Raw genomic sequence first — 63,875 nt, 5'->3', positions numbered from 1 at the left:
AGCCGCTCGTGACCGGCAAAGTTTAAACTCTTGATTGACAGGTGAGGGGTGATGCTCCGCTGCTGTCCGGGATGCATTCAGGATGGATTAGTGTTTACACCTCAAATGTGATGTGATCACATATGTTTTTAAGTACATGTGTATGTGCTTTTTGTGATCTGATAACAAAACATTATCTAGCATTGACCACATGTGATTGGACAAAATGCATCTTAAAACCAGGTGTAAACGGGGTGCCAGAAATAAACCAAAAATCAGTTTGACCAATATCTTTTAACCGATATTTACACTTTTTTACACACCAGGTTTACTGATAGAGTTAGATACAATTAATTAATTATTTGTAGACACAATATTGATGGTACTTTTGTAACGCAGTTCACCTTCAGAGATTAATGATACATTATTAAGCAGAAATAAAATAATATTTTTTTTATAAGTAATTGGACACTTAAACACACACAAAAAACAAAAACAATATTGGTCAATCTTTAAACTCTACATGGGTTAATCAATGTCAAATCAACTACATTTCAGAAACTTTTTATTCTTTTTTTTTCCTAAAAGAAAAGAGAAAAATAAATGATGATGAAAGACAAAATACTCAATTCCATGGATCAATTTTATTTTGTAGAAAATATGATTTTGGAGCAAAACTACAGGCCAAATAAATCACCTTTAGAAGGTGTCAATATCATGATTGTGTTTTTTTACACAGAGATATGTAGATCTATTACTAATCTCAGTTGACTTCAGCACCTCTTGTTGCTTTATATGCCAATGGTGTGTGTCCAAAAATGGAAAAAAACACTTTTTTGTGCCAATAACTCCAGAAGTATTAAAGATATCTAAATATGCTTTTAGATTCTGCTTCAGAATTTTGAATCTGCATGTTTAAGGCCCTCTATGGTTAAATCCCAGAGATATGAAGCTCTCAATGTGACTCCGTATTGCACATTTTCAGAAACTTTTGTCCACCAAATCACCAAAGTCATGTGGTGTAACCGTACATTTACTGTAGTAGGGAGCCGCTTTGTTGTTGATGTTGCCAGAAACCATTAGAGCTACACTGTGACTTTTGGCCCCCTCACAGATGAAGCATAAAACTGCAGGTTACTTGCGGTGGGACATTGTTTTGTTAATGATGTGAGTCGGGCTTCGGCTTTGCTCTTCTGTGCGGATGAATCTGATGGTTTGAGGAGTGCCGGTGTAATAAATAAATAAATAACAAAAGAAAGAAAAAGATGGATATCTGAAAAATATATCTTATGAGCAGGTAAGAAGCATATCTTCTGCTGTTGTTTTGACTCATTGAAAACAATTGTTTAATAACAATACAAAAGTTAGGCAACACTGACATTGGACATAACGATTGCTAGTCATATCAAATAATGTCAAACGGTGGAAACGTATAACTTAGATAGCAGGCAAATAGACCAAGGTAATAACTGGTTTAGAGATTGGCATTGTTACCAGAATAAAGTTAACATTTCTACTGTTCTTCCTGGAAAATGAAATCAAGCACTGCAGTAGCACAATCCAATTTTTTTCAGTGGATTAAAGTAAAAAATGTCATGTGGTGTAACCGGCCGGAAACAGTCAAAACAAAAACAAAGTCTCAAATTTTTTTAGCGCGAGTAGTGCAGAATAATCTTTTATTATAATCATTTATTTTCAAAAAAGCAGTGAAACAATTTCATTTTTAAAATATAATTAATATTTGAAAAACTTTTGTCCACCAAATCAAAGTCATGTGGTGTAACCAACACACAGGTAGAAATTCTGTTGTCATGTGACAAAAAAAGCATAAAACAGAGAGGAGCCCTTTAGACCCTTGTTTTTTTTTTTTAAATCAACTATTTAAATACATTTTTATGAAAAGGCTCGTTTTGTTCAGGTCAAATGGAGTAACCCTGAGAAAATGATTTTATTTTCGTAACCTTAAAATTCCTGAAATTTATGAAAAAATCTTTCCCTTGAAAAATGGAAGTAATTTAGATACTTTTTCTGGGGCTGAAACAGACTTAAATGTCATGTGGAGTAACCGTACAGAGACAGTGAAAATACACACAGTCTCATTAAAAGCGGAAAGAAATATTGTCATGTGTAGTGCACAATAATCTTTTATTATTATTATTAAATAAGCAGTGAAATAATTGTTTTAAAATATGATTAATATGTAAGTTTCCATTTGATGTTAATGTTGACATAAACAGAGCAGATGCCTCTAGATGACTGTGTGTGAAGTTTTGTAAAAATATCTAATATTTGGACTTTTTTATGAAAAGGCACATTTTGTTCAGATCATGTTTGTTTCCATAACTTAATAATTCATGATATTCATGAAAAATATTTTTACCTTGAAAAAAAGGGATTTTTTTTTTTAAATTAATGATCAAGTTTAATATCTTTTACTTGATGGTTACACCACATGACATTTTTTAAGACATTTAAACTTTGTGTATTTTATTTTTGGGGTAGTAAATGCCATATATGTTTTTCCAAAAATGTATGAAACCAACATGGGCACAAAGATTAAATTCTGTGAACTTTAAAAAATCTAGTTTAAAACAAATGTAACATTTCTTATTTTTATCACCTCGGGCAAACTCAATGACCCATATTCCAGAATAAACATCTGAAGCAGCGTTATGATCATATCAGAGAGAGTGAGCTGTAAAACATGTGCTGCTGCTGATTTCATTCCTCAAAAATCAACATGAACACAAGTGACACCAATAAAGTCATATTTAAAGGGACAGTTCAACCAAAAATCTAAATTCTGTTACATTGTACCAAACCCGTACGACTTTCTTTCTTCAGTGGAACACAAAAGGAGATGTTCTATCGAATGATCAGCCTCAGTCACGTTTATTGCATCTTTTCTCCACACAGTGAAAGTGTTCCATAGAAAACGTCAGTCATGTGGGTTCAGAACAACATGAGGGTGAGTAACTGAGAATAGATGATGTTCTTCAATAGATGTAAAACTCGTGTGCTGTTGTTTCAAAGTGGCGTGTCGGGGGTGTGTGGATGGGCGTTCGGGAATCGTGTGTTTGCCATGTGTGAAGTGGTCATTCTCTTTCTGCGTACAGCGTCATAGATCAGCATACATTTGTATAATGCAAAATAGTTTTAAAGAGCTGCTCTAAAAAGTCACAGGAAACCTTTGGCCTTCAGATCAAAGCTCAACGTTTATTATGGGAAACATGTTTCTATCTTTACATAGATTTTCAAACATAGGAACTTGAATGGCTTGATTTATCATATAATCTATTGTATATCATATCAAACATGTTTTTCTTGGTTTAGAAACTCTGAAAATGCACAATTGTGTGTTCTGATAGTTTATTAGTTCTTGAGTTTAAATGATCTATTATATATATTTCTGAGTCATTGTCTTTTGAGTCTCATTTAAACAGACTTGAGTTCTTATTTTGTATGTTTATAGTATTTATTTGTGTGTGATTAACCCTTAACTAACCCTCAGAACTTTTTTCTGGTTCTGTATTAATGAGTGACTGTTTGCTGTATATACACTATATTGCCAAAAGTATTCGCTCATCTGCCTTTAGACGCATATGAACTTAAGTGACATCCCATTCTTAATCCATAGGGTTTAATATGACGTTGGCCCACCCTTTGCAGCTATAACAGTTTCAACTCTTCTGAGAAGGCTTTCCACAAGGTTTAGGAGTGTGTTTATGGGAATTTTTGACCATTCTTCCAGAAGCGCATTTGTGAGGTCAGACACTGATGTTGGACGAGAAGGCCTGGCTCGCAGTCTTCGCTCTAATTCATCCCAATGGTGCTCTATCGGGTTGAGGTCAGGACTCTGTGCAGGCCAGTCAAGTTCTTCCACACCAAACTCGCTCATCCATGTCTTTATGGACCTTGCTTTGTGCACTGGTGCGCAGTCATGTTGGAACAGGAAGGGGCCATCCCCAAACTGTTCCCACAAAGTTGGGAGCATGGAATTGTCCAAAATCTCTTGGTATGCTGAAGCATTCAGAGTTCCTTTCACTGGAACTAAGGGGCCAAGCCCAGCTCCTGAAAAACAACCCCACACCATAATCCCCACTCCACCAAACTTCACAGTTGGCACAATGCAGTCAGACAAGTACCGTTCTCCTGGCAACCGCCAAACCCAGACTCGTCCATCAGATTGCCAGATGGAGAAGCGTGATTCGTCACTCCAGAGAACGCGTCTCCACTGCTCTAGAGTCCAGTGGCGGCGTGCTTTACACCACTGCATCCGACGCTTTGCATTGCACTTGGTGATGTATGGCTTGGATGCAGCTGCTCGGCCATGGAAACCCATTCCATGAAGCTCTCTACGCACTGTTCTTGAGCTAATCTGAAGGCCACGTGAACTTTGGAGGTCTGTAGCGATTGACTGCAGAAAGTTGGCGACCTCTGCGCACTATGCGCCTCAGCATCCGCTGACCCCGCTCTGTCATATTACGTGGCCTACCACATCGTGGCTGAGTTGCTGTCATTCCCAATCGCTTCCACTTTGTTATAATACCACTGACAGTTGACTGTGGAATATTTAGTAGTGAGGAAATTTCACGACTGGACTTGTTGCACAGGTGGCATCCTATCACAGTACCACGCTGGAATTCACTGAGCTCCTGAGAGCGGCCCATTCTTTCACAAATGTTTGTAGAAGCAGTCTGCATGCCTAGATGCTTCATTTTATACACCTGTGGCCATGGAAGTGATTGGAACACCTGAATTCAATTATTTGGATGGGTGAGCGAATACTTTTGGCAATATAGTGTATATATATATATATAGTGTTGTTATGAGTGTGTGTTTCTATGAACACTGTTGATCTCAAGTCTGTTTAAATCATATCAGGGATTATCTGGTTAACACACATTGTTTTGGAGATATGCGTGTTATTTTTGCTCTAGATCTCGTGGATTTGGACAATTCAGAAAAGAACAAAATCCATCATGACTGAATAATTACATGAGAATGTTTCCACAGAGGAATCTTCAATGGCACAGAGTTCACTGAATCAACAGAACTGTAATTATTACATTAAACATCTATTAAAACAGTACTTGTGTCTTATCAGATATGATCTTATACATGAATCACAGGTTTGCGTCCCATCAGATCTAGTCAACACAAGCAGAAATAGACATGATGACGATATTAAATCAGCTGTTGTTGCAGTTTTGTTCATCTGATGCTTCTGTAGCGTTCAGTTCATGTGAAGAGCTCAGTGTTGACTTTAATTAGTCTCTCATTCATTCATTCATTTCTCTTCTAGATAAACTAGTAGCTGAAGTCTAACTTGCGTGGGCTCATGAACTGTTTGACGGTTTCATCTGTCACTAGTTTGCGTTTCTCTTGGTGAGCGGTGATCATCGGCTGGAGGGTCTCGATTAAACATTTCTTCAGTTCACCGGTCAGAAGAGCTCCACTGCTGTAATCCTGAACGACAACATCAAACTGATTAAACACTCCATACAATACGAGATGATAAACTGCACATAATACCTCATTCTTGATGAGAAACATAATTTAAACCCTTTTACATTATAGATGATCATTTATCAGTGTCTGATCTCACCTGTCTGATCTTCTCCAGCTGCTCATCGTCTTCCAGGAAAAACGTCAGATACATGAAGGAAACGTCCACGTCTGGATTTCCTCCAAACTTCCTGTGTTCCTCTATAGTGTCTTTACCTCCAGAGAACGCATGTTTGTTGACCTGCATCAACACACACAGAGCTCAGAACTGTATTTGAGAGTGCGACATTGACCAAATATACTGCAGATGTTCAGAAGTAAATGCACTGGCAGCTAATCATGAATAACAAAATTAAACTAAACCAAAATGCATGAACGCTCATTGAGTCAAACGTCAGGATGAACCTTATTCTTGATCTGTTTGGGCGTGTCTGTGAGGAATATAGAAGAGTTTGCGTCGCTGGCGCTCATCTTGGTTTGAGCTCCCTGCAGCGCCGGGAAAAATGTGGAGTGCAGCAGAGCGGGTTTGGGGTAACCGATCCGTGGAGCCACATCACGGGTCATACGGAAATACGGGTCCTGAAGAAACAGCCAATCAAAAACTGTTATCACGTGATTTATTCAAAGATGAATGTTATTTTGTAATTTCACATGAATGTTACAAAATGTGATTTTTGTCCAAATACTTTGACTTGAACTCTGTGAGTGTATCTGACGGCGGGTCACCTGATCAATGGCACATGGAATGAGACACTGAACGTCTTTTCTGTCACCGAAGATCTGCGGGAACGAGTTGCTGAAGGATGGAGCTGCTTGAATCGCTGGAAAACTGATTTTACCTGAAGATGCACAAACAGATAACTAATATTACACTGACATCAGCAAAAACTACCCATCTGCTTTCATAAAAAGGTACAAGCTGTTTAAATTAAACAAGTTCAAGACATTTATTGTTTTCACTTCCTCACCGATACAGTCACTGTCTGTGAATCCAAAGATTCCTTTAACTTGATTAAATGTGACGTGTTTCTGAATCTTTACGACATTTCTGTAAAACGAAGGACTTGACCTGGTGAAACAAATGTTCAGACATTCATATCGGACATCAGCATGTGCTCAGAATCATTTAGAGACATTCCAATGAAAGCTTTGTGTGGTTCTCTCTGGGAATAATTCCTTGTTAATACTCAGTAAATAACCATTTCATCTGTCAATCTGTATCTTCAAACTCTGCACTATATAGCGCCACCTGCTGGCTGCACTGAAACAATCTGAAAATATTCTGACAGGAAATTGTTGGACTGCTTTACCCCATATAGTCCATATCAGAGAAGATGAAAGTTTTTTTGACATCAAATCCGCAGGCGATGATGTCTTTGGCGTTCTCCACTGCGTAACGATGACACTCTTCCTGTGACAGATCTTTCCACAGATATTTCTCATCATCAGTCAACTGAATGACCAGAGGAACGTCAAACACGTCCTGAAGCCACCTGTAACAATCACAATAATCACATCTGCATCCTACAATCACAATAATCACATCTGTATTCTCAACACAATAATCACATCTGTATTCTACAGAATCACAATATTCACATGTATATTCTAAAATCACAACAATCACATCTGTATTCTCAAGGCACAATTACATCTGCATCCTATTCAAGCACAATGATCACATGTATATTCTAAAATCTCATTTATCACATCTGCATCCTACAATCACAATAACCACATCTGTGTCCTACACAATCACAATAAACCTGTTTTCTCAAAACACAATAATCACATCTGCATCCTACACAATCAAAATAATCACATCTGTATCCTACACAATCACAATAAAACACATCTGTATTCTACACAATCACAATAATCACATCTGTGTCCTACACAATCACAATAATCACATCTGTATCCTACACAATCACAATAAAACACATCTGTATTCTACACAATCACAATAATCACATCTGTATCCTACACAATCACAATAAAACACATCTGTATTCTACACAATCACAACAATCACATCTGCATCCTCCACAAGCACAATAAAACACATCTGTATTCTACACAATCACAATAAAACACATCTGTATTCTACACAATCACAATAATCACATCTGTATCCTACAATCACAATAATCCCATCTGTTTTCTCAAAACACAATAATCACATCTGTATCCTACACAATCACAATAATCACATCTGCATCCTCCACAAGCACAATAAAAAACATCTGTATTCTACACAATCACAATAATCACATCTGTTTTCTCAAAACACAATAATCACATCTGTATCCTCCACAAGCACAATAAAACACATCTGTATTCTACACAATCACAATAATCACATCTGTGTCCTCCACAAGCACAATAAAACACATCTGTAGTCGACACAATCACAATAATCACATCTGAGTCCTCCACAAGCACAATAAAACACATCTGTATTCTACACAATCACATTTGTATTCTTCACAATAATCACATCTGTATCAAACAATCACATCTGCATCATACAAACACAATCACAACAGCCATATATGTATCCCACAATCACTATAATTAAATCACTACAATTTCATTTGCAGCACAATCACATTAGGATACAGATGTGATGAAATATGTCATAACACTGATATTCTCCAGTGTTCTTGTGTTGTGACTGATGAAGACTCACTTGGTGAAGATGAAGGGGATCAGGTGACCCACATGCATGGCCTCTGATGAGGGTCCTCTGCCCGTGTACAGATAGAAAGACTTCTGATTCTCATACGCGTCCAGAATCTGATGCATATCCCTGCAGGTCAAATGAAAACATGTGTTATTACATTCATGTGCAGTGTACAAATGTGATTTCTCTCTGTAGAAGTTCTTTATGTCATCACAGACCTGTGTGAGAAGAAGATTCCTCTGCGCAGGAAATGATGTGGCGTTTTTCCAGTGACACGAGCAATTCTGTCCACCAGATCCTGATCGATCTTACTGCTGCCAAACCGCACTGACAACACCACAACATAATTAACACACTATTAATATTGTTTCATACATTAATACACACCATTTCAAATTAAAATCAGAAAAACAACAATCTGAGTACTGTGAGACTCTTAAATAAAACAAACTCATTTGTAGCATAACAACCAACCAATGAGTTTATCATAGTCCACTCCTTTAGCATTGCTGGTGGACACAGTCCACGGATCGACCTGATCGTCTCCCTCCTCCATAGCTGATCCATTATCAATCAAGACCACACCAACCACCGGCGGACATCCGGCCTTATAGTCCTGACCGGTGACTTGTTTATAATCAGCCTTCATCTTCAATAATAACTGAACAGCAGCATCAATATCAACCTGCAGGAGTCAACATAAGGAAATCACATTTACTGACAATAACAATCAAATGTTACTTAGTTAACAGCTTGATAATTTATAACGATAGATAAGAGTCATATATGACATGGTATGATTCTATATGTATACAGATATATATCTGATCATCTTTGAATAGAGTGAGACTCACTTTAGGAGCTTTGTTTGTTTTGAGGTTTCTGACTGTTTCTCCTTGTGCTGTCAGATGATTATAAAGATCCATCACGCTCATATCTGCTGCTGTTTCACTCACTGACATCATCACCTATAACAGAGAATGAGTTTAATATTACTGTAACATTCATTAAGATCATATGTGTGTGAGACTAACAGCTGTGACACGCACCATATGCTCAACTGAAGCATGACAACCTGTGACATATTCACGTGTATAAAATAATAACATTAATCATGAAATAAACGCACCGTGTTTGAGCATGAAGATTACATCAGATTCACTGTGCCAGTGTCACACCGGTGACTGTCCGTCAGGAAACACTAAACACACAACAGTTCCCATCAGGGCCGTTTCGGACCATTCTGGCGCCCCCGTCGGGGGTGAGTGGTGTGTTTGGGTTGTGTGGCGACCAAAGTGCTTTCAAGGCAAGTCAGTTCACTCGGCGGCCATCTTCGGAACTCTAACTGGTAGCTGTTTTCTGTGGATTTAAGCGATATAAATGAGCAGCTCCTTTCAACTTGAATGAGGAAAGACAGAAATCTCCAAAACAGTAGGTCAGGATTCCAACCAAAGAACATTTTTCAAATCAGCAGTAAAATTTGACAACAATGGTCTCATAAATTGAACTTCTTTAGCTCAGAACACGGTAATAAAAAGCGCATGCGTGTTCTCGAGTTGGTCCATCTCTGCTTAACTGTCTCTGCTTTCACAACATTACCTCGTTACCGTGAATGAAAACAATAAATAAATAAAAATTTTTAGTCATACTCTTTATAAAATAAGTGTAATAGATGCGGGATATTTAATATGCATATTATTTTATTAGTAATTATTAAAAATGAGACTCTTATTTTGACGTATATGAGAAACACACGTTTACACTTCCGGAACTCGCTTCCTGCTTTTCAGTTTAAACTTCAAATTTTATCCGCGCGACGCGAAAATGGTCATTTAAATTATTACTGACGGATATAAACGCGAATATTGAAATATAACAGGTTATATACTTATATAAACGCGATTATGTTTGATATAAATGATTATGTGGTGACAAAGGCAAATATTATGATATAACTGTGCTTGTTTACAATTTTGACAGTATAGATAATGTTAATATTAAAGTGAGTTTTGTGGTTTTTATCTAATCTAGTTTCTTCTGATGCTTTAATTTATTATAAGAATACATTTCTGGCCTATTTTGTCTTTTTCTGTTTGTTATGATCTTCATTTAAAGTTGTGAGATATCATCTACGTCACTGAAAAAGGTGTGGCCTATAGTTTGAGGTTTATAAACAGTGGAGCAGCTGTAAACTTTATTAAGTGTCATATGGCTTCTCTGGTGGATTATGAGGATTCTGACAGTGATGAAACTCCGGTTCTGTCTGCGCCTCCTCGGCCTCATCTGGACCTGTGTAAAGATCAGCACTTCATCACGAACTCCTCCTCGTGTTCATCATCATCATCATCACTCTCGCGTGTCTCAATAACACAATCTTCAGCTGGATCATCATGTTTGAAGAGAGTTCAGCCGAACCGAGCTGCAGTGAGGCCTTATGTTCCTAAGAGACCGCGTGTGTCCTCAGCCGAACCCGAAGCAGCAGCAGCAGAACCGGACTCCTCACGGGCCGCGGGCTGTCATCAGCTGCTGCTTCAGGTGTCACACTCAATCCGCCCGTTTGTGGGAAGGAATCACGGGCGCTCGGAGCTGCCGCGGCGGGTTCGCTGGTGTTTTCGGGCTCATGAGGGTCCAGTGAACACACTGAAGTGGAGTCCAGTGGAACATCTCAGTCATCTGCTGCTCTCAGCCTCCATGGACCGAACCTGCAAGGTACGTCCATCTGTTTTACACTGTCTAATATATCATAATATGTAAACGTCTTTAACTTGGTGATCGTATATAATTAATTTAAAGGTATAGTTCACCCATAAATGAAAATTCTCTCATCATTTACTCACCCTCATGCCATCCCAGATGTGTATGACTTTCTTTCTTCTGCTGAACACAAATGAAGATTTTTAGAAGAATATTTCAGCTCTGTAGGTCCATACAATGCAATTGAATGGTGACCAGAATTTTGAAGCTCCAAAAAGCACATAAAGGTATCATAAAAGTAATCCATATGACTCCAGTGGTTTAATCCATGTCTTCAGAAGTGATATGATAGGTGTAGGTGAGAAACAGATCAATATTTACATAATTTTTTTCATCATAAATTCTTCTCCCTGCTCAGTAGGTGGTGATATGAATGAAGCGTGTGCAAGTTAAAGTGGAGATTGACTGAGCAGGGAGGATAATTTATAGTAAAAAAGGACTTAAATATTGATCTATTTCTCACCCACACCTATCCTATGACTTCTGAAGACATGGATTAAACCACTGGAGTGTTATGGATTATTTTTATGCTGCCTTTATGTGCTTTTTGGAGATTCAAAGTTATAGTCACCATTCACTTGCATTGTATGGACCTACAGAGCTGAAATATTCTTCTACAAATCTTCATTTGTGTTCTGCAGAAGAAAGAAAGTCAAACACATCTGGGATGGCATGAGGGTGAGTAAATGATGAGAGAATTTTCATTTATGGGTGAACTATCCCTTTAAATTAATTATATATGATCACCAAGTTATCGTGTGCTTTTTGGAGCTTCAAAATTGTGTCACCCATTCTCTTTTCCAAATTTAGGTCATTCAGTAACACATCTATAAGCTTAAATATGTCATTTCTGCCCCACTAGCGCCACCAAACGGAATTGCAAAAATAAACGTTGTTTTCAAAACCGCCCCCCCATCTGCCATTGGTCAGACAAAGAGATAGTCCCACCCTCAACTCACGCCATTGGTTGAGTCAGTGTTATTCTGTTTGTACAGATGGGTCACTCAAAACAAACATTTTCATAGTCTCTTCATATTAAGCTTGGATAATAGAAAGTACTTTAACACAGAAAAAGTTATTTCAGCTTTAAATAATGAAGATTATAAACTAGGTCAGTCATTAAATAAACGTAATTCTCCACAGAAATGCATATACACCTGTACTTCAGTTGCACATATACAAGGAGAACTGAGATAGTGTGAACAGGGTCCAACATGATCACCCAGATCAACCTAACTATATGCAACAAAACAATAACACTACAAAAGAGATTAAACCTCTATGACTTCTTAATAACAGCTGTTTACATGCCCCCATATGTTCCCTTGGAACAAGCGCAAGGCATTATGGGTATTCCCCATTGCCTAAATTTTGCACTCAATTGTTTGAGCTATTAACGTGATGAATCTTAACTTTGGATTTTTAAGATAAAAAACTTCGATATTTGAGTTATGAGCACAAAACTTGACATTTCAAGTAATGTTTAATTAAGATTTTTCCAGTAATGACAACATTAGGGTTTATTGTGTTGTAAAGATGACAAACACTCATAAATAATATTTATTTATAAGCTGGAGGATTCACTTTTACGTGTTTGAATTGTGTACAAATAGAGATGTTTTCAAGTTTGTGCTTTAACTCAGTGTAGAAAGAAAATCCTTTTTGCAATATTTCACTACGAAATCATTTTTTTTTTCAGTGTATAACTAAGAGTGTAATATAATATTGAGAAATAAATAAGATGTTACAAATAAATCAGAATCATTTTTTTGCTCCTACATTTAGAATTTTGTGGGCATTTTCACTTACAAACCGCATCTGTGTAAAGTATAGGCAATTTTACAACTTCATTGTCATGACAACATAATGTCACAAACACTTAAATGACGATATAAAGTACTGTGCAAAAGTTTTAGGCACTTGTGAAAAATGTTGCATAGTGAGGATGTCTTCAAAAATAATGCCATAAATAGTTTTCATTTATCACTTAATGTCATACAAAGTCCAGTTAACATAAAAAATCTAAATCAATATTCAGTGTGACCACCTTTGCCTTTAAAACAGCCCCAATTCTCCGAGATACACCTGGACACAGTTTTTCTTGGTTGTTGGCAGATAGGATGTTCCAAGCTTCTTGGAGAATTTGCCACAGTTCTTCTATCTATTTAGGCTGTCTTAATGCTTCTGTCTCTTTATGTAATCTCAGACTGACATCGATGTTCAGTGGGGGGCTCTGTGGGGTCCATGACATCTGTTGCAGGGCTCCCTGTTCTTCTATCTATTTAGGCTGTCTCGATTGCTTCTGTCTCTTTATGTAATCTCAGACTGACTCGATGTTCAGTGGGGGGCACTGTGGGGGCCATGACATCTGTTGCAGGGCTCCCTGTTCTTCTATCTATTTAGGCTGTCTCAATTGCTTCTGTCTCTTTATGTAATCTCAGACTGACTCGATGTTCAGTGGGGGGCTCTGTGGGGTCCATGACATCTGTTGCAGGGCTCCCTGTTCTTCTATCTATTTAGGCTGTCTCGATTGCTTCTGTCTCTTTATGTAATCTCAGACTGACTCGATGTTCAGTGGGGGGCACTGTGGGGGCCATGACATCTGTTGCAGGGCTCCCTGTTCTTCTATCTATTTAGGCTGTCTCAATTGCTTCTGTCTCTTTATGTAATCTCAGACTGACTCGATGTTCAGTGGGGGGCTCTGTGGGGGTCATGACATCTGTTGCAGGGCTCCCTGTTCTTCTATCTATTTAGGCTGTCTCAATTGCTTCTGTCTCTTTATGTAATCTCAGACTGACTCGATGTTCAGTGAGGGTCTGTTGGGGCCATGACATCTGTTGCAGGGCTCCCTGTTCTTCTATCTATTTAGTCTCAATTGCTTCTGTCTCTTTATGTAATCTCAGACTGACTCGATGTTCAGTGAGGGTCTGTGGGGTCCATGACATCTGTTGCAGAGCTCCCTGTTCTTCTATCTATTTAGGCTGTCTCAATTGCTTCTGTCTCTTTATGTAATCTCAGACAGACACGATGTTCAGTGGTGGGCTCTGTGGGGGTCATGACATCTGTTGCAGGGCTCCCTGTTCTTCTATCTATTTAGTCTCGATTGCTTCTGTCTCTTTATGTAATCTCAGACTGACTCAATATTCAGTGGGGGCTCTGTGGGGGCCATGACATCTGTTGCAGGGCTCCCTGTTCTTCTATCTATTTAGTCTCAATTGCTTCTGTCTCTTTATGTAATCTCAGACTGACTCGATGTTCAGTGGGGGGGGCTCTGTGGGGGTCATGACATCTGTTGCAGGACTCCCTGTTCTTCTATTCTAATCTTTTTGCAAAAGTAATGTTTGGGAGTCTAACATTTATATTTCATGTTGACACACTAAAGCTGAAGATTTAAATAACCATCTTAAGACAGATACTTTTGTGAAACATCTTATGTGCCTTTTGCACAGTACTGTAAACAACTTTACATCTCAAATAATACACGTGTTTTAACAGAAGAATTAATGTAAGTGCTTTTATAAAATTATAATCTTCACATTTCTGTCTTTAAACCTCCAGAAATTGACCCCATTGACTTCCATTGTAAGTGTCTCACTGGAACAGATTTGTGCTTTTTTATTTTTTTTTGTATTTATTTTTTTTTTTAAGAAAAGGAGGAATGAGTCAATTCATTTTGTGGTAATCAACATTATGACACAAATGCTGTATTGAACTCGTATTGAACCCGGAATATTCCTTTAACTACAAAACTCACCATGGCATTATGAAGATTTGATACATTTCCAAGATTTTTTCAGACCTGGCTGTTACAGTTTTTCCAGTGTGGCTGATTTTATGAATGAATGAATGAATGTTACATTAATATAGAGTTTTCTGACACTACACTCAAAGTGCTTTACACAGTGAACAGGGGACTCTCCTTACCCATCACCAGTGTGCAGCATCCACCCGGATGATTGACAGCAGCCATAGTGCGCCAGAACTCACCACACACCAGCTGTTGATGAGAGGAGAGAGAAGAGTTATAGAGACAATTATATCTATAGAGACAACAGTTATGTTGATATACACAACATACAGTTCAATAACAACAAATAAGACATACACAAAATAATAATGAACAATTGATTTACACTGTATTTATTAAACAATTGAAAACAAATAGTTTATTATCAATTGAAAAGCTGTCAGTAGATTTTGGAACTGTCACAAGGTGGCGCTAACAGTTCATGTTATAAAATGATGATATTATTATTATTATTATTATTATTAGAGAATAACAATTCTGCATTAATGATAATAGTTATTGTAGTAGTAATAGTACATTACTACTAGTAAATAGTAATATTTCATGCAGTGATTTACTCAGAGCCGTATTTATGTAGAGCTGCTCGATCACCGTCACATGATGTATGTGGAGGGACTCATCGACTCCACATGCTTCATCTGTGACCTCAGCAGGGGTCAAATGATGCAGGTCGACCTGTTTTCCACCTGCAGAAACTCTGATGAGCCCTTTAATTACTAACTATTTAAATATTCATGAGAGCATTTGCCTATTAATTCAGGAATCTGTCATACAGCCATCAGAGAGGATGAACAGATGTTGTGAGTCATAATAACTAAACACACAGCGTCTGCTGGTTTATTGACCAAACACTCAATCAGATTACACTAAATTTATCACAGGTTGGAACCACCATAGCAACCACATAGCAACCACCCACAGCATTGTGCCAGAGCAATGAAAGGGCACTGGACCTCCTCTACCTACATCAGGATCATTCATTTCTAAAAATGTAATGTGAAATGTGTGTGTCATTTCAGGTTTTCAGCAGAGAATGTGTGTGTGTTTTCAGGTGTGGGACGGTGTTGACAGTGGGCGGTGCTTACAGACATACTCCGCCCATGGCGGTGCTGTCCGTGACGCCTGTTGGCTGCCGTGTGGGCGACGCCTCCTGTCAGGATCGTTTGACGGCAGCGTCGCACTCACTGATGTGGAGACAGGTGAGTTATCTCACAGTCACCTGGGAAGAGGTCAAACATATTTAACTTTCACAACAGTGATTGTCAGGGACATAATATGATATTTTCAGAGTTTGGACTTGAACTTTATTAACACCTGCTGGTGGAATCTCCAAACTGCAAATGCAGGAACTGAGTTTAAACTTTGCACTGAAAACAGATGTGCTTCTGAAGCGTCTTAGCTAGGGATGCACCAGTCCGATACCTGGATCGGTACCAGCTCTGATACTGACATTTTTAAACGGATCGGGTATCGGTCCAACAAGCCGATCCAAATCTGATACTGTCTGTTAGTCACGTTTGTTACTGTCAATAGTCATTACTGCCAGAAAGGATGTAATAGAACCAGAAAAGCATAATTAAAGTCCATATGACTCATACATTTTATTCAAAGCCACTTGAAAACATGCAGTAGCTTTGTGTATCGCAAAAGGCTGTGTTTAATACGTAAATATATAGTATGCATGTGCAGCGCGTTAGTGAATGGCGCAGCTCTGTTGACACACACACATAAGCACACGCAGGCTGGCGCACCACACAAACTCTACATCACAGATGTACAAGCTCAATAGTTCTCTTATGCATTGAGAACGGCACCGGAGGAGCATTTCACCAGATTCTGATTAAGAAGAGAATCAAACTACAGTGAACAAGCACACATACAGACACTTACAGGACTTCCTGGAGTGTTCCGACCATCAAAATAAAAGCCCCAGTGTTTTTAAAGTTAAAGGTGCATGACTGAAATATACAGGATTACTATTGTATTATAAAAGTCAATAATAATAATACTTTATTATTATTAGCTTAAAAATTATAACAATATTTAAGTTTACTGAGTTCTGAAAAATAACTGTGAATGAAAAGTTGACTGATATCTTACAGCTAAAGTGAACAAAACATTGATCTGATTCCTTCAAAGTCCAGATACAAGTTTAAAAAATGTGCAAAGAAAACTGGCTTCTTTTCTGCTGAAGACTTTCACCGGAATCACTGTTAATTTTGCTTCTGCATTATCCAGTAGACTAGTTAACAAAGTTTTTTTAATAGACTGTACGTTTATCTTGGAATAAAGTGTAGTTAAAGGTTTGTGTTTCTTTACATATAAAAGAGGGCCCACAATTCATATCAGAGTGTAAAAATATCCTACATTTGATTAAGAAAAAAACAACACTGGTATCGGATCGGAAACGGCCGATACTGAGATTTCAGGTATCGGAATCGGAAGAGAAAAAGTGGTATCCCTAGTCTTAGTGCAATGACCTGTTTCTCAGGAAAATAACCCATTGTGCTTTGTGCCACTTTATTAACACACAATACACCCACAGATAGGGCAAACACTCTCACACACGCCCACTTAAGCTTTGCATGAAAATTGCACTTCGAATTAGCAAGCACTCTTACAAAAACTAGATAAGACGTTGCGCACGGTCATAGCGCATAGCACTGCGCCTAGCACGCTCATGAAAATAGAGCCTACACACTTTATTTTCAAATATTGAATTACTAGAGTGAAAATGTCTCTTAAAGGTGCTATTTGTAAGATTGACAACAAGCGTTTGAAATGGGTACTGCAGTCCAAATTCTAAATATTGAAGAGTTGTGTGCCCCGCCCCAGACTCGAAGCTCATGCGGGTTGCCAGAATGTTGACACGCGACAGGCTGTGTCTCACTGCCTTGAAACCAGGCTGCACATGAAACCTTTAACTACACATTATTCCAAGATAAATGTACAGCCTATTAAAAAATCCTTTATTGTTAACTAGTCTACTGGATAATGCAGAAGCAAAATACTCAAATGTTGAATTTACTCAAAATGTGCATCCCTACTAGTAGCTGAGATAATTTAGATAGCTAATTTTAGGTGATGCTCAATGCTTACCTGTTAAGGAGAAAATTAGCCAACTCAGCATCCGTTTTAAAGGATTTCTGGGCTTTAAGCTGTCTTCATCTTCTAAAGGCATCTCCAGTATTTATCCTTGTTTCACTACGCCTCTGGTCATGGTGGTTTTTAGACGGATGGCGAGGCTTTTTAGGTTGAGTGGAATCTGTTACACTATATTGCCAAAAGTATTCGCTCACCCATCCAAATAATTTAATTCAGGTGTTCCAATCACTTCCATGGCCACAGGTGTATAAAATGAAGCACCTAGGCATGCAGACTGCTTCTACAAACATTTGTGAAAGAATGGGCCGCTCTCAGGAGCTCAGTGAATTCCAGCGTGGTACTGTGATAGGATGCCACCTGTGCAACAAGTCCAGTTGTGAAATTTCCTCGCTACTAAATATTCCACAGTCAACTGTCAGTGGTATTATAACAAAGTGGAAGCGATTGGGAATGACAGCAACTCAGCCACGAAGTGGTAGGCCACGTAAAATGACAGAGCGGGGTCAGCGGATGCTGAGGCTCATAGTGCGCAGAGGTCGCCAACTTTCTGCAGAGTCAATCGCTACAGACCTCCAAAGTTCATGTGGCCTTCAGATTAGCTCAAGAACAGTGCGTAGAGAGCTTCATGGAATGGGTTTCCATGGCCGAGCAGCTGCATCCAAGCCATACATCACCAAGTGCAATGCAAAGCGTCGGATGCAGTGGTGTAAAGCACGCCGCCACTGGACTCTAGAGCAGTGGAGACGTGTTCTCTGGAGTGACGAATCACGCTTCTCCGTCTGGCAATCTGATGGACGAGTCTGGGTTTGGCGGTTGCCAGGAGAACGGTACTTGTCTGACTGCATTGTGCCAACTGTGAAGTTTGGTGGAGGGGGGATTATGGTGTGGGGTTGTTTTTCAGGAGCTGGGCTTGGCCCCTTAGTTCCAGTGAAAGGAACTCTGAATGCTTCAGCATACCAAGAGATTTTGGACAATTCCATGCTCCCAACTTTGTGGGAACAGTTTGGGGATGGCCCCTTCCTGTTCCAACATGACTGCACACCAGTGCACAAAGCAAGGTCCATAAAGACATGGATGAGCGAGTTTGGTGTGGAAGAACTTGACTGGCCTGCACAGAGTCCTGACCTCAACCCGATAGAGCACCTTTGGGATGAATTAGAGCGAAGACTGCGAGCCAGGCCTTCCCGTCCAACATCAGTGTCTGACCTCACAAATGCGCTTCTGGAAGAATGGTCAAAAATTCCCATAAACACACTCCTAAACCTTGTGGAAAGCCTTCCCAGAAGAGTTGAAGCTGTTATAGCTGCAAAGGGTGGGCCGACGTCATATTAAACCCTATGGATTAAGAATGGGATGTCACTTAAGTTCATATGCGTCTAAAGGCAGATGAGCGAATACTTTTGGCAATATAGTGTATCTCTGATCCAGTTCGTTTGCTGGCTTCCATGACTGCAGTACGCAGTGTTGTTTACCTGCAAACTTTTCAAATCTGGCAACCCAACGGTGCTGAAATACTATTGGTGAGTGGGCAGTGGGCGGGATCACACAGGCCAAAACATAAACAGAAATTCCGGCCCGGAATGAAAACGTCAAAGTAGAATATACTGACTGTAGCACTGTTATCGGAGAAGCCAGAATTTCAACTTAGCATGTTTCCTAATTCTCTAATGACATATTATGATCATTTTATGATTTAGTACAGTAACAATATTACATATAGCACCTTTAAAGGGATAGTTCACCCAAGAATGAAACTTCTCTCATTATTTACTCACTCTGATGTCATCCCAGATGTGTATGACTGTGTTTCTTCAGCAGAACACAACTGAAGATTTTTAGAAGAAGATAGAGGTCTGTTAGGTGCTTATATTGCAAATAAACGGGTGCCAGCACTTTGACGATCCAAAAGTCACATTTATTCAGCATAAAAGTAATCCACACGACTCCAGTTGAACAGTGAATTTCTTCTGAAGTGAAACTATACATTTGTGTAAAAAATAAATAGATAATTAAAATATTATGAACTTTTAAAAAGCGCTTCCTGCCAGTAGTTGACGCATCACATAGCTGTCGCGTGACGTAAGAGTGTCGGCGAGTTCACGCGAGAATTCGGAAGAGGCACTTATTTTACAACATAAGAACGAACGTCACGCGAGAGTTCGGCCATTTCAAACAGCATCAGAGCCTTGGACAGAAGTGCCGATTTAAAGTTGATAATGTTTTAAATTATCAATTTATTTTTTACACAAATGTATCGATTCGCTTCAGAAGACATCCACTGTTCGACTGGAGTCGTGTGGATTACTTTTATGCTGCCTAAATTTGACTTTTGGATCGTCAAAGTGCTGACACCCGTTTATTTGCATTATAAGCACCTGACAGACCTCTATCTTCTTCTAAAAATCTTCAGTTGTGTTCTGCTGAAGAAACACAGTCATACACATCTGGGATGACATCAGGGTGAGTAAATAATGAGAGAAGTTTCATTCTTGGGTGAACTATCCCTTTAATGTTCTGTGTGTACAGATATGTTCATGCAATATTGTTATCTTGATTCTAACTATAACAACAGAGATATCATACTTTCGTGTCATATAGTATATTTATAGTGTCACTGTACGCTTTATTAACATGAGGCATTGAGGAGGAGCTTGTACGATTCTTCTTTGATATCTGCTTTGTTTTTATTATAACAGACACACTGAATGATTGTCTGTGTGTTTGATGTGGTTCATAAGTCTGCCGTCACCATGACGATAACAGTCTGCTCATGAGAGTCTCGTTTCATATCGTCCATCAGAGCTCAACTAATTACATTTCTTAATTAAAACATGGAGAGAGCTTATTAATCATGCACGTCTGCTCCTCTTCCCAAACATTAGCTTTAATTGAGATGACACATTCATGCCATTAAAAGAAGAAACCAATTAAATGACCGATTAAAATCACTTCATGTTAATGCAGAACTCACAAGCTCTAGATCACATGACCTTGTAAAAGAGCAGTGTGAAATACACACCGTAGACGAGATATTCTGAGATTACGTTTATCATTTCTACATTAGATCAATAATAACAGCCAATCAGACACATTGATTGATTATATTGTTCAAGTGTCTCAAGAACTATCTTTACTATGAACTATAAGGCAACATGATATTGATTGATTTATTGATTGTTTTCACAGGTAAGATGGTGGTAAAGATGGAGAATGAGTTTAAGGTGGGCTGTGTCGCCCCTCGACCTTCTGACCCCGATGTGTTTCTATGTGGAGGCTTCAGTTCAGAGGTCAAAGCCTGGGACACTCGCTCCTGTAAGGTCAGTCTCATTTTACACACAATATTCGCTGTAGAGATTACAATAATAAACACATGTCACTGAAATACTTGATTGTGATTGGTCAATGGTGACATTCTTCAACTGAATAATTGACTGTTGATTTCATACATAGCTGTGCTAGTTTCGTGTTGCTTGCTTCACTTCACACTCTTTCTTCTCTCATAATAACATCATTTATGGGTGTTTCTTCAACTTCGGGCACTTTCGTGTCCCAGAGGTTGATTTTTATTCAAACAGATTTCAACTTTTTTCTTTTTGTCTCATTAAAACTGTCTTGGAAACTTTTCACCAGGCCTTCATCGTTTATTTTTAGTACTTTCAAATGTCATTTATGTACAGATGTGACTTGGCCTTGTCCCAGACGTTCAGGGCCCTATTTTAAAAGTCAGTTGGCAAACTTGTCGTGGCAATGAAGTTGTGGTGTTCACATACAAACATACGCTATGTCTAGACGCAAGTGTCTTAGTGAAATCGCGCACAAAGTGCAAGTGATAAATGGAGGCAGCACATTCATAAGATGTCAGTAGCTGTAAACTGACTGAATGCTTAGATGCTGATTTATGTTCTTGCTGCTGGGTGCCCTGAATAATCGAGAGGAACCAGGATGCTGTAGCTACAGAAAATATAAAATATTTCTTATGTTAGATGTGTTTAAGATTAAAGGGCTCACTGCATCTGCAGTTTTCAGTAAATCTTTATAAGCATGTAAAAGGTGTCACTTGTCGGGACTCATTGGATGTATGCTATGTTAAATTATAGAGAATATAAGTAAAATTAATCATTCATCTACTGATACACAACACCGTGGCTAGTATTAACTGCAAATGCAGGAACTGAGTTTGGACTTCGCACTGAAACCGACATGGTTCTAAAACATCTTAGCGCAATGACCCGTTCCTCAGGAAAATAGTCATTAACATACAATACACCCACAGTTTGTGCCAACTCTCCTACCCACGGCCACTTGTGAGTTGCGCTGGTACGAAAATGATGCTTAAAATTAGCACGCACAAAAATTTGATAAGACGTGGCGCACCAGTTTCTGCATATCGCTGCGCCTAGCATGGCAACAAAAATATTGAACTGACAATCCATTCTAAAAATAAAAAATTATTACATGTTTTAAACTCTGATCATCTAAATAAACAGTGAAATAAATGTATGAAAAAGATTTTTTTTTTCTTTCTCCCCAATCTGGAATGCCCAATTCCCAATGCGCTCTAAGTCCTCGTGGTGGCGTAGTGACTCGCCTCAATCCGGGTGGCGGAGGATGAATCTCAGTTGCCTCCGCGTCTGAGACCGTCAATCCGCACATCTTATCACGTGACTTGTTGAGCGTGTTACCACGGAGACAGTGCATGTGGAGGCTTCACACTATTCTCTGCAGCATCCACACACAACTCACCACGCACCCCACCGAGAGCGAGAACCACATTATAGCGACCACGAGGAGGTTACCCCATGTGACTCTACCCTCCCTAGCAACCGGGCCAATTTGGTTGCTTAGGAGACCTGACTGGAGTCACTCAGCACACCCTGGATTCAAACTCGTGTCTCCAGGGGTGATAGTCAGCATCTTTACTTGCTGAGATACCCAGACCCCTCTGAATCAATTTGTCAAAAACTACGACTATCCCACAGTTGTGACATCATTTCCAGCACTCCAAACAATTTCACCCCTAATAAAGTTTGTTCAAAAGTTTGTGTACTTGTTACCCAAGTGGACAAAAGTGTGAGTGAAGAGCATGCTTGAGATAAAATATGAGACAAAACTAAGAAAAATCAAGGGAAATATCACTCATGAGCAAGATTTGTATGTATCAAGATGTAATTTTGCCAAATTATGCAAAAAGTGTAAAAATATGATTTAACTGCTTATTTAGAATGCATAAAATGTTAGCTATCAAATGAGCTTTAGCAAGACAAAGGAGTCGGTCATTTTATAAAAAAAAAACACAATTCAGAATTTGAGATGTGCTGGAAATTAAATCTCATGACTTGAATGACATATATCTCCTGTGATGCATGAACACACACTGCAGGACATTGTTAGTAGACAAATGAAACTACTGAGAGTGAAAAATGTTTTAACAGGAGTTTCTAGAAGTCCACAGTGATGAAAGTGCCTGAAGTTGAAGAAACAGCTCTTCACGCAGATCAATATTTCATGTCCATTTATTTATAATATTGTTTTATTCATGTAGTGTAATAAGTGTTTAATCTTTATTGTACATCATCATGAACTTTCACTGAAACTAAAAGATTGTAAAACAATACAAATAACACGTGTTCTCCTGCAGGTGTTGCGTGTGTTTAAGGCTGATGTTCAGCAGACGCTCGACATCTTGTTTCTGAGTGACGGTAAAGAGTTTGTGAGCAGCACTGACGCTGTTAGTCGAGACTCTGCAGAGCGAACGCTCATCGCCTGGGACTTTAACACCACCGCCAAAATCTCCAACCAGATATTCCATGTAAGAAACACCATCATCAGGACACTGTATTTGAGTCCGAATGGAAGAAATATGAGTCTGATTTTAAATCTTAAACATGAAAAATACATCTGTCAGCAGCGTTTATTGGAAGTACTGCACACGGGTCTCTCTGTCTGAGAAGTGCTCTGTAGATTTCACACTTATGGATCCTTCAGCAACAGTTGTTTCCCGTGAGCGAAGGGTCTCTTTAAAAATGAAAGTCTCTAACATAAACATCATAGCGGTGCAAATGTAACCACTAGTTGCTAGGCAACCATACATCCTATGCAACCTTACGCAGGATCCCTGATAAATGAAACATGAGAAGGGAAGTTACTGAACAGAAAACTGATTGTGTGCAGATGTTTGTCTTCTAGGAGCGTTACACCTGCCCGTGTCTGACGTCTCACCCGCTGGAGAACAGTTTCGTGGCTCAGACGAATGGCAGCTACATCGCCCTGTTTTCAGCCCAGCGACCGTACAGAATGAATAAGAGACGGCGATATGAAGGACATGAGGTCAGTGTGTGCCACCCGCAGGCGCTCAATCTAATCATTGTGCCACATACAGCTGCATGATCATGAATCATTATTCAGTATCTGCTGGATCAGTCTCGCCTCCAGCCTCTGTTTCAAATGAGTTTCATTCAGTGAGACACGCCGCTCTGGAACATTGAGAAATACAGTAGTTTAAAAACATTGTCATGATCAAATATTTTCAGTAAGTTCACAAATATATTAATATTTCCCAGTGTTTTCAAATATTAACATTTAATGTAAATGATCAAATGTTTCAACTAAATTCTGATTGGATGAGATGCCTTCAAAGCCATTGTACCATGCACACACACACTCACACACACACACACACACACACACACACTTATACACACACGTACTCACACTCACTCACACACACACACACACACACACACAGTGACTGCACATTCTTTTTTTAATGCACCATTGCTCGACAACTGCCAACAGCATTCAGATAACTGGTGTGAGAATGTTTTAATTTAAAGGAATATTCCGGGTTCAATACAAGTTCATCTCAATCGACAGTATTTGTGTCATAATGTTGATTACCACAAAAATGTATTTCGACTTGTTCCTCCTTTTCTTTATAAAAGCACAAATGTGTGTTACAGTGAGACACTTACAATGGAAGTCAATGGGGTCAATAATCTGTAAACATTAAAATACTCACTGTTTCAAAAGTATAGACACAAGACATAAACAATATGTGTGTTAACATGATTTTACTGTGATAAGATCACTTACTAACCGCATCTGTGGAAAGATAGAGACAATTTTACAACTTTGTTGCCATGACGACATAACGCTGTAAACCCTTAAACATTTTAAACAGCTTTACATCTCAAATAATACACGAGTTTAACAGAAGAATTAATGTAAGTGATTTTATAAAATTATAAGCGTCACATTTCTGCCTTTAAACCTCCAAAAATTGACCCCATTGACTTCCATTGTAAGTGTCTCAGTTCTTTTAAAGAAAGAAATTAATTTTTATGGTAATCAACATTATGATACAAATGCTGTTGACTGAGATTAACTTGTATTGAACCCGGAATATTCCTTTAAGCAAAAATATAAAACAGAACTCTGATTATTCCTTTAATTATTATTAACAATAAATTAAATTATTGAAGTTTGTTGTCTCATAGCTGCTGGTGGCTTATTGCTTTATTTAAATCCGTAACACTTGAACTGATAAAGTACCAGAGAAAGGAAGATCATATAACTGCTGATTGTTCATGTAATTAATGAATGTATAATGGTTGTTTGTAGGTGGAGGGTTTCGCGGTGGATTGTGGATTCTCTGCAGACGGTCGTGTTCTGGTGTCGGGCAGCTCTACAGGTTCTGTTCACTTCTACGACTTTCAGAGTGCACGACCCCTGAACACGCTACAGGCTCACGAACACGCGTGCATTTGTGCCGTGCTGCATCCCGTGTTACCTGCTGTGATGGCCTCGTGTGATTGGTCAGGACAAATCAAAATATGGAATTAATCGTGTTTATTGATCACTGTTGCACTGAATATTTACATCATTTACAACATCTCCATTTCTTACTCCACTGTGGAGTTTCTCAGTGTTTATCCTGAATGCTCTTTATTATTAACAGTTAATAACACACATCTCATAAAATCAGTATAAGATGATAAACAGTCATGTTTCCATTTAAGTTGAGAATTTCATTATGCAAAAAAAACCTTCCCAAGTTATCAAGAGAACAAATTCGTTTTTCATAACATTAGTAGAAAACCCCATGATTGGTTGATTGCTCTGCAGCGTCTCTGCCTCCTGCACCAATGAGAACGCTCGATGACTGATGATGATCAGCTGTAGAGAGTTTGAGCTCACAGATGTGACTGATTCATTTAATGTCCTCTTGAATCTCCTTTTCAGTGTTTGTTTAATATAGTTGTCATATTTTCTTTTAGTTTGGAGTGCTGGTCATGTCAGTGATGTTCAAACTCACAAACTTCATTAGAATGACATCAAATGCATCCATTATTCTTATTTATTTAGTAAAGAAATCTACAGCAAAAATGATAGAAACATGCATCAAGCAGTTTTCCCTTGAACATTAGCAGGTCAAACTGTGAGGCAGGACAAGACAGCAGGATTTCCAACAAAGAAAACTTGTGTTTTTAACAATCACGATCTTGTTTAATTCAGACAACTATTCAAAAATAACACGTGTATGATGCTGGTTCATGTGTGTGTTTCTCTGCTGTGATGCTCGTGTAAAAGCATCTTTGAGATCAGCTGACAGTGTCAAATACACCATAAACAAACATGACATTATAGTCATTATAAATCTTTCATTTACACATTTGGCAGGCGCTTTTATCCAAACCCTTATGGTTTAGATTTCGGTTTGTGCAACCTGTTTAATCGTCTTAAAAATCCTGAAAGGAAGAACTGAGTTTTGTTCTAAACTAAATCTCACAGATAATATGTACATTCCTGTTTTATCTTGTAGAAATACTACTGCAGAAATGAATACAGGCTATTTGTGTTGTTGGAAGAGCTTCTGCTATGAAGTTCATCTTGTGTTACAGACATTAGATGTGGATTGACAAAGATCTGAAGAGGGGGAAAACTTTAAACTGCACACACACATACATAATAACTCATGCTGAATGTCCACAATAAACAACATATAGACATTCAGTCATGTTTAAACTCACATATTCAATACAGATCTACTTACTGAAGAGGAAAACGTTGAAGCAGCTGAAATAGAAAAGATGCGTGAAATATAGACTCTGTTCTCACATTTACATACAAAATACCTTTTCAGTTTGGTATTATGAATTCCACTCTAATTTTACACCTTAGATTTGATAAAGCTGTTGTGTGTCATTTGTTTGGATGTTCACACACTTTCGGGTGTCTCTGTTTAATGTGCAGAGTAACTGTCACTTACTTTAGAGTGTAAACACGGTGATGCTTTCCCAACATTCACATGCCAACTTCTGACTCAACCAGTGGCATGAGTTTCGGGCGGGACTAACTGTTTGGAAGACGGAGTGTTTGGGAAACCCAAATGTTTTTCCATTTGGACACAGAAATAACACACTTCACCTAGAGAGCTGCATTTATGTGCAATACTTTTCATTCGACCATATAACTGATGAGAGCAACATAAACACTGATTGTTGTAAAAGACAAACCAGTGTCAGTTGAGCAGCGTTCCATACAGCTGTGCTTTGGTCAGACTGTCTTTTCGACTGAGTCCTGTGTTTCCAGACTTTTGGTACTGTGTTTTCTTCAGACTCGGAAGATCCTTTGTGTGGTGCTGGACACCAGAAGCTTTGAGACTTTGATGAAGAGACTCGACTGAACTATTGAGACTCTCGTAACCTTTCTTCAGACCATCTGTGGTGTTCTGCTGCTCTTTTACAGACATGAAGCAGCTGCTCTTTGACCTCTGACCTCCATCCTTTGAGCACAGCATCAGTCCTCTGTCAGTCTTCAAGAGATTCAGACTCCGGCTCTTTGGGTTTTGTACAGGACTGGAGCCGGCTGAAGCGGAGAAACACGGATCCAGCTTGCGTGTGTGGAACACGTCATCTCTCTCCTGGAAGCTGCTGAACGGTTTGATCTTTGACGGACCCACTACGAAGTGTTGTTCTGAGAGACTGAAGGGCGAGACACGTCCAAACGGGAAGCTGTTCACATCCTCTACGCTCCTCTGCCTCCAGCGGCCCGTCAGATCGTCCTCGGTGACGTCAACAATGCCACGTCCGTCCCCGTGAACGCCGGAGGACGGCGAGAGATGAGGTATGTGGTACAACTCGCTGTAGTAACCTGGAGAACCGCCGTTCTGTGAGCTGTGAGCAACCTGCTGAAAACTGAGAGACTTTGGAAAACCTAGACTGTCCTTCTCATACGAGGAAGAGTTCTTCCGCTCTCGCCAGTCCATGAACGACGACACGTGAGCTTTCTCTTCTGACGCTGCGCTGAAGCTGGAATACGAGCTGGAGGCTGGAAGAGTGAATCCGTGGAAAGGCTCTTCATGAGGGAGGAAGTTCAGGTAGAAACCTTCGTCTTCAGGATTGCTGTCAGTGGAATTCTCTCCTCGTATCTGGTCGGTTTCTCTGGCGTGAACGTCCACGCTCTGTCTGCGTTCGGGCCAGCGGTCTCTCCGTCGCTCATCTGTGGGGCAGTAGAGCGCCGTGTCGCTGCAGTACAGGTCAGAGGTCTTATAGATGACGCGCCGCTGGAGTTTGTCACTTGTTCCGCTGCGGCTCAGGTGTTCTGCGTCATGTGTTTGTGGAGTCGGTGAGCGCGTCACTGGACAGCTTCTGACTGGTTCTGGTTTCTCCAGGACTTTGCCAATTATGGCAGTGGGCACGGCATCAGAATGATAGTTCCGCAGAGCGATATTTCGCCCGTGATCCTGTTTCTCCATGTGACAATTTACTCGCTCCTGGAAATCTATGGGAAGCTACAAACAAAACCAGAGACACACAAATACAGACAATGAGAGAAATATTGAGACTTGTAAAGACGTAGAAATTGAGTTATGAAAAAGAAAAGATACAGAGAGAGATTAAATCTAATGGAATCTTTATGGAAATAAAACGGTTCCTTAACGTTCCCCTAAGATTCTCCTAATCTTTATGTTCAGATATGCTTTCTGCAACCCTGCTGTACATCAGTAAATCAATCTACAATCCATGTCTTCTGATCCGTTGTTTTATTTCAGGAAAATATCATAACAGCTGCTAAACACCCTCTTACTGCCATTGGTCCACATCACCAGTGGGTGTGACCTGGAGCTCCACCTACTTTGAGGACGACAGCTAATTCTGTTTATGTTGTTCAGTCAGTCAAAGTCAGTCGATATGAACACTCTGGCGTGCAGCAAGCTGGAGCAAATGTACCTTCATCTGTACGACCATTATGATCAGTTTCATCATAAATTACAATAACCGAGTGTAATCACCGGTGCATATTATGGCCGTTTAGAGTGTTAGCTCATTAGCGCCATGAATGCACAATGTAAACATTACAAATTACACGTTATCCACTGCATATCTATTACTTTAAATCAGTGTTTCCCAACCTTTTTTCTTTAATTTTTACGAATTCTGCGGCACACCACTGTTCCACATAATCTAACCATCGTCAATATTTTTCCTTTTCAAGAACTTGCCATGTTTTCTGTCTGTCTTAGTAGCGTGTTTACTTGTAATGTTTGAAATTTGGCTATGCCAAACAAATAATAAAAAAACAAAAACACAAGTCACACATATAGGCTACGCTGTGTGAGGTCACAGGTGGCAAGAGCGCTAAATGGTTTATGAAAAAACAACAAATTTGCTTTTCTAATTTGTAGATTTGTTCTTACAATGCCACAACAAATTACAGGGATGCAAACTCATGAGGGGCGAAAAAGGTAAGACGATCACTGGTCCACGAACATTTTTTCTGGGGATATTTATTTTAAAGTATAAGATAAAAGCACCAATTCCAGCTATTTTAGTGATTCATGTTTATTCAAGTTTACAATTGTGCAGAATAAGCTGCAAAATAAAGAGTATTTTAGTGAGGCTTGCTTCTGTGTCACAAATGTGTTCAATTTTATTATCTGATTAGTTCAGAGACCCCTTCTGGAAATGTCTCTAGGTGGCGATAAATGAGCGTCTTATGTGCTGTGAGTGAGTCAGTGAATCATTTTGAGTCGTTCATGACCGAAATCTGCCAAGAGACTTTATAGTGTTTAAACAGATCTAGAGTCTTCCTTCAGTCGGAGCATTATTTTTCATCCAATAAGACAACAATAATAGTGTTTCAATAACGTCCTTCTCCTTTATTAAAACTTGCATGTCTACAAATCTCCTGACGTCAGTATAAGAATTATAAACAGAAATCATATCTACGGGATCATTTTCCTACAGTATTTAAACTGCTGAGCATGGCTTTTATCAGAAAAGACCACAATAACAGACAAATAATAATCATTTTGAGTTTCAATAATGTTCTTTCATCATTGTAAAGCTCATTTCACATGAGTTGAGTCGAGACGTCAACACTCCATTCAGCGCCAGCGTCGAGCGCTGCATTGCCCTCCACATGACAAGCGTTGCAGAAAGCGTCACAGAGGGGCGATTTTACGAGTTTGCCACGTAAGAAAGTGGGAGATGAGCACAATAAACGTAGAAAACATGTCTTTGGACGACAGAAAAAAAGCTTGCAGTTGCTTTGATGGCAGAAAGTAATAAAAGGACTCGTTTATGTTTAGGTCGAAGCGTTTTCTTGGTGAATTTAAATTAATTCAATAATTGGGGTCTCTGATATTCATAAACGATAAGGTAATATTTAATTAAAATAATTATTATAAATATTTCTTGTTAGTACTCTCAAAGACATTATTGGTGAAGCAAAAACGTGTGTGTGAAAAACACTTTGGTGACGTCACTTCATAGACTTCAATGTATTCTGCAGCGCTGAAACGAGTCATGTGAACGCCCCTTAACGTGTATAAATATCAGTCACTTTACACATTAATCATTGCTCTTCACAATCACAAAAGTGTCCGATTATGGTTTCAAAATGGCGAATTTCTCCAAAAGGTGAGGAGTTTGGATCCCTGCGTTAGGACCAAATGGGAACCATATGCTAACATTAGGGGAATGTTCTGCGTTTGTATACATGTCGATTGATATCCAATACAAAATCAATGATTAAACTAGATTTCTACAGTTCTGCTCCTGTGATATTCTTCCCCATATAAACATATCTGACATCTTTTCTCAGCTCTATTAAATGCAACACTGAAAACTGACTGTCAGCAAGAAACCAGTGAGGATTCTCTCATCAAACAGCATGAAGTTTATATTCACATTTATATTTAAAATGAATCACTTCAGGCCTCCAGCAGAAAACAACAGAAGAAAAACCTGCTGCTGGAGGATGAAATCAAGGGATTCGCTGCCTTTGACTTCCTGTTTTAAGGTTGAGCTAATTTTAGGACCCGTTTCCCTTCCAAGACAGGAACTTGTGTGTGTGTGTGTGTGTGTTCACTTATCTTTCATAAAGCACATCCATTCTTCACTCATTAACACTCATCTCGTTTCCTAGCACATCATTTTGTTCTGATGAAGACTTGATTCCCCACCAGATGTTTACACGCCTCAGTTATTGTGATATTCCAGTTCCTGTGTTCTTTTCCTGCTCTTCTCTTGTGGGAATACTGGAGATGCTCTAATTCTACAGTCAATTCAACTCATTAATTCTCTTTCATGTCTTTATCTAGAGCCCAGAGGAACATGTTTCATTGAAATATCAACTTATTCTCCAGTGTTTCTCTTCACAAATTCTTAGGTGAACAAAAGACAGATTGTTGTCATCCAGTAAGAGTATAGAGTTATCAGATGAATGTGACTAGTAGAGCAAATGCTCTTGGGAGAATCTGATGAGAAATGGTTGAGCTCATATTGAGATTTCTGACCTCTGATAGCTGACTTTGAGATCAAATCTGAGCACAGTTTGAGACGTTGAGATCTGAAGCTCTAGAGGAGACGTGAGATTACTGGAGTCTGAAGCAAAGTTTCCTTTTAATGTCATTGCTTTTTAGGGGAGATGTTAGAGATCTCATGTGAGAGAAACAAGAGCACAGTGAATTGTTAAATGTAACTCATGAACTCTTCTGTTGCTTTCAAGATTTGTGTTCAGTTATTTTCATCTGTCCGGATCCATAAACACTAGATTTTTCTAAACTGTCTGCATCTCTCAGAATGAGTCTGGTTTGAAAACACGTCTCATCGCTTCATACGTGTCCTGTGACTCATGAAGGCTCTGATCAATTAATCAATCTGCCTTATCGACCAATCACAGACAGGGACTGTGTGATAATTATAGACAGCTGTGTGAGTTTATAAAGTCATTCAGAAGTGTTCAGAGAACTGCTGTCTGTCATGTCTCTCTTTTTACATTTTCTTGTATTTCTTTTTCTTTGCTCACACACACTCATGTGAGTGTGTGTCACTACAAAACCCTCTAGTTCATGAAGTGTGTGTGTGAAAAGATGTTAAAAAGATGGGAGGGAGTCAAACACAACAACACACTCTCGATAGAGATGGCTGAACATCCAAATGTGGGGAAACAAAAGCAAAAGAGTTTTGGGGCACACTGTTGCAGTTATGGTACAAAAGTATAAAGAGTGTATAAGACTGCAAATCTCAGATTCAGATATTTTGTTCAAACTTTTGAGAATTTAGTGAGAAACCAAAACCAGGACTGCTTAGAGACCTGATATAAAATATAGATATTTATTCTGACAAGGAGTGTTTCTGGTTTAATAGTTAAACTCTATTGTCCGTTTGTGGCATAATGTTGATTACCACAGAAATGAAAAAGAAATAAATTGTGTTCTGTAAGGCACATCATTAAACGGGTTCAATACACAAAATACACATTAAATCCAAAGTATAGCCACAATATTTAAATGTAATGCCCAACAGGCTGCTGACCCTGTGCTTCTCTGCTCGTCTTGTTCTGTGAGTTGTACTGCTTTTTCTTGTCCAATATTGATTGTGCACTTTGATGGAATAATTAAATGAAGATGGAATTAGTTTTGGGCCTTTTGATCCTTATTTGTATCTGGGAAAATATGGCAGATCTCAGAAACAATGGTGTTGTCGCACCTGTGCAGATTTACGGGATTTCCAACATGGTCTCACAGAATGAACGTTACTCTATGTACATTTTTGCACACTGACTTGTACGTGCCGCTTTCTACATTTCGCTGCAGTTTCCTGGTGAAATAAACACTAGAGGCGCTACAACTGTGTGCTTTAATCATTGCCACACAAATCACGAGTACAATTGCTGATTTTGATTTTATAAAAACATATTTTTCTCTCTATTATTCACCTCCTGTTATGTTATGATATCAAAACACTTTAACACATGATGGGAAAAACAAAACATTTTATCCCTTGTATTACAGACCTACAAAGACACACTTACGTCATTACTTGCAAAAATGCACAAAAGTGAAAGTGGCATAGAGGCGACCCAAAATGATGTGGTTGCTTCAGTTAATGTGTGTTTTCTTTTTTCTTATTTTGAATTTGCATTTTAAAGCACTATCAATTAGGGTTAGGTGTTGGTTAAGGGTAGGATGTCTGTTTTGTAAAACTCTCATTTATCTTTTCAGACACTATTGGTTTGGTTTAGGGTAAAATTTTAGGTTAGGGAGGTATGTTTTACTTATTAAAACCTCCATTTAATATTCACCTTAAAAACCTTGTCTGATTACGACACCATTTCGCTCGGTTTTGGCACCCCCTGCTGGACATTTCAATGGGAAACTGCAGCCAAACGTGTTATGAAGCACGTAATTTCAGTTTTGCTAAAATGTTGCAATGCTCAGGTAAATTTCATGTGACCAGGCTGGGGATTCTCAAGAGAGCTTTTGCCTTCTACGGGGAACCATATAACTTTGGATGAATATTTCCCGTCTATATCAAACGATGGGCAAAGGAAGAGGAAACGATATAAAAAAGGTACTAAGAAACAGGGATCAAGAGGTGACGTTTAAAATAGAGTGCGTAGATGTCCGATCTTTAAATGGCAAACTTGAGGAATTAACTGTACGGACAGAAACAGAGGATTTATTTATGTGTTGCAATCTTATATGTCTAACAGAAACTTGGTGACTGAGACTAATTGTAATGTAAACCTTGAGGGCTACACCGTTGTTAAAGCAGACCGTGACAAAAGAACAGCAGGGAAATCAGTTGGTGGAGGACTTTGTCTTTACTGGGATAACGCTTGAGCAACACAGTACAAAATACTGGAAAAATCTGTACTGGGGACTATGAGATTATTTCAGTTGCATTCATACCATTTTATCAAAGTTTGGACAGACTTCGGTGATTCTTGTTTCTGTGCCAGAACCAAATAACACCAAAGTGTTTTTCCACTTGTGCCCTGATGTACATGAACTTACAGATGTCATTACAACATATATACATTTTGTGAAGACATGGTAATACCTGTTAAGAGTTTTTCCAAATAATAATCCATACCCTTCATCACTTTTATCACACCTTTGCAAGTTGAATGTAAATGTTAATTTGATATATTGGATCAAACATTTACTTTCAGATCGGCCACAAAGAGTTTTTATGAATGGCTGTTCTCAAACAAGCTGGTCTTAAATACACGGGGATCCTCGGGGTTGTGTATTGTCACCAATTTTGTTTTTAACCTTGTGTGACCCCGTGTCCACATGTGTGGACGTTGTGTATTGGCTTCACTATACATGACGCATAATTTAAATGAATTAAAACTGACTGAATACTGTTTGCAACACCATTTTGCAACAGTCATTTAAGCGTTAAACTTCTGCTGCACCATGCCGTTGATTTCTGTGAAACGCTCCTACGGGTGCAGCGCCAACAAAAGTGCCTCTGGTAAGAAACCTGTTTAAGATGTTTCATTGAAATCTGTTTGGTTGTAAAGAGTAGAGTCTCTAGTTTTATCCGTTCATTTTTCACGCATCAGCACGCTGATAAACATGATGTCCACATATGTGGAAATTAGGACATTATTCTCTCAAAAATTAAAAAAACATGTTATTCTGAATATTTTTCGACACGAACACATCTGTGTGTCATTTCACTTCATTTTAATATACATTTTGTTATATTTTATTTTGTTATCACTGTATAATCCGGTTCTATTCATTAACATTAATAAATGCATTCCTATATTCACTGTACATTATCACATTCAGAATTAATGTATAATAATAATTGTGTCTTTCAGAGGCTTTATATGGAGTTAGGATGAAAATAAGGTGCATTTCAAACTGTTCTGAGACCAGTACAGACAGACAGCACACTGGAGGTTAAGTCGTTCACTAAATAGGGAGCAAGGGAGCATCCTATAGCTCACTATGCAGTTAAGTGCATTCACTCCTAAAATCTGATCAAACGTTCAGTTTCAGGCTGCAGATGATGTTTGGATCACTCAACATGTTTGACAGACATGTGACAATGATAATCAGTACATAGATTCAGAATTTATAATGTATCATTTTATTTTAACATGGTTGACAGTGATTGGATGATGCTGGACATTACTTTGAATCAGAATTCATTATGATAATTTCTGATGTAATGTCTGTAACATCTCAAAAACATGAATAATCAACACTCCTGGACACATCATAAGAATTTGATTAAAATAATTTTCTATAGCTTGGTATTACTTAAAATTTCACAACTTACTCCCGCTGTCCACATATGAGGACATACAGTGCATCCAGAAAGTGTTCACAGCGCTTCACTTTACAGCTTTATTCCAAAATGATGAAGGAAAATAATGAATTTAATCCATTTTGGAATAAGGCTGTAACATAACAAAATGTGGAAAAAGTGAAGCGCTGTGAATACTTTCCGGATGCACTGTACATTATTAGGAAAACTATTTGGTCTAGTATTTTTATTTATTTTTTTGCTTGTTTATTAGGTGCTACAAGTTATAAATCAAAAAAAGGAAATGGAAAATGCACACAGCAGTCACACTCGGGTCTCAGGAGCTTCATAAACTTAATGAGTGCTTTCATTGTTTTCAGTGATGTGCAACCTGTACATATCTGTTCACATTTCCAAAAATGTGTTTTGGGGTTTCATGACCCTTTAAAGAATTAAACCTCAGTTCAACAATTCATGTACAACAATTTAAAAACAGAGACTGAGTGTGTGTGTGTGTGTGTGTGTGTGTGTGTGTGTGTGTGTGTGTGTGTGTGTGTGTGTGTACCTCTGAGAGTTTGTGCACTCTGTAAGGAGATTTCCCACACTGGAGGAGTTGAGCTGCCAGATTACAGTCTTTCCTGTAGAGATCCTGAGAGAACACACACACACACACACACACACAAGTCATCAAACACAGATGATTAATGAATGTTTTTCATTTGATTTGGCAAATTGAGTGGCAGTGTAATGAATCATCATCATTGCACATCTTTGACAAACATCATTTAGTTTTGCCCAAACGTTTGTTTTTTTACATACTGATGTGTTAATGTTGTCGTCCAATCTTCAGTGAGAGTTAAACATGCAGATCACTTCTGATTTCATATAATGCTTGTGTCTTTAAGCCTACAGATTATACACACAGACAGTTCCCCAAATCATATAATATCACATTTGTGCAGCAGTTATTTTGTGTTTTTAGCACAGGCATTTCCACCGAAACACCTTTCATAAGCAGAATTCTGCACTGTGCTTGTTTCATTTGTCTCGGCAGTATTTGTATGTGTGCAAATGCGGTTTTGATCCTGCTGTCTGCTGAGAATACTGCCCATAATCTCTGACTCAGTGCACCCTATCTAGTGAACCTGGAGGGAAATCACTGTGTAGTGTGGAGCGTGAGAAACTTTTCTTCTCAGACATCATTAACAAGCCTCGCATCAGTCCCCTCACCCCGATAAATACAAACACAATAAAGGTGAGATGTCCGGTTTCACTGAAGTAGAAGAAAAATGTTGAATTATTGCCCTGACATAACATGATTGCTTTCATTTATCTACATTTTCATCAGGGTTCCGAAATTGAGGTCAGATTCACTGATGCTTTCAGGTCACAATCATCAAGTCTGAGATTACAAACTAAAATGGAATCAAATTCTCCTGTTAGTTGCAACTGAACAATTAAAATATAAATATGAAACTAATGTACTCTAGTGCAGATGTGTCGTATGTCAACAGGATTAATTCAGTGTTGACTCTTGAAGGTTAAATATGTTAATGACTTATTTGAAACGCTTCACATTTATCCTCAATCCAAACAGTTCATCACGTGTGTGAGATGAACATCATGAGGTGGTGATATATGACATCATCATGTCCAGATCACATCACCAGTCTGTGGAATTCATCAGCTGAAGAACATCATGTGTTTCTGCAGGACGTACATTATCTTCTCGCAGTTTCTGGATGGTGATTTTGGCCTCCATCAGGTGATTCTTGAGAACGACGATTTCTCGACTCAGAGCTCTCTTCTCCTCCTCATGATGCTCCATCTGAATCAAACAACATGAACACCATCAACTGCTGTTCACCTGGATAAATATACAGGATCACCTGAAAACACAGTCAAAAAATACTTCTGGATGATAATACAGCTCATCATCTCTCATCATGAATATTCAGATGAGAAGCACATATCTGACCACATCTAGAAATCATTCAGAGGGATTAATGAACAAATGACAAACTGATTCTAGATTCTTCAGTCACACTGAGCCGCTGTTAAACACAAATTAAAGGTGAAATGTGAAACTGTAAGTCATTCGTGGGTTTACCTCTCCCAAACGTATAATCACTGAGACTCACATGCACTATCAAAACACTGATGTTTATATTCTGAGCGGCCTGCTCAGCTCCACCCATCCCTTTCTATCTCAGCCTATAGCGTGAGTTTGGGGCGTGGCTACTTGAACGAGCTTTTTCAGCCAGGAGAATATGAACAATCATGACAGTGTACAGAGGAAAATAAATGTAGCTTTGTCTACAGATGTTAAAGCCAAAATTCAAAGACTTTCTAAAAGACACAGAGACAGAGAACAAAGTTAAACAAGAGTGAACACTGGCGTTGCATTTACAAGGTGGAGGACACACACACACACACACACACATACAACACACACCACACACACACACACACACACACACATACAACACACACACACACACACACACACACACACACACACACACACACACACACTCTCTCTCTCTCACACACACACTCTCTCACACACACACACGAGTGTGTGTGTGTGAGTGTGTGTGTGTGTGTGTGTGTGTATGTGTGTGTGTATGTGTGTGTGTGTGTGTGTGTGTGTGTGTGTGTGTGTGTGTGTGTGTGTGTGTATGTGTGTGTGTGTGTGTGTGTTGTATGTGTGTGTGTGTGTGTGTGTGTGTGTGTGTGTATGTGTGTGTGTGTTCATCAGTGTCTGTTTCCAGGTTTCAGAAGTCTGTTTGAGTTTTTATCTTCTTCTCACTGAAGTCTCACAGTGTCTTCTCTCTAACCCGCCGGAGATCGTTACTGAAAAACTGAAGAAGCTCAAAGTTTCACACAGAGAATCCGTGTTTGAATGTGTTTGGGGTAAAATGGGACTCGAGGCACACCTTAAGGAAAATGAGTTTATTTTTATCGAATATCAATGGAGCAACATAATTTGTGTGAATTGAAATAAGAACATCATTTATTTAGGGGTCGTTTGATATCCGTAGATAAAGGCCAGTTATGGTGTAGCTGATGCAAATTGTCCTTTTAATCCATTTAATCACATTTGACATTTCATCACATCTTATTCTGTAAACAAATGAATCTCTATTATGATTGGATCAGTCAATGTGAGCGCACTTTCAACATTTTTCATATCAAATCTATTCAAGAAAAATGTGTTTAATAGGGGCTTTAGATTTTTACCCCAAATACTATCCCTTCACCTACTGGACAGTTATTGAAAAACATTTTAATCATCTTGAACAAAACTAAAATGAAAAATGAGTATTTTGTCTCAGAATAAATGTGATCATTTCCAGGATATTTATTAGCTACATAAATGAACAACATTTAAACAATAATTAATAGATCAAATGACCTCAAAATCAACCTTTAATCATTACACACGATGATCTGATGGATCAGGAATATTTAGCAGTATTATATAGTGTCAGACAGCTGTTCAGGAAAGTGCTGTAGTTTTAGATGCTGTTTAGTGTTTTGGGAGAAAATCAAATCAAAGGAGACTTTTACCCTCTTGTACTCTATATAGGGGACTGTATGTCTCTAGACTAAATGTCTTTCTGTTTGTGTTTTGCTCATTAGTGTCTGAATGGTGGACATCTAACTGGGTGATTAATGAAGATGTTTTGATCGCTCTGTTAAAGACAGCAGCACTTCTTCTCATTAAAGACTGTGAGACCTGCATGTAAATGATTTTTTTCTGCTGTGATTTTATTCTGTACATGTACTCTCTGCATTATTCCCAGTAGTGATTGTTGTATTTCAGATGTGACCCAGATACAGTGCTGGAGCAGCTGCAGGTCTCATGTGTCGCGTCTCTGGAGTCTCATTTGTGTTTCACTGAGAAACTTTGACTAATGAGAGCACACAAACTACACAATCACTGAAACAGTCTGTCCTCATCACACATTAGATCTGACAGAAGCCCGGAGAGTCTTTATCAAACTAACCAGCTTCAAAGTCATTTCATAAAGTCATTAAATGTTCATAATATTCAACAAGTGCATGTGAGCTCAAATAATACATTTTTTAAATTAGTTTGCAACATGACTCTTTCATGCATTAAGTGGCCTGACTAAAATATGCAAAGAACTAAAAATAAATGATCACAAAAATTAAATATGCCATGAAAAAGAATTTTAAATATGTGAAATATGCAAAGAAAAAGTTCATATTTAAATGGCAAATTATAATAAAAGTGATTTGATTTGAATTAGGAATTTATAAATGGAAACAGAGGTTCTTGAACGAATGTGTGGGTCGATGACATGATGCTTATTTTTTCCAGATTATTATTATTAATATTATTATTATTATTATTATTATTATTGTTATTAATATTATTATTATTATTTCAAAAAAATAATTACGTTTAAATTATTATTTAAATTACTATTGGATTATTTAAAAATACAGTAAAAGTGTAATTCACACAACAATGACTTCAGCTCTTACATGTTTTTAATATCTAAGTTCAAAGTCCTTTATTTATTTATTTTTCTCCCCTTTTTCTCTCCAATTTGGAATGCCCAATTCCCAATGCGCTCTAAGTCCTCGTGGTGGCGTAGTGACTCGCCTCAATCCGGGTGGCGGAGGACAAATCTCAGTTGCCTCCGCGTCTGAGACCGTCAATCCACGCATTTTATCGCATGACTTGTTGAGCGTGTTACCGTGGAGACGTAGCATGTGTGGAGGCTTCACGCTATTCTCCGCAGCATCCACACACAACTCACCACACACCCCACCGAGAGTGAGAACCATATTATAGTGACCACGAGGAGGTTACCCCATGTGACTCTACCCTCCCTAGCAACCGGGCCAATTTGGTTGCTTAGGAGACCTGACTGGAGTCACTCAGCACACCCTGGATTCAAACTCGTGTCTCCAGGTGTGATAGTCAGCGTCAATACTCGCTGAGATACCTGAACACTCGCTTGTAATTTTATATTTTAAAATCTTTTACTTGGTTACACCACTTTTGTTTTTAAATCATTAAATTATTTTTGTTTGTGAAAGTGCAATAAATGTTCTTCTGAAAATATGTGAAATCAACATGGACACAAAGATTAAATTCCAACGAACTTCACGTGTTTTAAACTAGATTTTTAAAAGATTTCTCATTTTTTAATCTTGGACAACATTATTTGTCAATGAATAAAAAAATAAAGAGATTTCTGAACTACTGAATGCACAAGAAATTAAAGTATAAATTGAACTGTTATTCTGATGTAATTTCAGAATGTCTGTGTGATGTCATCACAGGTTTTATTTGTGTAGTGCTTTTCACTACACACACCGTTACAAAGCAGCTTTACAGAAAATGAAGCTGTAATGTTTTTAAGTCATCACTGTGTGGTTTAAAGAAAAATGTGATTGTAGATTACAGACAACGGTCTGTTACAAATCATGTTTAAATGGATGATTTCAGTCCAACATGAGATGTACACTTACATTTATGTATTTGGCAGACGCTTTTATCCAAAGTGACTTACAGTGCCCTTATTACAGGGACAATCCCCCTGGAGCAACCTGGAGTTAAGTGTCTTGCTCAAGGACACAATGGTGGTGGCTGTGGGGATTGAACCAACAACCTTCTGCTTATCAGTTCAGTGCTTTAGTCCACTACTCCACCACCACTTGTGGTGTATAAGATAAAAACAGACAAGAGTGTTCAGACAAGAATATAATATTGTATTGATGTTTATATGAGCTGCAGGATGTGAGTTCTATGAACTGTATCATCACTAACTGTGAATAATCATGCTGCTCTAATAATCTAAACTCATTTCACACACGTCTCTCTGGATTAACATGATGACTTTAAACTTTTATCACATTGAATCACTTTAATATCGTAACAGACAAACAACTGAACTCCAGACCACTGAGACAGACAGACAGACAGGAACACAGACAGACAGATAGACAAGGAGATAGACAGACAGACAGACAGGGACACAGACAGGCAGATAGACAGACAGACAGATATACAAGGAGATAGACAGACAGACAGACAGACAGGGACACAGACAGGCAGATAGACAGGGAGACAGACAGACAGACAGACAAGGACACAGACAGACAGACAAGGAGACAGACAGACAGGGACACAGACAGACAGATAGACAAGGAGACATTCAAACAGACAGACAGACAGGGACACAGACAGACAGATAGGGACACAGACAGACAGATAGACAAGGAGACAGACAGACAGACAGGGACACAGACAGACAGATAGACAGACAGACAGACAGGGAGACAGACAGACAGACAGATATACAAGGAGATAGACAGACAGACAGACAGACAGGGACACAGACAGGCAGATAGACAGGGAGACAGACAGACAGACAGACAGACAAGGACACAGACAGACAGATAGACAAGGAGACAGACAGACAGGGACACAGACAGACAGATAGACAAGGAGACATTCAAACAGACAGACAGTCAGGGACACAGACAGACAGACAGACAGGGACACAGACAGACAGATAGGGACACAGACAGACAGATAGACAAGGAGACAGACAGACAGACAGGGACACAGACAGACAGATAGACAGGGAGACAGACAGACAGACAGACAGACAGACAGGGACACAGACAGACAGGGAGACAGACAGACAGACAGATAGGGACACAGACAGACAGATAGACAAGGAGACAGACAGACAGACAGACAGGGACACAGACAGACAGATAGACAGGGAGACAGACAGATAGACAGACAGACAGACAGGGACACAGACGGACAGATAGACAAGGAGACATTCAGACAGACAGACAGACAGACAGGGACACAGACAGGACAGATAGACAAGGAGACAGACAGACAGACAGACATGAGACAGATTGAGCAGTTTTAGTGAGACAGTTTAAATTGGCTCTAATAAGGTTTTATTTGAAGCTAATCACTTTAGCCATCGACTGTGAGAACTTGTGTAGTTATTGATCACATATGCAGTAATCTGAAAAACATCAATATTCTCATGGCACACTGCTGCTCTTCTCAAATCAACATTAATCTGAATCAATCCAGATAAGATGCTGCAGTGATTTCAGTTTTTGGACATGCAGAAGAAATAAAGCTTCAGTTGATTCATATCAACACTTAAACTGTGACGTGATCACGTCAGTCGCTCTGAGAGGAATTTAAACAAAGTTTGAGTAGAATATTGATGATGTCACAGACAGTGTGAGAGGAGACGAGCTGTCAGTCAAACTGACATGGATCCAGATTAAACCTGCATGAGATAAACTGCCGTCATCAGTGATTTATAATCAGTCTGTCTGTCACTGATGATAAAGAGGATGAGCTCTCTGTCTGTTGATTTTGCTTTATATTCAGAATAACTGTGTTTTGTTGAAGTGTCAAAAATGGAGATACTTTTTACTTTAACAGTCACTTATTTACAAATGAGAATCATTTAAGCAGAAGTGATTAATACGAGTGCACACGATGCTGTAAAGAACAGATTGAAACATTGTGCTGAAGTGGATCTACAGCAGATATGTTGGTTTATTTCAGGTTTCTCACCGTGCGCTGGATCTTGTCCTCCAGGTCCTGATTGATTCTCTGTAAAGCTGCATAACTGCTCTGAATCCTGCAGGACACAGGATGATGATGAAGATGATGAAGATGACATGCACCAACACACATATTCTGCACATTTAAGAGACACATTCATATAATTTTCATAGTTAAAGAGAAATCAAAACTTCTGTCTTTACTCGCCTCAATCTAGCAAACACTAAAGATGAGGTGACAAAACACTTCAGTTCATTTTAATTCACACACACACACACACTTATACACACACTTATACACACACACACATACTCACACTCACTCACACACACACACACACACTTATACACACACTTATACACACACACACATACTCACACTCACTCACACACACACACACACACTTATACACACACTTATACACACACATACTCACACTCACTCACACACACACACACACACACTTATACACACACTTATACACACACTTATACACACACACACATACTCACACTCACTCACACACACACACACACACTTATACACACACTTATACACACACATACTCACACTCACTCACACACACACACACACACACACACACATATACACACACTCACACACACACGTACTCACACTCACTCACACACACACACACACACACACACACACACACACACACACACACACACACACACACACACACACACACTTATACACACACTTATACACACACGTACTCACACTCACTCACACACACACACACACACACACACACACACTTATACACACACTTATACACACACACACACATACTCACACTCACTCACACACACACACACACACTTATACACACACTTATACACACACATACACACACACACACACACTCTCATACACACACACACACACTTATACACACACTTATACACACACATACACACACACACACACACTCTCTCATACACACACACACACTTATACACACACACACACACACACACTCTCATACACACACACACACACACACACACACACACACACACACACACCGTATGTTGCGTGACCGCAGAGGAGAAAACCTTTATGACACACTCACTTTTTTCCCTCTCTTTAAGTTTTTATTTGCAATGACAGTATGTAGAGAAATAAAATAAAAATGCAAGCAGTTGCAACAAATGAGAAGATACAAAGCACAAATAAATACAGTTAATAAATGGGCAATTACATGAATTTGAAAAGCTGTAAAAGTTTGTTTTTAAAGGTATAGGGTTTTGTTTTTTAATATTTTCAGTATATATACTGTATGTATCAGTGGTTTCAATATAAATTCTAAGATCAGTGTTGCAAAATATATTATATAAAGGCTTTAAGTGATAGGGTTAGTATAGCTTTTGAATAATTTTAAAGAGATTAAGGACATATTTCTCCTTTTCTGAAGTATGCGGGTTTTCTAAATAAAGTAAAATATTGCATGGTTCTAAGCATACAGTATGGTTCACCGTGCACACTTACTAGAAAGTCTCATTTTAGTGCTGAATGTTGAGGAGGAGTCTAGTCTACAGCCTCAGAAGGTCTAGGAAGGACACACCCTAACTAGGCTGCAGCCTTTCGTTTGAGAAGCACCCACTGTGATGCTCATGATGAATTAAATTTGTAGCCTATTTTTAACATCACGTTCCATCTGCGCTTTATCCAGCAGAGTGAAGGTGACTGTAACACTCCTGAAATGTTCATATACTGTATGAGATTATATTGATCTGCCGTCTGGAAGAGTTTAAATTCCCAGCTGGAAGCAAAAACTGCATATCTGTTGAGACGGACACAGAGAGGACAGATGAAGGAGGAATACTAGACGATTTATCAGGACTGCAGAATCTGTTTATTTAAATTCATTCTGTGGGAAATAGAAAGCCAAATCTTTAAAGACTTGAGCTCATGAAATAAGATCATCACACGCTGGATGTCAATACATCTATCGATATTATATATTCAGTCTGAGTAAAGACATTATTAGAGTGCATGAGCTATTAACTTATAATAAAACATGAAACAACAACACTAAACACAGATCAAACATGCACTTAAATACATTTCAGTTTTATAACAAAATTCCATCAAATTAAATTTAGCCATCTTAAAATAAAATGAAAAAATAAAAAAGTAAACTAAATATTTTATTAATTTAATTTTGTTAAACATTACGCAAATGTTGTTTTGAAATCGAAATGTGTATATCTTAAAAAGGACTTTGTTTTGAATGTGCATGAGTTTATGCAATGCAGCACATTTTTACCGTTATTTATTCTGAAAAAAACTATTTTTACTGTAAAATATTGCAAAATCCCGGCAACCCTTTACACTGCATCTCTGTGAGGAATACGTGTACATATTTACTGTCTTTGTTTGTTTAAGGGACTATGATTTGTCAGTTTTCCAGGTGGTTTTGGATCATTTACACAAATGTTCATTTGATGACATTCTCTTTATTGTGAATCTTTAAGTCCCATCATCACACCATGTGCTTCAGCTCTGATCCTCGACTGTAAGTGTTTCAAAGATTCATCTGATTATAGAGCTGACGTCTGATGACACACGTGTGTCTTTATTAAACTCTCAGTCCGTTGCATTTACTTGATAAAGTGTTGCTCTACTGAGGCCTTTGTGTTTAATGAGTTGAATTAGTTGTGAATGTGACCAAATAAAGACTCGTGTTTTTGATATTCAGTTTCTTCTTTTAGTCCTTCATTAATGTCAGTGTTTATTTCAGACTCATTTCAGGACAGTCTGTTGAGAGCTCATGAGCACCTCTGAACACTGTAAATGTGTGGTGTTTAAATCCAGCACTAAAAACACAAGCAATACTTATGAAGACACTCCAAAACATGTTTATAGATGAATGAGTTTATTCATGTTGTCATAGTTTGTGCAGTACTGTGATGATGATCACTGACCTGCGCAGTTTCTCTGTGAATTTCTCCAGTTCATCTTGAGCTCGTCTCAGTTCGGTCTCCAGATACTGACGTGTCGACGCAAACTCGTTCTCCAGCAGCTGCAGCTTACGTGTCGTCAACGTGAGACGCTTGCGCAGATCTTCCTTCTGATCCAGTAGACAACTGCGCAGACAGACAGATCTTTACATTCATGAAGTCATTTGTGCTCATTCATCACATTCACTCTGTGTTTTACACCAAAGCACTGATGATTTCTTCATGCACTTGAGGAACATCCATTTATTTGAGTTACTAAAGTTTTACTTTAATGACCCTGCTTTAAAATCAGAAATAATTCATGACTGAACTGTGATTGTCCACTCACTATTATTTCATGAATATGTTTTAAAGCATGACATGTTGCTCTTCCTCTCTAGCGGTGAATGCTCAACAGTCTGCTAAATAACTGCAGAAACGGCTTTAGATTTTACTAGAAATATTACTGTAGTGAAATACTGAAGTTTTATCAACTAATCATTTCTTAGCACATTATACACTTTATACAATATACACACTCTATACACCGTGTAGTCCCTATATACAGTATCTCTTATAACTTCAGTACACAATACAGTTGTGTTCACATGGACTTTTGCTTTCTGGTAAAAAAAGAAGCTCAAATGAGGAATCAAAGCACAGGGTGAAAACAGAACAGACAGTTTACAGGAAATGATGTCACTAATAACTGCTATTCAGACACAGTGTGAGCGGGTAAAGTTGCTCACATCTGAAGTGAACGTGTCCTGATGTGATGGATTATAATGGGTCAGATTAGATGGTTTGTGTCATTGAGTGCAGATGACAATCAGATGAGAAGAGTCTCATGATCAGATACCAGCTGATAAACGGAATCGATGACAACTCGAGTGACATTTTACTTTCGTCTGTCCCCTCTGATGTTTATAATCGTTTCCTGATGCTTTTAGTGCCGTTTTCCCATTATAAATCATTTTCATGTCTTTCTCAGTGTTGTGTTAAACTCTATTTGTGAACGACTGTAAGTGTTTCCTGTAGAATCACACTGACAAACACATCGAGAATATTCAGCACTTCAACACAAATACACACAACAGTGATTTTACTCTTGGTTAGCAGCATAAAAACATATTTAAAAAAATGGCTTGGATCAATTTTTACACATTTCTCCAATCTCAGGTCACTGCTCTCAAAACAATCACAGTCATCTGAACACTTTGTAACTGTCTTAAACAGATGGTACATTTTTCTTGATTTTCATCATTTTCACAAAACAATACACACACATTCCTCTGATCCAAGATCCATGCTTTCAAAACAGTTAACACAGACAAGTTAGAGCGCATTGGGAATTGGGCATTCCAAATTTGGAAGAAAAGGGGAGAAAAAAAAAATACAAAATTGTGTATTGGACCCATTTACTTTCAATATGTGTTTTATTGAATGCAGTTTTTTTTTCTTTAGAAAAAGAGGGATGAGTCTAAATTATTTTCTGTGGTAATCAACATATTTATGCCACAAACAGTCAATAGAGTTTAAATATTACAGTTTTTCTCGATTGCTAACACACAAAAATTGGTAGTGTAAGTCATCCTCATGAAACCATTTAGCCAATTCCCAGCAGAAAGGCCATGTACCCCAATCTATAAACATTATTCACATGATACATCATGATGGCACCGCGGATGGCCGCCTCGGTGTGGAGCGCTCCTATTGTTTAGTTGTTTTTGTTTGTTTGTCCTGTGTTTAGTAATCTTTTTTCAGTCAGTTTTACCAGAGACGAACTGCTGAACATTCAACAGCTTATACCAGACAGACTTTTCCCGGTTTTTGAATATTCAGACGTTTTGCTAGACATTTTAGTTGGAGGCGTGGCTTTGTTGTTCAGGAGACGCAGGCGAGGAAGACGAGCTGGTCAAACGCCGTCGGCGGGGCTTTCGAACAACGCTGCCGAGCATTCATCGTGCGAATCTCCGCTCTCTTCCTAACAAAACTGACAAACTACATCTCCTCACCTGCACAAACAAGGACTTTTCAACCTCTGCTGCCTTGTGCTTCACAGAAACCTGGCTGAGTGAAGCCATTCCAGACAGCGCGTTACATCTGCCGGGCTTCCAGCTGTTCAGAGCAGATCGCATTGCGGACTTAATGGGGGAAACAAGAGGCGGTGGAACATGCTTTTACATCAATGAAAGTTGGTGTACAGATGTAACAATGTTAAAGAATACGTGCTGTCCTAATTTGGAAGCGCTCTTTATTAACTGTAAGCCTTTCTACTCGCCACGGGAGTTTTCCTCGTTTATTCTGATGAGTGTGTATATCGCGCCAAATGCGTGTGTGAACGCAGCGCTGCATCAACTGGCTGATCAAGTCACAGACATGGAACAACAATACCCGGACTCAGTTATTATTATTCTTGGGGATTTTAACAAAGCAAATCTCACATGTGAACTGCCCAAATACAAACAGCACATCACATGCCCCACCAGAGACAGGAATATACTGGATCATTGTTACACAACAATAAAGGATGCATATCGTTCTGTCCCTAGAGCAGCTTTGGGACTCTCTGATCACTGTCTGGTTCATCTTCTTCCAACCTACAGGCAGAAATTAAAATCTGCTAAGCCAGTAGTAAGGACTGTAAAGAGATGGACCAATGAAGCAGAGCGGGAACTACAAGCCTGCTTTGACTGCACTGATTGGAGTGTTTTTGAGGCTGCAGCCACAGACCTGGACGAGCTCACAGATACTGTTACATCATATATCAGTTTCTGTGAGGATATGTGCATTCCTACTAGGACTTATTTAAAGTTCAACAATGACAAACCATGGTTTACAGCAGAACTCAGGCAGCTTCGTCAGGCCAAAGAGGATGCTTACAGGTGTGGGGATAAAGTCTTGTACAATCAGGCCAGGAACACACTGAATAAGGAAATCAGAGTGGCTAAAAGAAGCTACTCTGAGAAGCTGAACAACAAGTTTTCAGCTAACGACCCTGCATCAATGTGGAGTGGCATGAAACAACTTAGGAATTACAGGACTCCTGTCAGGGCTGACGACCTGAATGTGTTTTACTGTAGATTTGAAAGGCCCAATCTCACACCCCACACCCACTCTGACCTTCACTTCACACAAACACCAACACCTCCTGCAACCCCCCTCCTGCTACTCAACCTGCACTTAAGATCTGTGAAGATGATGTGAGCCGCGTCTTTCGAAAACAAAACACGAGGAAAGCTTCAGGCCCAGATGGTGTTTCACCTGCATGTTTTAGATCCTGTGCTGACCAGCTGGCCCCCATCTTCACACAAATCTCCAATAAGTCCCATGCTGCTTCAAACGTTCCATTATCATCCCCATCCCAAAGAAACCAAAAACCACAGGACTTAATGACTACAGACCTGTCGCCCTGACGTCTGTGGTCATGAAATCATTTGAGAGACCGGTGTTGGCCCACCTGAAGAACATCACTGGACCCTTTCTAAATCACCTTCAATTTGCTTATCGAGCAAACAGGTCTGTGGATGATGCAGTCAACATGGGATTGCATCATATCCTGCAACATCTGGACAGACCAGGGACATATGAAAGGATCCTTTTTGTGGACTTCAGTTCAGCTTTCAACACCATCATCCCAGCTATATTCCATAATAAATTACACCAACTCTCTGTTCCCATGTCTATCTGTCAGTGGATTACCAGCTTTCTGACGGACAGGTAGCAGCTTGTGAGACAGGGGAAATTCACTTCCAGCACCTGTACAATCAGCACTGGTGCCCCCCAGGGATGTGTGCTCTCCCCACTACTCTTCTCCCTCTACACCAACAACTGCATCGCAAAGGACCCCTCTGTCAAGCTCCTGAAGTTTGCAGATGACACCACAGTCATCGGCCTCATTCGAGATGACGATGAGTCTGCATACAGAAGGGAGGTTAAACAGCTGGCTGTCTGGTGCAGTCAAAACAACCTGGAGCTGAACACACTCAAAACTGTGGAGATCACTGTGGACTTTAGGAGGAACACCCCAACACTGACCCCCTCACCATTCTAAACAGCACTGTGGCAGCAGGGGAGTCATTCAGGTTCCTGGGCACTACCATCTCACAGGACCTGAAGTGGGAGACCCACATTGACTCCATTGTGAAAAAGGCCCAGCAGAGGTTGTACTTCCTTCACCAGCTGAGAAAATGTAACCTGCCACAGGTGCTGCTGATACAGTTCTACTCAGCGGTCATTGAGACTGTCCTCTGCACTTCAATAACTGTCTGGTTTGGTTCAGCTACGAAATCAGACATCAGAAGACTACAAAGGACAATTCGGACTGCTGAGAGGATTATTGGTTGCCCCCTGCCCCCCCCCCCCCCCCCCTTCAAGAATTATACACTTCCAGAGTGAGGAAAAAGGCTGGAAAAATCACTCTGGACCCCACTCACCCTGCCCATTACCTTTTTGAACTGTTGCCTTCTGGCCGATGCTTCAGAGCTCTGAACACCAGAACCGTCAGGCACAGGAACAGTTTTTTCCCTCAGGCTATCCATCTCATGAACAGTTAAACTGCCCCACTGAGCAATAACTATGTGCAATACACAATTTAGTTTTTCTTATATTTATCCAGCACATCCAACCTCTTCTGCCATTTCATTCCTCCAAAAAAAAACAAAAAAAACATTTGCACTGTACATAACAGATTTGTATTTGCACTGTACATAACAGATAACAGATTGTATTAGATTTGCACTACCCATGTGTATGTGTGTATGTATGTATGTGTGTGTCTGTACATATGTGTATAATTCTTTTTTATTTTTTATTTGTTATTATTATCTGTGTCTTGCTGCTGTTTTTGTATTGTTTTTGTATTGTTGTACACTGGAAGCTCCTGTCACCAAGACAAATTCCTTGTATGTGTAAGCATACTTGGCAATAAAGCTGATTCTGATTCTGATTCTATTTACCCTTTTTACCACATTTCTCTGGTCCATTCACACTTCTTTGTAAAAGTCTAAACACACCTCTAACTTTAAGACACAATTGTCACCATGTTGTCATTTAGAAAACACTGCCGTTCAATAAGTAAACTCAAACCAGCACAATTCAAACACCCTTAACAAACAATTGTCCATGTGTAAGCACTAACAACCAAAATTACTCAACAAGCAATGAGGAGATTGGAATGAATAAAAAGGGCAACAGGTAAGCTCACCTGTGTTTCAGAACCTGAAACACAGGTGAGCTTACCTGTTGCCCTTTTTATTCATTCCAATCTCCTGATTGCTAGTTGAGTAATTTTGGTTGTTAGTGCTTACACATGGACAACTGGATGCAAACATCAGGCAACGAGGCAGAGGAATGGTAAGAATGAGAGGAGGTGTACAAGGGAGAGGCAGAGGAAGAAGAACAGCAATCTCAAATGAGATCCGTGCTACTGTAGTGGACCATGTTGTTGTACACGGTATGACAATGAGGGAAGCTGGGCTGAGAGTACAGCCAAACCTGAACTGTTTCAGTGTTGCATCGATTGTCCCAACTTTCAGGGATGAAAACAGGTACCATACTATGAAGTTGTACTTTTCTGTACTATATGTACCATGAAACTATATGCATTACAGTAGCAGAAGCAGACAATACAAGAAAATGACATGAAGTTGAGGAGTCATATTGTCAATAATGTGTGACAATGTCAAACACTGTTGTTTGTTTGCAGAATTGAAAGACAACCAGTTGTTTGTAGTGGACCATGCATTTTTTCTGAGGCCCAAGTCAACGCCATCGTGAACATGGTTGTGGTAAACAATCTCATATGCCTCGGAGAAATCCAGGCAAGAATTATTGAAGACAATGACATTTTCCAAAATATAGAGAGAGTCAGCATTTCAACAATTAATCGCATCCTTCGGCGCAACCATATGCGCATGAAACCAGTGTACCGGATTCCATTTGAGAGGAACTCGGAGAGAGTGAAAGAGCTGCGTTTCCAATATGTACAGGTATGTGTTTACATGTATTCCATAATTTGTGTGTAAATATCAACTATTGTACTGTGTAAACTACAGATAACTTGCATGATGTGATATAGATTTCTTGGCTTACTGTAACAATACTGGATTGGCTGAATTGAAATCTCATACAGACAATACTCCAGCTTGATGCCAGTGACACCTTGCATGAGTTCATCTTTGTGGATGAGGCAGGATTCAACCTCACAAAACGAAGACGAAGAGGGAACAACATTATTGGCCAACGTGCTCTTGTGGACGTCCCTGGCCAGTGTGGGGGTAATGTTACACTTTGTGCAGCCATCAGCAACCATGGACTCCATCACCACCATGCTACTCTTGGCCCATATAACACTCAACGTCTTCTGACTTTTCTGGATGGCCTACGGGAAGCTCTTTTCCAACATGCCCAGAGAGAAGTGCAGCCTTGTTATGATGTTGTTTGGGACAATGTACGTTTCCACCATGCTGTTCTGGTCCAGAACTGGTTCATGAATGATCCAAGATTCACAGATGTGTTCCTCTCACCATACTCCCCTTTCCTCAATCCGATAGAGTTCTTCTCAGCATGGCGGTGGAAGGTCTATGACAGAAATCCCTTTGTACAGAACAACCTTCTCCAAGCCATGGAGGAAGCTTGTGGGGACATTGCTGTGGAGTCTTGTCAGGGATGGCTAAGGCATCAACACCCCCCCCCCCCCCCCCCGTTTGGCCTGTGATGTTGATGAAAATCTCTGGCCTGACCCTGGTCGGAGACAGGATGCTGACCCAGAATGAACTGTTATTGCTATTACAGTACTGTAGCATACTCTAAACCTCTGTCCTAGGGGAAAATGCTCTGTTTCTTTCCTTGTTTCCTTAGCCATGTTTGTTTTCCACAAATTCCATTTTGGCGAATTTGTGTTGGTGACTTACAGTACTGTAACTTTACTGTGACCACTTTAGTGACAAGCATGATTGTTCAACAAGCAATTGCAGTACTGTAGAATGTTTGAATGGAAAATAAACATCCCGTAAGAAGGACAATTGTAGTATATGTGTGATTGTATGATACACATCGTGTCAAACTCATGAGTGGAACATATCTGAAATTCAGGGACACATTATTGTTATTGGTTCATGAAAACATTGTTATAATAGTTTTTTCAATTCCTCCCAGCAGTGTGTAAAGGGTATTCAGAAGGATGATTGTATTTGATGGTTTTGTGTGTAATTTGAATGCAAAGTTTGGTTTCTACAACAGATAATGTGGTTTTGACTACAACATTTACTTTTGGGTCAAAAGTCAAGGGTTTGGCCAAAATGGTGCGAGTATCAAGATATGTGTTTAGGGTTTTGAGAAAACGTAGTACACATTCAAGAAATGTGTGTTAGCAATCGAGGGAAAAACTGTAAACCAGAAACACTCCTTGTCAGAATAAATATCTCTGAATATATATCAGGTCTCTAAGCAGTCCTGGTTTTGATGGAAATGCCTGCTCTCACTTCATTCTCTAAAGTTTGAACAAAATATCTAAATCTTTGATTTGCAAACTATTCTATCATCTTCACTTTTCTCACATTCACGCTTTTGTCCAATGCTTGATGTACTGTACAGCAAAAACAACATGTGTGTGTCTGTGTGATCCATCCGACTCCAGGCAGACTGTGTGATGTGAAATCTCTCCTGACTGACTGAAGATGTTCTCGGCACTCTTTTTCTCCTTCACATGCTGTTGAGTATCTGACAGGAAACTCTCCTCAGAGAACAACAGATCTACTGGAGCTGGAAACACAGAGCGGCTGAAACTGAGAGACAAACATCAGGAATAAAACACTTCACATCAACTCACACACGACCAGCTCATTCTTTACCATCATTTTTAGATCTATTTAAATAAATGTGCAGTGGTTGCCAGGGCGTTGCTATGTGGTTGCTAAAGTGTTCTAATTGGTTTCTTGAGCCTGTTTTATCATTCAGCACCAGGTGAAAATGGGAAATGTGATCTCTTAGTAAAGACACATGATTTGAGCACAAATGCTCCTCTAACAGCGACGTGACTCGCCTGAGGTCCTGCAGAACTGGAATACAGCTCCCTCAGATGATCTGTTTGAGGGAGTTGCTCAAGTACTCTGTTTACTCTGGTAACGGATCACTGCAGAACAGCAGGCTGAATTTTCACTGGCTCACAGTGCAGGAAGAGACAAAGGGCTCTATATTCATAAGCACACAAATCACAGCGCTACATGCAACGACCGTGCACAACGTCTTATCCAATTTTTGTGAGAGACTAATTCTAAGCTCAATTTTTGTGCCAGCGCAAAATGCAAGTGGCCTTGGGTGAGAGTGTTTGCGCTATCTGTGGGTGTATTGTATGTTAATAAAGTGGTGCAAATGCTGACTATCACACCTGGAGTCGCGAGTTCGAATCCAGGGCGTGCTGAGTGACTCCAGCCAGGTCTCCTAAGCAACCAAATTGGTCCGGTTGCTAGGGAGGGTAGAGTCACATGAGGTAACCTCCTCGTGGTTGCTATAATGTGGTTCTCGCTCTCGGTGGGGCGCGTGGTGAGCTGTGTGTGGATGCCGCGGAGAATAGCGTGAAGCCTCCACATGCACTACGTCTCCACGGTAACGCGCTCAACAAGTCATATGATAAGATGTGCGGATTGACGGTCTCAGACGCAGAGGCAACTGAGATTCGTCCTCCGCCACCCGGATTGAGGCGAGTCACTACACCACCACGAGGACTTAGAGCGCATTGGGAATTGGGCATTCCATATTGGGGAGAAAAAAGGGAGAAAAATAAATAAATAAATAAAATTAAAAACATTTAATAAAGTGGCACTAAGCACAGTTTGTTATTTTCCTGAGAAATAGGTCATTGTGCTGAGATGTTTTAGAAGCACATCTGTTTTCAGTGCAAAGTTTAAACTCAGTTCCTACATTTGCAGTTTGGAGATTCCACCAGCAGGTGTTAATAAAGTTCAAGTCCAAACTCTGAAAATATGAAATTATAATTCATGAGATTTGTGTTAAACTATCTATAGGTCATGATTTTTTTATAAATAATTATTAGTATAATTATGTTTATATTTTCAATTGTATTTATGATCTAATTTGGATTGGTATTTTTCCACCTGTTGTTAGGTTAGGGTTAGTAGATGAAAATGATTAATAATAGTTACATTCTCTATAATTTAATGGAGCGTTTATATAAATCCTGAGAAGAATAACAGATTCTAAGCATATAAAAAGGAGAAATTTCTGTTCTTCTAATTCATTGCATACAGTCCATTTACACTATTAACTTCTTATGAATGTGCTGTCTTTGTTTACATCACTGATGTTCAAGGGAATGGACTTTATAATAGGATGCAGATGGTGCAATAACCGGAGGTGAACCTCAGAATTAAATTGAACTTGACCCAGCCCATTAGTGCATTGTGCACATGATTTCACCAAACCCACTTGCGCACAGACTTAATGCATGCTTGCACGAAACTACCAAAACTTCATGGCCATGCCCACCGACTTTGCATTTATGACTTATGGCATAGGACTCTTAAAATAGGGCCCAAAATCTGTGACAGATCTCAATATGAACTCAAACATTTCTCATCAAATACTTCCAATACCAATTATCTGAGCTATGCTATCTACAGTACATTCATGTTATAGCTCTGTACTCTTAAGAGGCGATTGCATTACACTTTGTGCTCCAATCGCTCCCATTCAAACGCATCAAACTCAGGTGACGGGAAACTCAAACATATGCAAAGAAACTGCACACACTACTCTGCAGAGGAAAGTTCAAATTTGGTAAACTTGTGAATCCGATGACGAGAAACTGTGACAATTAGAAGATGGAAACATCACACTCTGACCTCTTGGTTCAACACAAAGAATACATATTTCAAAGCGCTGTATTTTACTGTTGCTGGAAAGTGAGTTGATGGTATATGTTGAAATATAACATTTTTGTTATTTGTAATTTATTATTTATTAAAACCAGAAGCCTTTGCACGTGGCATCATATTCTGATCCATTGTGATGTCTGAAATAATTTTGCGTTGATAATTTTGGTGAAAGCCGAGTGTGACTTGGGCTTTACTGTACAGTATTTCAACAATTGACTCATTTGTGTCTGTTTTTGAGTCTATTCTAAGAGAAACCTCACAGGAGAGACAAAGTTGGTCCTTCATTGAAACCTCTAAGAACTCCATTAAGTCTCCAGATCTATAAAACAGAAACATCTAAACAATAGCTTTCAAACATACATCCTTTACCAGCAGTGCCGGTCCTAACCCATTTGGCACCCTAGGCGAGTCCCTCCACTCGCCCCCCAGCATCATGTTTTATGTAACATACATGTACCATGATGTTGTAGGGGGGTCTTATTTATTTATTTAGCAAAAACAGCACCAAAACATTCATTTATGGTGATTTTAGGAGCATCATTTGAACATTTTCTTTAGTAGCCTATATATATTGAGTAGCATTAATTAAACTATGGACTGAAAATATATTGTGTAACCCAAATAAAGAAGTTCTCTTAACTTAAATTCAGTAACTGAAATCTGACAAGAATTTTTTGACGTAATGCACTACACATGTTTTTGTACTAAAAAGTAATTTAATAACAGTAATGAATTACTTTGTGATTATATTACACACTGCCTATGTTGTACTACATTCAATAAAAAGTGCCTTCTACACACTTTAAGCTGTTTAAAACTCATTTAGAGTCATTTGTGTTGTGTTAGTGGTTAAAGTTTTAATGTACTAATCACTCACAAATCACATTCCTTCGTGACAATCACCTTCATGTGAAGACAACAGCACTGATTTTCTCTTATGACAAATGCACAATAATGTGAGTCACAGGACACATTCAGCTCATTTCAGTTCAATTCAGAGAAAGAAAGTGGAATACAAGACAAACTTTGAGCTGTTGGATGAGTGTACCAATTTTTTTTGTCATACGGTTCATAAACATAAACACACAAGTAACAGCAGAATCATCAAAACATCGAGAGATTCAAGAGCTGCCAACAGACCTGCAGTGTTTCTCTAAAGTATCAAATAAAGCTTTCAAAACAAGCATAGTGAACTTGTTTCTGATCCACAAGAGTGTGACGCTGAAGTGTGTTTCTCATTGAATAACATTAAAAGAGCACTATTAAAGTTGAAGTGTGTAATGTCTGTGCTACTGAACGGAATCGCAAAATTAAAACATTTCTGAATACGCCCCCCATCAGCCATTGGCTGAACAAACAGATCGTCCCGCCTCCAACTCACACCATTGGTCGAGTCAATGTTGTGGACATTTTCATAGTGCCACAGAGACACAGTGTTTACAGTTTTTGAGGTTAAAATGGACCTATCCTTAAAGTGCAGTTTTAGTGAATACAGCAGATAATGCCATACATAATACAGACTACACAAGTGAAGAACAGCACATATCATTTCTGTGGTCAACCACACACACACACACACACATCTGCATCCACACGTGTCACTCACCGTCTGTAATGCTGGCGTGTCATCATGAGATCACATCAGCACACGTGTGTATAATTTACTGCTAAACACACGGCAACATCCACACACAGTGAGAGAGAGAAGAGCCAAAGCTCACACTGAGACGATACACGAGAGAGAGAGAGAGAGAGAGAGAGATACAGACAGATGCCACACATAAGAAGAGTGTAAGACTGTGTGTTTACCTGCTGCCGTGAGTATCCTCATCACACACCTAACAAAACACATGAACAGAGGAGAACATCAAGAGTTATTCATTTGATTTGATTTCCAAACTGCAAACCTTCACAAAAAACCTTCTGTATTCATCAGACATTAATACATCTCTGTTCATCTGTGAAGAACAACATACAGTACTGAGAGAAAAAGAACACCTTTAATATGAAGAGAGACAGTAGATAAACACAAACAGATTCGAGAAGCTGCAGAATTTCATTCATGTGGAAAAAACACATGAGCGTTTCACATGAATCAAATGCAAAACAGTATGAGAGTTTGAATGTTTGTATTCTTTTATACACCTGAAACATGTTTTGGCAGGGTTCTCTGTGTTAACATCTAAATCAACTGATTTTATTTGAGAGCAAAATATTTAATACGATCAGTCTCCATCAGTGACAGTCAGATCATTAATGCAGAGACATTTATATTAATAAATGCACATTTTCATTAATGCACTACTGCATGTTTTCACATTTCTACAGTTGATTGACATCAGAACACTGAAGTTTTGTATAGAACATTATTAGAAATAACCTTCTTTTACCTCTGACTCTGAGGAAAGTAAAAACATAATGACAAGAAATTATTTGTACAGTATATAAATAAAATGATAATTCTACATCAGCACCGAAGCACTGTAAAAAAGACAGACCTACTGTGAGCTCTGAAGTTTCTAATCGATAGTAAATACTCCTGTTGAGGCCATCAGTCTGCGTTATTTCAACTGTCTTTTAAAAAATGATGTTTAATAGTGTAATTCTTGGAGAAGAACTACACCTCCCATGATACTGAGGTGAGATCCACCAATCAGAGAAGCACATCAAAAGAGCTCTGCAGCTCCGCCCACTCCCATGATGCACTGTGAATGATGCAATAGAGTCGCTCTCCCTACACTCACAAAATACTTATATATTTGTATATACAGTGTTTCCCATTAATTACCTAGACTGTGGCAGTCGCTGGGGGAAACACTGATATATTAGCATATTGTGCAATATAATTTAAATTAGTTGTTTATATCATGTATATATTTTATCCATTTTTTATTTGATTATGTCATTCGCAGTGCTTCATCATGAGATTGTAGTTCATTCCCTCATGAAAAACGCTAAGTACACAGTCTTGTACCTTTTTGTCTTTTTGTTTGATTTTCAAGTACTTCTGTGCTCAAATCAAAGTTTGTAATGTGATTTACCCTGGAGCTGGTTAGTTTGATTCATGACCTACAACTCTTTTATGAAGGATTTTATGAAATGCCAATGAAGAAAATGAATGAGAAAAATACTTCCGGAACCAAGACGGATGAAAAAGTGGACGGGCGCTGTTGCTCTCTAATAAACTGAAAACCTGTAAATTCAAGTGACTTGTGTGCTGCTGTAGATATTAAAGTATGTTTAATCGAACGTAAACGTTTTGAGTCATGAGTGTCTCATGAGATCATTCCTCTCAGTACTCACCGTGTTGCTGCTCACAGGTCTTGGTAATGATGTGGATCGGTACGGCGGTCTCGGCGCTCCATCTGAGCAGTTCAAAACTGGACTCGAGCTTTTCTTCCTGTCGAGTGTCCTGCAAGAAGACTCTTGTGAGCATCTCTTCTCCAGCTCTCTTTCTCTTGCATGTGTGGAGTTTATTTCATCTTCTCTCCGCACTCGGTCGATGTCAGTCTCCAGGTAGGTTCTTCCTGATGTCTCAATGAAGGCTGATTCCTCTTGAGTTCTTCTCAGGATCTCATTAGCATCCAGAATCTTGCAGCTCGGCAAACACTTAGGCCACTGGCACACAGAAGCGGCTCCATTAATCTCATTGCCGTTTGACAGAGAATCTCTAATGGAGCTCAACCAGGGACTGACGGTGTCGGAGTGTGTGGTGGAGGTCGGAGTTTGTGGCGTCTCTTTCTGATGGAACGCACCAAAGGCTTCCAAACACTCTGGATCCAACACCCTGCATGTGACCTCATCGAGAAACTGAGAGAACTTGAGTTTCTCTTCAATCTTCTGTTTGAGATCCGTTGATATTGTTGAAACAACAGAAGTGCCCTGACTGGAGGTCAAGCTGTGTGAGGAGTCTCTACGTCCAACGGCAATTCGCTCCACTCCCTCGTGGCTCTCCAATCCCAGCACGCTGTCCTGACAGCTGTCGGAGTTCTGGTAGCCGGTTTCAGAGTCGCTCGTTCCCTCAGGTCGACACCCGGAGCCGGCGCGCACTCTGAAAACCTCCTCGCTGTGCTGTTTTATGGAGCTCCTTAGCAGACATGTGGCTCCGGAGCTCCAGCTGTTGGTGTCCCAGCTGTCGTCCTCACTGGAGCTGCGATGGCTTGAGCTGGAGCTCCTGAGACTCGGGCTGGAGCTGCACAAACTGAAGTTTGAGCTCTGAAGGGTTGAAGAAGTCGGGAAGCTCTTGAGGCTGGACACTGAACCCTGCCGGCTGGAGAGCGAGCTTTTCACAGCCACCCCTGAGGTGGAAACTGACCCGTGTAGAGTGGGTGAGGAGAGACTCGATGGGCATCGTGATGGTGGATCTTCATCCAGATCGCTCTGACATCCTGAGAACACTGGACAAGAGGCCGTCGACGAACAGGATCCTCGCTCCTGCCTGTTGGATGAGATTTTAGACCTCGGCGGCCTCTTCAGGGTGGACACTGTCCCGTTAACCGTCACCCCTCTGCCTGTTTTTGACGAGCTGTTCTGCATTTTCACTCCGCTATAAACGGTGTGTGTGGAAAACTGGACCATGATGAACTGGGCTGTCCAGATTTCAACAGTCCTGCCCTCTCACAGTCGCCCTAAATTATGAGCAGACAAATGCTGACTGAGAGAGTGACACACTTTCTCAAATGCTCTCTCTGATCTGTCAGCAGTAAAACATCGACAGCCAATAATTCATATGAATGCTTCACATACAGGCCTGTTTTCTGAATGGACACACATGTGCCAAAAGTGAAAACACAATCATAGCTAGCAAACAGTGTGTTCTGCCCTCTATTTGTGTATTGATAAAAGTCAAACAGTAATCCTGGTTAACTTTCCAGGTCAGTTGCTCTGTAAAACAGGATATTGATCATGGATCCCACGTGATGGAAAGGATGTTAGCGGTGCAGCTGAACTTGAATTCCATAAATCCATTCTTCATTGGAGATGTTGTTTACAGTGGAAGATCACAAGTCTCTTTGTGTGGTCACCACGGCTTGATGATCATCTTGTATATTATTGGGGAGACCAGGGTAAGTTGTCACAAAGGTTACGATAAGATTTGGAGTTAAAAGTTGCACAATTGTATGTTTTCTCTAGCAGAGGTTTTGTATTTTGGACTAAAACACCTACTGTAGTTCAAAGCCTCTTAAATTAGAATATTTTTTTGCGAGCTCTACCCTTTATGTTATAGCTCTTGGGTAAACAAGTAAACAGAATCAAATCATATTGGCATACATTCAGGCACGGGTCAAATATATTACAAAGGAAATTTACACCGAAAAGTTTAAATGTGTTCTTAGGACAAAGGTCAAGTCATTTTTATCTGTACAGCGCTTTTCACAACACACATCGTTTCAAAGAAGCTTTACAGAAAATCATGCATTAACAGAAAATGAAACTGTAATATCTATAAAGTCTTAGAGTCATCATTGTGTAGTTTGATTAAATACAATTGTGTATTGTTTAAAAATAAGTAATTAAATAATAATTGTATTTATAACCCCAGTGAGCAAGCTGAAGGCGACTGTGGCAAGGAACACAAAACTCCATAAGATGTTGATTAATGGAGAAAAATAACCTTGAGAGAAACCAGACTCACTGTGGGGGTCAGTTCCCCTCTGACTAACATCATGAATATAATGACAATATTAGTTATTTTTTGTGTACGTGTGTGTGCAGTGCAAGTCATGGTTTAAAAATAGTAAACTAAGTAAGTTTTAAGGGCCAGTGTTTAAACAAAGATTTTGTAAGAACTGTAAGATAAGAATCCTGAGACAGGGAAACAAATAGAATAATGTTAATGACGAAACAGTACATACATTGTTTTTAGAGGTTTTTGGTCCAATAATTAGTACCTCTGTTTTGTCAGAACTGAGTAGAAGGAAATTTCTGTCCATCCAATCTTTGATTTCATTGATACACTCTGCTAATTGGTTGGGTATCGTCGGCATAACAGTGGAAACTTGTTCCACGATTCCTGATAATATCTCCCAGGGGAAGAATATATAGGGAGAAAAGCAGAGGCCTTAAAACTGATTAAAAATGGTAGCGGTCTGCTAAATAGGACCTAAACCATGCTAATGCAAGTCCACTAATGCCAACATAATTCTCCAGCCTATTCAAGAGAATGTCGTGATCTATGGTGTCGAAGGCAGCACTAAGATCTAAAAGCACTAGAAGAGAAATGCAGCCGTGATCAGATGATAAGAGCAAGTCATTTGTAACTCTGATAAGTGCAGTCTCTGTACTGTGATGGGGCCTAAATCCTGACTGATATTGTTCATATATACTATTTCTCTGTAGAAATGAACATATTTGGGAGGACACAATCTTTTCTAGTATTTTCAACATAAACGGGAGATTTGAAATCGGTCTGTAATTAGCCAATTCTCCAGGATCAAGCTGTGGCTTCTTAATAAGCAGTTTGATAATGTTTTTAAAGTTTATTGGGACATGTCCTAAGGATAGTGAGGAGTTAATAATAATATTAAGAAGAGGCTCTGAGATTACAGGGAATACCTCTTTTAAGAGCTTAGTTGCTATAAAATCTTATGGGGCTTTTCCGCTGCACAGTACAGCTCTACTCGACTCGACTCTGCTCACTTTTTGGGGGTTTCCACTGTGGATAGTACCTGGTACCTGGTACTTTTTTTAGTACCACCTCGGTCGAGGTTCCAAGCGAGCCGAGCCGATACTAAATGAGAGAATCGTCACTTCCAGCCTCACTGGATTTGCGACACGGGACATCAACTCGCTAGTTTTAAAGTTAGCGACAGCGACAGTAATATCATTTGTTCACGCGACTTTCGAATTGTAAAAAGAAATAAATAAACGAGGTGCAGACGTTCCTCTCGTTAGCGACAAATGAAACGACGCGAAACGAAAAAGTCTTTCAGGAAGTGTCCCAGCTGTTGTTTGCACACGGCTACCACTGGACCTACCTACAGTGTAGGGAAAAGTTAAAAAAAACTTAAAAGTGACTACAGAACCATCAAGGACCACAACAGCCGGAGTGGTTCAAACAGAAGAAAGTGGAAGTGGTTTGACCAAATGGACACTATCTATGGCAATAGACCGGTGAGCAATGGGAGGGAGAGTGCCCTGGACTCGGCGTTGTTGGAGTCCATGATGGAGGATGGTACGTTTTGTTACGTTAACTCTATATTCTGCTTGAAAGCTTCACTTTATTTAGTTGACCAGCTACTGGAAAGCTTGCTTCTAAAACAACCAGGCCAATTTAACTGTTACACTTGTGTAAAATCACCATGCAACATCTGCTTTATGCAGCACAATGAGCTAGTTGCTAACAGCTAGCGGTCGTGTTATTGTTTATGGTCAGTAATGTTTGTGTCGCGTTTAAGATGATGTCACGGCAGTAGAGGCGGCGCAACTATGACGATCAGCCTATAATCCCACGTTGAGGCGGCACTAAACTGCTGTGGAAAAGCAAGCTCAGAAAAGTAAAGCGAGCAGAGTCGAGTCGAACTGTAACATGCAGTGGAAAAGTGCCATAACATACATGTTGACAAAGGTCTTTTTATGTCACAAGTTTTACATTTGATAAATTTATCAGTTATAATACTTTTTGGCCAAAGCAATGTTTTGTAAAATATTTTTTGTATGATATCTTGTCCTTGTACTTTTGTTTACTAATTGTTTTACTGAAAAGCCTATAACAGGCTGTTTTAAGTATAGATTGTGTTTTGCTGGTTGTAATTTGGGGTGTGGGGACACCACTAGTTTAATCACAGGTTCCATTGTGAAAAATTACCCCATATAGTGTAACAACATACCGCATTTTTACCCTATTGGGGCAAGTTGTCACAAACAGTCACTGGCATCTTTTTCCTGGGCAGTATTGGTGAAAATGTTCAATAGACTTTAACGTTTGTGGCTATACAGACACTGACTTTCAAAAATAAACCTACCAGGAGAAATACTTACTGGAGTGAAAAGGGTTTAAAGAGACCAGCCCTGCT

General features: G+C 39.3%; 3 protein-coding genes across 3 annotated transcripts; 1 reads left to right on the top strand and 2 right to left on the bottom strand.

Moving 5' to 3' along the window:
* Positions 1 to 3,175: 3,175 nt before the first annotated feature.
* On the bottom strand, positions 3,176 to 9,394 carry LOC127411061 (tryptophan--tRNA ligase, cytoplasmic-like). The gene is made up of 11 exons (XM_051646408.1): positions 9,303 to 9,394; positions 9,028 to 9,141; positions 8,648 to 8,858; positions 8,392 to 8,500; positions 8,180 to 8,299; positions 6,798 to 6,980; positions 6,456 to 6,556; positions 6,214 to 6,326; positions 5,893 to 6,066; positions 5,588 to 5,728; positions 3,176 to 5,448 (listed from the first exon to the last, which is right to left on the bottom strand). The coding sequence occupies exons 2-11, from the start codon at positions 9,136 to 9,138 to the stop codon at positions 5,290 to 5,292; spliced, it is 1,422 nt and encodes a 473-aa protein (XP_051502368.1). The 5' UTR covers positions 9,139 to 9,141; positions 9,303 to 9,394; the 3' UTR covers positions 3,176 to 5,289.
* Positions 9,395 to 9,555: 161 nt separating this feature from the next.
* LOC127411062 (WD repeat-containing protein 25-like) lies at positions 9,556 to 25,693 on the top strand. The gene is made up of 6 exons (XM_051646409.1): positions 9,556 to 10,882; positions 15,787 to 15,934; positions 21,027 to 21,157; positions 23,479 to 23,649; positions 24,027 to 24,167; positions 25,461 to 25,693. The coding sequence occupies exons 1-6, from the start codon at positions 10,382 to 10,384 to the stop codon at positions 25,680 to 25,682; spliced, it is 1,314 nt and encodes a 437-aa protein (XP_051502369.1). The 5' UTR covers positions 9,556 to 10,381; the 3' UTR covers positions 25,683 to 25,693.
* A 1,656-nt stretch (positions 25,694 to 27,349) lies between these two features.
* On the bottom strand, positions 27,350 to 60,438 carry LOC127410759 (brain-enriched guanylate kinase-associated protein-like). Its single transcript, XM_051645977.1, has 7 exons — positions 59,164 to 60,438; positions 57,670 to 57,698; positions 45,950 to 46,111; positions 43,005 to 43,071; positions 37,119 to 37,226; positions 35,964 to 36,047; positions 27,350 to 28,632 (listed from the first exon to the last, which is right to left on the bottom strand). Exons 1-7 carry the CDS (start codon positions 60,436 to 60,438, stop codon positions 27,361 to 27,363), a joined length of 2,997 nt encoding a protein of 998 aa, XP_051501937.1. The 3' UTR covers positions 27,350 to 27,360.
* Positions 60,439 to 63,875: the final 3,437 nt, after the last annotated feature.

The sequence above is a fragment of the Myxocyprinus asiaticus genome, chromosome 20 (genome assembly GCF_019703515.2).
Source record: "Myxocyprinus asiaticus isolate MX2 ecotype Aquarium Trade chromosome 20, UBuf_Myxa_2, whole genome shotgun sequence".
In the NCBI taxonomy this organism is placed as follows: Eukaryota; Metazoa; Chordata; class Actinopteri; order Cypriniformes; family Catostomidae; genus Myxocyprinus; species Myxocyprinus asiaticus.
Note: the sequence above shows the minus strand (reverse complement) of the source record. Positions and strands in the feature narration are given on the sequence as shown.

Coding starts and splice junctions, on each gene's coding strand:
- LOC127411061 (XM_051646408.1), bottom strand. CDS start 9,138: ATGATGTCAGTGAGTGAAACAGCAGCAGATATGAGCGTGATGGATCTT. Junction 6,067..6,213: donor TTCCATGTGCCATTGATCAG/GTGACCCGCCGT, acceptor CTGTTTCTTCAG/GACCCGTATTTCCGTATGAC. Junction 5,729..5,892: donor CCAAACAGATCAAGAATAAG/GTTCATCCTGAC, acceptor GTGTTGATGCAG/GTCAACAAACATGCGTTCTC.
- LOC127411062 (XM_051646409.1), top strand. CDS start 10,382: ATGGCTTCTCTGGTGGATTATGAGGATTCTGACAGTGATGAAACTCCG. Junction 15,935..21,026: donor ACTCACTGATGTGGAGACAG/GTGAGTTATCTC, acceptor TTGTTTTCACAG/GTAAGATGGTGGTAAAGATG. Junction 21,158..23,478: donor GGGACACTCGCTCCTGTAAG/GTCAGTCTCATT, acceptor GTTCTCCTGCAG/GTGTTGCGTGTGTTTAAGGC.
- LOC127410759 (XM_051645977.1), bottom strand. CDS start 60,438: ATGGTCCAGTTTTCCACACACACCGTTTATAGCGGAGTGAAAATGCAG. Junction 43,072..45,949: donor TTCACAGAGAAACTGCGCAG/GTCAGTGATCAT, acceptor TGTGTCCTGCAG/GATTCAGAGCAGTTATGCAG. Junction 37,227..43,004: donor AGGACAAGATCCAGCGCACG/GTGAGAAACCTG, acceptor TGTTTGATTCAG/ATGGAGCATCATGAGGAGGA.